General features: G+C 46.3%; 2 protein-coding genes across 2 annotated transcripts; both read left to right on the forward strand.

Moving 5' to 3' along the window:
- The first annotated feature begins 24,289 nt into the window (after positions 1–24,289).
- On the forward strand, positions 24,290–36,288 carry LOC132766394 (C-C motif chemokine 21b-like). Its single transcript, XM_060760788.2, has 4 exons — positions 24,290–24,449; positions 29,328–29,451; positions 32,870–32,984; positions 36,034–36,288. The coding sequence occupies exons 1-3, from the start codon at positions 24,383–24,385 to the stop codon at positions 32,979–32,981; spliced, it is 303 nt and encodes a 100-aa protein (XP_060616771.2). The 5' UTR covers positions 24,290–24,382; the 3' UTR covers positions 32,982–32,984; positions 36,034–36,288.
- Positions 36,289–48,315: 12,027 nt separating this feature from the next.
- Positions 48,316–69,198, forward strand: LOC132766802 (C-C motif chemokine 19-like). The gene is made up of 4 exons (XM_060761128.2): positions 48,316–48,468; positions 52,578–52,701; positions 64,873–64,969; positions 68,265–69,198. The coding sequence occupies exons 1-4, from the start codon at positions 48,399–48,401 to the stop codon at positions 68,319–68,321; spliced, it is 348 nt and encodes a 115-aa protein (XP_060617111.1). The 5' UTR covers positions 48,316–48,398; the 3' UTR covers positions 68,322–69,198.
- The last annotated feature ends 2,109 nt before the right edge of the window (positions 69,199–71,307 follow it).

Below are 71,307 nucleotides of genomic sequence, written 5' to 3' on the forward strand. Positions count from 1 at the left end.
CTCACACACACACACATTGTGCAGGTACAGCTGTACCAGGAGCTCCAATTTTGTTTGCTTTGCATTTAATGTTTGTTATAGTCCTAAGTTTCAGGGACTCTGCAGATAGGTGGCTTATTTTGGCTGCAATCATAGGGCGAGCCACCTGTCAATTATCGTTAGGTTCCCTGGTCCCACCCCCTTTGGGTTTCTGTAGGGAATAGGAGCCATTTTGAGTTCAGTCCACACAGAGAAGCTTTCCATGCAGGACATAATACCAAGAGCTCCTGTAGAAAGCTTTGTCTTCTACGGCTCATCCGGGGAGATATACAGCCTACAGCTTGGCCGAGGATCATACAGCCTTACAGCTCCTTTATGGAGGGACTTCAGTCAACCATCTCTGAAACCTGAACTCCTTTCCCCCTGGAGGTCTACAAAGCTCTGCTTGGTAAGGGTCACTCGCGGAAGCCAGAAGCAGTTGGTACCGGGTGCAGAGGCTCCACGCCAACAGAGGCAAAGACAGACTGCCCAGATTAGAAGTTAAGGATTTCCCCATTAGTTAAAATAACAGTCATGAAGATAGTGCCTGTTCCCTGTGGACAAGATTGAAAGAGCCTATTGACTGTTAAGAAAGCTTTAAAGTACCTGTTTGTTTTTATTAATAAAGAATATTGTTGAACCTTTAAGCAATCTAAAGACTCTGTTTTAAGGAAATCCAAAGGCCTTTAATCTGAGGCAGCCCCGGCGTCCCGTTGGGCACACAGAATTTATGTCCTGTCTACAGTCTGATGCACAGGCTCAGCGTGCGACAGCACACACATATACATGCATATATACACACACACTTGCCTCACTGCCAACATAGAATCATAGAATCAAAGAGTTGGAAGAGACCTCATGGGCCATCCAGTCCAACCCCATTCTGCCAAGAAGCAGGAATATTGCATTCAAATCATCCCTGACAGATGGCCATCCAGCCTCTGCTTAAAAGCCTCCAAAAAGGAGCCTAAGAGTTTTTGACATATAAGGCTTTTTGACATATAACAGAACCTCTGAAGATATCATTAGCCACAGAATCAGGTGAAACATCAGGAGAAGATGCTGCTAGAACATGGTCATGCAGCCTGGAAAACTCAGAGCAACCCATTAAAATAAATTGTATACAAACATTGAACAACTGTTAAAACATTGCAAAGGGGTGCTATTTTAAAGGTGGATGGCTATCCTGGAAAAGATAATTCACCCACTTTTCCAACCGGAAAAAGGATGGCTGGAGGAAACGAGGGCCAAACAAACATATACAGTTTCTGCAGCCATGCCTTCCCCCATTGCTGTTGATGTTTTCAATGCAAAAAGCAAACAGGAAAAGCATCCCATGGAACATATAAATGGCCCACTTATGTTTACAGTGGGTTTTTTTCCTAAAAAATACAGCTAAAAGGGGATTTTTAAAAAAAGCAAACAAATGGTTTTGTTAAAGAAAGAAGTTTAGAGCCATGTTAATCTGTGAATATTTTGGGAAAGAAGGTTTGAGGGCAGCTGGTTTATTGGGTCCCATAAGAGGAAATGGGACGTCTGAGCAGAACATGAATCATTTCGCTTGTAAGCGTGGCTTCGGATCATAAACAAGAACACATGGCCACCATCCTGTTGCTCAGATTCATTCCAAAATCCAGCTGTAAGCCAAGCCAGTCACTCCACTGAAAGCAGTTAAGATGATGACGAAATGGGTGCAGAGCTAATGGCCCAAAACTCCCCCATTGAAGATGATGGGAATATCTTGATTAGGTGTGCTGGAAGAAGCAAAGACCACCAGCATTGAAGCTATGGTCCTCTGCCACCAACTCCGCTGGACCGGCCATGTTGTCCAGATGCCCGACCACAACATGGCCGGTCTCCCAAAGCAGTTGCTCTATTCCGAACTTAAGAACGGAAAACGGAATATTAGAGGACAGGAAAAGACTACAGTTTCTAGACAGAAGGTAGTCCCAGTCAAGGTTGGCTTGATGTGCCTTCCTCTTGGCACGTTTCTCTTTTTCGCCCTCCATTCGTGCCTCTTTAAATTCTACAGCACTGCTGGTCACAGCTGACCTCCAGCTAAAGCGCTCAAGGGCCAGGGCTTCCCAGTTCCCTCTCGGTGTCTATGCCAGAGTTTTTAAGGTTGGCTTTGAGCCCATCTTTAAATCTCTTTTCCTGTCCTCCAACATTCTGTTTTCTGTTCTTGAGTTTGGAGTAGAGCAACTGCTTTGGGAGAAAGTGATCGGGAATTCAGACAACGTGGCCGGTCCAGCGGAAACTGAGATAGTTAACATGCTATGAATACTCTTGTGTTGAAAATGTTGAGATTTTGAGTATTTAAATTTATTTATTATTTATTTATTTGCATTATTTCTACCCCGCTTATATCAGCCCGGAGGCTGATTTAGCATCCAAAAATTAATTAATTTGGATTTGGATTTAGCATCCAAAGATTAATTAATTAATTAAAAATAAATGCTAAGTACCGGTAATTTGCACATTGTGACACTTGGTCAATCTCCTTCCTGAATTACAATGCCCAGATTATTCCAGGCGAGGTGTGAACCCAAGCTGAAGACAGAGCTGCTATAACTCCCGATATATGCTGGTTGGTGCAACATAGAATAGGACAAGTATTGTTTTCATATCATGACCGGGTTGTGGCGCAGCTGGTTGAGAGTCAGCTGCATTATAATCACTACTGACCGAAAGGTCATGAGTTCGAAGCCAGCCCGGGTTGGAGTTAGCTCCTGACCATTTGTCTAGCTTGCTGTCGACCGTTACATCCCAAAAACAGTTGCATCTGTAACGTAGGAAATTTAGACACCGCTTATGCGGGGAAGCTAAATTAATTAATTTATGATGCCATAAAACTTTCCAGCAGTGTGCAAAAGAATGAGGAAGTACTCAATTGGTGGCACAAGTGGATGGTGAAGCGACAGCTCCCCAGAGGCCGAAATTCAAAAAGCATACCCTCATGAAGCTGGAAAGTTAAATAGTCTCTCTCTCTGTGTCTATATATGTTGTGTGTCTATGGCATTGAATGTTTGCCATGTATATGTGCATTGTGATCCGCCCTGAGTCCCTTGCGGGGTGAGAAGGGCTGAATATAAATATTGTAAATAAATAAATAAATTTTAATGCCGTGAGCTGCTTTGAGTTCCGTTCAAGAGAGGAACGCATGAAGGAAAAGGAGAAGAAGGTGTGAAGGCAACAGCTATCCATCTGCCCACACCTCTGTCTCTGAAGGATCCCACTGGAGCTTCGAGGAAACTTCAGAGTAAATCCCACGCTCCACTATCATGGAGTAATTGCTGGATGCCGCAGCTGTGCTAAACATCTGGCTAGTAAGCCATGCAGATCCAAGTCATAAATCATTCCAGGGGAAAATTGCACCAGTTTGACATCTCTGCCTGTTCTTTTGCTTTCTTGTGCACATCTGGGAACTTTGTGAACAGCCTGTTGCAAATGCTCAAGTTGTGAGTCTCTCCGAACCAGGCATGTAGCCGGGGGGGGGGGGGGGCTTGGGGGGCTTGAACCCCCCCCCCCCCAAATTATCATGGTGGTCTGCGAAAAGGCCTTACTGGTACATTATTCAAACTGTTATGTTTATTCAGTTCTTGTGGGTTTTTTCGGGCTATATGGCCATGTTCTAGAGGCATTTCTCCTGACATTTCGCCTGCATCTATGGCAAGCATCCTTAGATGCTAAACGGTTCTGGCCCAACCTACCTATCCGAATGTATCTCGGCCTATCAGCCCACCAGGACCCTAAGATCTTCTGGGGAGGCCTTGCTCTCTATCCCGCCTGCTTCACAGGTGCGGCTGGCGGGGACGAGAGACAGGGCCTTTTCTGTGGTGGCCCCTCGGCTCTGGAACGCCCTTCCCATGGAGGTAAGATCAGCCTCCTCGCTGATGGTACTCCGAAAAAGACTAAAAACTTGGATGTTCAAGCAGGCATTTGGTTAATTCGGTGCAATGAATGTGTCGACTACGGATTGGTAATATGGATGATGCAATTGGACCACGATTTTAGTTAGGAGATGTATTGGATTGTGATTTATGTGAAATATTGTGTATTATGTTTTTTACGGTTTTAATTGTATACTGTGTACTGTATATTCTGTTGTAAACCGCGTTGAGTCGCCAGTTAGGCTGAGAAACGGTGGTATACAAGGACAGTAAATAAAATAAATAAATAGATGCAGGCGAAACTTCAGGAGAAATGCCTCTAGAACATGGCCATATAGCCCGAAAAAACCCACAAGAACTGAGTGATTCCGGCCATGAAAGCCTTCGACAATACATTGTTATGTTTATTCATATTTTATTTATTTATTTATTATTTGAACTTCTATGCGGCCACTCCCCTGGGGCACAGAGCAGCTTACAAGCATGGCTAAAATCTAACACAATATAAAAACGATGTAAAACAATTTAAAAACAGCAATATCAAACATTAAAAGCCTATCGAAACAGGTATGTCTTACATGCCCTGCAGAAAGCTGGTAAGTCCCGCAAGGCACAGACTTCAGGTGGCAGAGTGTTCCAGAGTGATGGTGCCACTGCTGTGAAGGCTCTGCATCTGGTTGCTGTTAGGCACAAGGTCTTGACACTGGATCTTGGTTCTCAGAACGGAGGGATCTCTGGGATTGGGAGAGGGTGAGGCGGTCCCTCAGGTACATCGGCCCCAGACCATGCAAGGCCTTCAAGGTGAGTCCCATCCCTTTGAAAGTGATCCGGTGCTCAATGGGTAACCAATGCAGTTGCAGTAAGATTGGTGTTACGTGGCATCTCATCGGAATTCCCGCAAGAAGCCGAGCAGCTGCAATTTGTACCAACTTGAGCTTCCGGATCACCGACAGAGGAAGGCCAATGTAGAGGGCGTTACAGTAATCCAGTTTTGAGATGACCATGGCCTAGATCACCGTAGCGAGGTCGTCCCTGGACAGGGAGGGGGCCAGCCGTCTAGCCTGCCGCAGGTGAAAGAAAGAAGGCGGTTCTGCTCACGGCGGAGACCTGGGCCTCCATTGTCAGCAGAGGGTCCAAAAGGACTCCCAGACTCTTGACCAATGATGACGGGCGTAGCGCCTCACTATCCAGGGTAGGCAGCTGGATATCTCCACTGCCCGGTCGACCCAGTCATAGGATCTCCGTCTTTGCTGGATTCACCCTCGACCTGCTGGCAATGTATGTTACAGTAAGTCATAACAGGATCAAGTATGTGTGTGTGTGTGTGTTAAAGAAAACCTTATGCTGTTAATTATTATGTGCAGCTGCTAATGTAGGTCAACTAGTAAGTTTTGTCCATACCCGTTTGGGTATAACTGTATGGGTTTTAGAATACAGTTCAGCTTTTGCTCTGAGGAGCCTTTGCTCAGGCATTTTGCTCAACCATTTCTACAGCTCTCTCATTTGGATGAAGATGAAGAGGCCTTATACCATATTGTTTACAAAGACTATGTAAGTTTGCTGCTGTTGTGACTCACCTGGAATCACAGACTGTCTCTGATGAGGATGATGGGACTCAGGTTCACAGTTTGGTTCAAGATGTCCCTGTTATAGACAATGAAGAAGTGCAGTTTCCCACAGCAAGGCATGAGTGTTGATACTGGAAATAGCCAGGTGCAGGTGCAGATTGACTCAGAGAAGGGGACAGTTCTCAGCCTGATAATGGTGCAATGAATGTGTCGACTACGGATTGGTAATATGGATGATGCAATTGGACCACGATTTTAGTTAGGAGATGTATTGGATTGTGATTTATGTGAAATATTGTGTATTATGTTTTTTACGGTTTTAATTGTATACTGTGTACTGTATATTCTGTTGTAAACCGCGTTGAGTCGCCAGTTAGGCTGAGAAACGGCGGTATACAAGGACAGTAAATAAATAAATAAAATAAATAAATAAATAATGAGCAAGCAGGGAAACAGGCTGACACTAACGAACAGACTGACCTTGACGAAATGGGAACCTTAGATTGGGCTGACCGTTTGGAATTCTGAGTTCGAAGAAGTGTGAGAATAGCTAACAAGAAGGAGGCCAGAGGCCAAAGAAACGCCTTCATGTTTTGCAAAGGGTTTTAAGCCATGTGTGTGAGACCAAACCTTTGTTAAAGCAACTTCACGTTCAACTAAGAAGCTTGCCTTTGCTTGTCTGGATTTATCTTGGAGTTCTTGTGTTCATGGTTTCAGGACTTTGTCATGTTCTTTTGGGTTTTTGCTTTGCTGGTGCCTTTTTGGATTAAGCTTCAAGTGCTATAGGATACAAAATGAAGTTCAACAGGGACAAATGCAAGATACTCCACTTAGGCAGAAAAAAACGAAATGCAAAGATACAGAATGGGGGACGATGATGCCTGGCTTGAGAGCAGGACGTGTGGAAAAGATCTTGGAGTCCTCATGGGGAGGAAGTTAAACATGAGCCAACAATGTGATGTGGCGGCAAAAAAAGGCAATGGGATTTTGGCCTGCATCAAGAGGAGCCTAGTGTCTAGATCTAGGGAAGTCATGCTCCCCATGCTCTATTCTGCTTTGGTTAGACCACATTACCTGGAATATTGTGTCCATTTCTGGGCACCACAATTCAAGAGAGATATTGACAAGCTGGAATGTGTCCAGAGGAGGGCGACTAAAATGATCAAGGATCTGGAGAACAAGCCCTATGAGGAGCGGCCTAAGGAGCTGGGCATGTTTAGCCTGCAGAAGAGAAGGCTGAGAGGAGATATGATAGCCATGTACAAATATGTGAGAGGAAGCCACAGGGAGGATGAGGGAGTGAACTTGTTTCCTGCTTCCTTGGAGACTAGGACGCAATGGAGCAATGGCTTCAAACTACAAGAGAGGAGATTCCACCTGAACATGAGGAAGAACTTCCTGACTGTGAGAGAGATCTGGTCTCACCTAGCTCCAGCAGACAAGGGTTCTTTGTCCCACCCTGGACATTATTCCACAGATATATAAACTCTATTTCCTAGTTCCAACAGACCTCACGATAGATGCAGGCGAAACGTCAGGAGAGAATGCCTCTAGAGCATGGCCATATAGCCCGAAAAAGCCTACAACAACCCAAATAAATAATAAATGATTTATTTTATTATTAATTTATTTACTATATTTATATACCGCCCCTCTCAGCCCGAAAGGTGACTCGGAGTGGTTTACAAATGGCAACAACTCGATGCCTCAACAGTCATAACACTTAAAAAGTATGACAATTATAAAATACTATTAAAAACATTAACATACATTATAAAAATATAAACAATATAATAATATAATGGCTCAATTCTATGGAATTCTGGCAACTGGAATTTTCCCAAGGTTTTCAGACTTCTTTGCCAAGAAGGGCTGGTGAGTCGCCATCCTACAAATCTCCCTGCCAAATGGAGACCGTGGAAGGCTTTGTCCTTATTCACCAAGGAGGAGTCCAACTTCTTCCCGAATCGAACCCGATGTTGGCACCTGCCAGCGCTGCCCAATCTCCGCCCCAGAACCCCACCTTCCCATGTTTGCTGATTTCTGTCCTTGGCTCCTGGCCAGGTGTTTTCCTTCCCCACACTAAACGGATCCTTTCCTCTCTTCCGAGGAGAAGTAGAGGAATTGAAAGTAGGTCAGAGCAATGCTGATAGGGAGCGGGGAAGGACAAAGGTCCTCCATCGTGCCTTGACGGCGGGCGCATGATGTCAAGGCTGGTGCAAGTCAGGACTCGCCATGGAAGGGAAGGAGGAAAGATATGAGAACAGGCTGGAATGTGTCCAGAGGAGGGCGACTAAAATGATCAAGGGTCTGGAGAACAAGCCCTATGAAGAGCGGCTTAGGGAACTGGGCATGTTTAGCCTGAAGAAGAGAAGGCTGAGAGGAGATATGATAGCCATGTATAAATATGTGAGAGGAAACCACAGGGAGGAGGAGGGAGCAAGCTTGTTTTCTGCTTCCTTGGAGACTAGGACGCAATGGAGCCATGGCTTCAAACTACAAGAGAGGAGATTCCATCTGAACATGAGGAAGAACTTCCTGACTGTGAGAGCCGTTCAGCAGTGGAACTCTCTGCCCCGGAGTGTGGTGGAGGCTCCTTCTTTGGAAGCTTTTAAGCAAAGGCTGGATGGCCATTTGTCAGGGGTGATTTGAATGCAATATTCCTGCTTCTTGGCAGAATGGGGCTGGACTGGATGGCCCATGAGGTTTCTTCCAACTCTTTGATTCTATGATTCTATGATTCTGGGACCTGCAAAGAGGGTGGCCTGGGGATGAACCCAGAACTAAGGTTCTCTGCAGCCAAGTGCAACAACTTTGGAGGTGAAGACCTCCAAAGAAGGAGAGTCTGCCAACCTCCAAATCAGCCCATTCCACTCTCAAGCAGCCTATATGCAGTCAATGGTTAGGTGGGATCTCCATGTTACAGTCTCTGGAGCATCAAAAAACCAGCTGGCCCCTTCTTCTTCAACTCCAATAGAGTTGCAAGCTGGGTAGATGTGGGGAATGCCATGGATGAAGTGTATCTGGACTTCAGGAAGGCTTTCATAGAATCATAGAATCAAAGAGTTGGAAGAGACCTCCTGGGCCATCATCCAGTCCAACCCCATTCTGCCAAGAAGCAGGAATATTGCATTCAAATCACCCCTGACAGATGGCCATCCAGCCTCTGTTTAAAAGCTTCCAAAGAAGGAGCCTCTACCACACTCCCTCCGGGGCAGAGACTTCCACTGCTGAACAGCTCTCACAGTCAGGAAGTTCTTCCTCATGTTCAGATGGAATCTCCTCTCTTGTAGTATGAAGCCATGGTTCCATTGCGTCCTAGTCTCCAAGGAAGCAGAAAACAAGCTTGCTCCCTCCTCCTCCCTGTGGCTTCCTCTTACATATTGATACATGGCTATCATATCCCCTCTCAGCCTTCTCTTCTTCAGGCTAAACATGCCCAGTTCCCTAAGCCGCTCCTCATAGGGCTTGTTCTCCAGACCCTTGATCATTTTAGTCGCCCTCTTTCTCTGGACACATTCCAGCTTGTCAATATCTCTCTTGAATTGTGGAGCCCAGAATTGGACACAATATTCCAGGTGTGGTCTAACCAAAGCGGAATAGAGCATGGGGAGCATGACTTCCCTAGATCTAGACACTAGGCTCCTCTTGATGCAGGCCAAAATCCCATTGGCTTTTTTTGCCGCCACATCACATTGTTGGCTCATGTTTAACTTGTTGTCCACGAGGACCCTAGACAAGACGCACACCCTCAGCTCCAGAGACAGGGACATTTTAGGGCTGCCATAAGATGGAAATGACATGAAGGCACACAACAAATGGATCTTAATCCAACTCCTTCCAAGCCTGGCAAGGGAAGTCCTGAATTAACCTTTCAGCCAAGCCCTAGCATTTACTGTTCCATCATCAGCTTTCCAGGCAGCGATTGCTAGTTTGGAAAGTACCCCCAGACGGTCTTGAGGTTCACCCCAAATCCCCGGATGCTCTTCTGCAGAAAAGGTCACCAGGCTTGCTGCTAGATGCACACAGGTGCTTAGGACTGGGACAGACTTCCATTACACACCAAGTATTCTGACTCATCGCACATACAGCCAAGTTCCCAAACTGATGCGAGAAGGCATCCTTTTTGCAAGCCCATCACTTTCCTTTTTGGAGCATTTTGTGCTCTTCTGCTCATCCCCCCGATGTTCCTATGTTGGGAAGGCACTTGAGCAAAACGGCAAAGGCGCAGCTGCACGTCTAGAAAAGCACATTTGTCACATTTGAAACCAGAGGAAGCAAAATGCATTTTCCGTTGAACTGGGAAAGCCATTCTGAAGCACTGCTTACATATATATTGAATCATAGAATCACATGGGCCATCTAGTCTGACCTTGCTTTTCCATGCAGGAAAAGCACAATCAAAACGACCCTGACAGATGGCCACCTGACGTCGAGAATGCTCCCCCCCAACAAGGGATGGTGACTTATAGTTCTGCAAAGGACAAAGGTACCAGACTGCACAGTAGGGGTTAAGTCTTGGTCAATTTGCAAAGGCCTTAACAACAATGAGGACCCCATGAAACTTCGGGGATAGCTAGACCTTGGGGTCTCTGCCTCTCTCTCGAGAGCTGTAGTTCTCCAAGGACGGGGAGCAAAGCTTGTTTCCAGAGACACCAGGTCCATTTGGGCCACTCAAGAACTCCTGCCAGGACCTTTGCGCAACACCCTTGCGTTTTAGCCATCCCCTATGGATGTCTTTCCCCTTTTCTTCTGACCTTTGTTTCCCCTATATACATGAAGAAACTCCACAAAAGGGACTACAAAGCCCCAAACATTCCAGGATTTTTTTTATTCACAACTTCCTTTTGCATGGACAATAGCCTGGGCAGCTGGGCTAATTGCCTAGCCCTCAGCTTGCCCCTTTGGCAAAAATCATATTTCCTCCTGAAGAACAAAAAAAAAAAACCTTTTGCCTTTGCTCTGATTATTCATTCCACTCAAAGCACAATAGATCAGGCTGGCCTTTCTCTCGCCGGCCGCATGGCATGGCATTTCCTTTGGTTACCCCTTTCCCAGATTCCTTTGTGCTCCCTCATCCCGCCTCCATCTCTCCTGATTGGCTGTTGCCACCAGGTGGCAGAGGTCTCCCCATTGGTTCCTACGGACCACTGGAGCCCATTGCCCAATCATGGCAGAGAACAACAGGGAAGCCGGGGCAGGGAGTTTGAACTCTGCAACTTTGAATTTGCTATAAATATGACTGTATTGGTGTACTCCCCTCATGCTTAGCTTTGGCGAATGATTGCAGCTTTGCATCTGTTTCAGCTGAATTGCATTAAACCTCGGTGGTTTTTGTTCAACTGGTGAGACCTTTCATTGGGAAATCAGGGAAAAATATGGGATGCTTCTCTGGCTCACCAGGGAAAAAGAACTCTTTGATGAGTCTAATTGGTCTCTGCCTCCTGGCAAAGACCCCTAAATTTTAGCTCTAGATCACACCCAGCCTCTGTTTGAAAGCTTCCAAGAAAGGAGCTTCCACCAGACTTCGAAACAGAGAGTTCCACTGCTGAACAGCTCTCTTTACAGTCAGAATGTTCTTCCCTGGCAGGAACCCATGGCTCCATTGAGTCCTAGTCTCCAGGGCAGCAGAAAGAAAGCCTGCTCCCTCTTCTCTGTGATACCCACTCACATATGTATACATGGTTCTTCTCATGGCTCCTCTCAGCCTTCCCTTCCTTTCTGCATGCTAAACAGACCTAGTCCTTTAAGCCTCTCCTCAGAGGGATTATTCATGGTCTCCAGGTCTTTGATCCTTTGAGTCTCCCTCCTTCCTCTGGGCCCTTTCCAGTTTAGAGACAATATCTCTTTTGAATTGATTTGCTCAGAATTGGACACAGTGTGATTCCAGGTAACGAAGTCTCACTAAAGCCAACTAGAGAGGCACCAGGACTTCCATAAGTCTGGACACTATTCTCCTTTGGATGCAGCCCAAAATCTCATTACCTTTTTGAGCTGCTGCATCACACTCTTAATAAATTGTGGCAAGTTCTTGGTGGAATGGGCATACAAATCACCTTGTCTCTCTCCTGAGGAATCTGTATAAGGACCAAGTAGCAACAATAAGAACTGACTATGGAACAACAGACTGGTTCAAGATTGGGAAAGGCGTCCGGCAGGGTTGTCTACTCTCACCCAACCTATTCCACTTGTATGCAGAACACATCATGCGACGTGCAGAGCTTGATGAATGCAAGGCTGGGGTGAAAATTGCTGGAAGAAACATTAACAACTTTAGATATGCAGATGACGCCACTTTGATGTCCAAAAGTGAGGAGGAGCTGAGAAGCCTTCTAATCAAGGTGAAAGAAGAAAGTGCAAAAGCTGGTCTGCAGCTAAACATAAAAAAACCCAAGATGATGGCCACAAGACTGATTGACAACTGGGAAATAGAGGGAGAAAATGTGGAGACAGTGACAGACTTTGTATTTTGAGGTGCAAAGATGACTGCAGATGCAGACTGCAGCCAGGAAATCAGGAGACGCTTACTTCTTGGGAGGAGAGCAAGGACCAATCTTGATAAAATAGTGAAGAGTAGAGACATCACACCGGCAACAAAGCTCCGCATAGTCAAAGCAATGGTATTCCCCATAGTCACCTACGGATGTGAGAGCGGGACTATCGGGACTGCAAGAAGATCCAACCAGTTCACACTCCAGGAAAGTAAGCCCGACTGCTCATTGGAGGGAAGGAGATGAGAGGCAAAGGTGAAATCCTTTGGCCACATCATGAGAAGACAGGAAAGCTTGGAGAAGACAATGATCCTGTGGAAAATGGAAGGAAAAAGGAAGAGGGGCCAACCAAGGGCAAGGTGGATGGATGGCATCCTTGAAGTGACTGGCTTGACTCTGAAGGAGCTGGGGGAGGTGACGGCCGACAGGGAGCTCTGGCGTGGGATGGTCCATGAAGTCACGAAGAGTCGGAAACAACTGAACGAATGAACAACAACAACAATCACACTCTTGGCTCATGTTGAACTTGTTCTCCATGAAGTTTCAAAGATCTTTCTCATCTGGACTGTTGTCAAGCCAGGTGTCTCCAATTCTTTATCTTTGCATTTCATCTTTGCTCTCCAAGTGTTGTATCTCACATTTGTCCTTGTTGAAATGCATTGTGTTCTGGGTTGTTGTGGTGTTATGTTGGGCCAGAGCACCTTTTCCAGCATAGCTTTCTGTTGCTGCAACAGTCAACTGGTTGGGTTGTTGTAGGTTTTTTCGTGCTATATGGCCATGGTCTAGAGGCATTCTCTCCTGACATTTCGCCTGCATCTATGGCAAGCATCCTCAGAGGGAGAGAGGTCTGTTGGGACTAGGAAAAAAGGTTTATATATCTGTGGAATGACCAGGGTGGGACAAAGGACTCTTGTCTGCTGGAGCTAGGTGTGAATGTTTCAACTGACCACCTTGATTAGCATATAATGGCCTGACAGTGCCTCAAGGAAACTTTTGTTGAGAGGTGATTAGATGTCTTTGTTTATTTCCTCTCTGTTGTTGTGCTGTTGTAATTTTAGAGTTTTTTAATACTGGTAGCCAGATTTTGTTCATGGTTTCCTCCTTTCTGTTGAAATTGTCCACATGTTTCTTGTGGATTTCAATGGCTTCTCTGTGTAGTCTGACATGGTGGTTGTGAGAGTGGTTCAGCATTTTTGTGTTCTCGAATAATCTGCTGTGTCTGCTTGGTTCCTCGGGTGCTCTGCTATGGCTGATTTCTCTGGTTGAGTTAGTCTGCAGTGCCTTCCATGTTCCTTGATTCGTGTCTGGGCAATGCTGCATTTATTTATTATTTTATTTATTTTATTTACTGTACTTGTATACCGCTGTTTCTCAGCCTAGCTGGCGACTCAACGCGGTTTACAACAAAATACCAAATACAATAGTCAACAGTATACAATTTAAAACCATAAAAACATAATACGCAATATTGGCACATCAATAACAATGCAATGCATCTCCTGACTAAAATCGTGATCCAGTTTCGTCATCCATATTACCAATCCTTTAATCATCACATTCATTGCACCGAATTAACCAAATGCCTGTCCGAACATCCAGGTTTTTAATCTTCTTCGGAACACCATCAGCGAGGGGGCTGATCTTACCTCCATGGGAAGGGCGTTCCAAAGCCGAGGGGCCACCACAGAAAAGGCCCTGTCTCTCGTCCCCGCCAGCCGAGCTTGAGAAGCAGGCGGGATCAAGAGCAGGACCTCCCTGGAAGATCTCAAAGTCCTGGTGGGTTCATAGGCAGAGATGCGGTCGGATAGGTAGCTTGGGCCGGAACCGTTTAGGGCTTTAAAGGCCAACGCCAGCACTTTGAATTGAGCCTGGTAGCAAAGCAGTAGCCAGTGGAGTTGGCGCAACAGGGGGGTCGTATGCTCCCTGCTCCGCTCCTGTTAGTAACATGGCTGCCGAGCGTTGGACTAACTGGAGCTTCCGAGCCGTCTTCAAAGGCAACCCCACGTAGAGAGCGTTGCAGTAGTCTAAACGGGATGTAACCAGAGCATGGACTACCGTGGCCAAGTCAGACTTCCCAAGGTACGGGCGCAGTTGGCGCATTTGGTGGTCCCTATGGAGTCTTCTTGTCCACAGCTGCATGGTATACAATGGTAGACTCCTGCAGAAGCGAGAGGGTCCCTCTTGTCCTTTGCTGAACTGAGCATTGGTTGGATTTTCTTGGTGGGTCAGGAGACAGTTGGTATGTTGTGTTTCTTCATCAGTTTCCCTCTGTGGTCAGTGGTTCCCTTGATGTCTGGCAAGAACACTTTCCCTCTGGGTGGATCTTCGTCTGCATTGTGTTCGTTTTGCCCAATCATCTCTCTAATCCATGGAGGTCCTTTTGCATCCTGATCTTGTCCTCTGGATTATTAGCAATCCCTCCCAATTGGGTCCCAGCTGCAAACTTGATCAGGATTCCCTTTAAACCTTCATCCAAGTCATTAATGAAGATGTTGAATAGAACCGGGCCCAGAACGGAACCCTCTTTCTGGTGCCCAAAGAGTCACTTCTTTCTAGGGTGAAGAGGAACCATTGGGGAGAAGCACCCTTTGGGTTTGGTCGCTTCACCAATGACAGATCCACCAAAGAGTAGCCTTGCTATTTATTTATCATGTCAGGAGTGAATCAATGTATTTGAGACAACACTGTTAGGAATTGTGGGAGTTGAAGTCCAAAACACCTGGAGGGAGGGCGCAAGTTGGCCCAGGCCTGTTGTTACACTTTAGAAATGATAAATAAAATTCATGCTAAACAATAGAATAAAATAAAACTCCAGCTCTCCCTCTCCCATGGCATAGACCATGGGCCAAAACTAACAAAATGAAGTTCAACGGGGACAAATGCAAGAGACTCCACTTAGGCAGGAAAAATGAAATGCAAAGATACAGAACGGGGGACAATGAGGCCTGGCTCGAGAGCAGGACGTGTGAAAAAGATCTTGGAGTCCTTGTAGACAACAAGTTAAACATGAGCCAGGAATGTGATGTGGCGGCAAAAAAAGCCAATGGGATTTTGGCCTGCATCAAGAGGAGCATGGTGTCTAGATCTAGGGAAGTCATGCTCCCCATGCTCTCTTCCGCCTTGGTTAGACCACACCTGGAATATTGTGTCCAATTCTGGTCACCACAATTCAAGAGAGATATTGATAATCTGGAATGTGTCCAGAGGAGGGCGACTAAAATGATCAAAGGTCTGGAGAACAAGTCCTATGAGGAGCGGCTTAAAGAGCTGGGCATGTTTAGCCTGAAGAAGAGGAGACATGATAGCCATGTATAAGTATGTGAGAGGAAGTCATAGGGAGGAGGGAGCAAGCTTGTTTTCTGCTTCCCTGGAGACTAGGACGCAAGGGAACAATGGCTTCAAAGTACAAGAGAGGAGATTCCATCTGGACATGAGGAAGAACTTCCTGACTGTGAGAGCCATTCAGCAGTGGAACTCTCTGCCCCGGAGTGTGGTGGAGGCTCCTTCTTTGGAGGCTTTGAAACAGAGGCTGGATGGCCATCTGTCAGGGGTGATTTGAATGCAATATTCCTGCTTCTTGGCAGAATGGGGTTGGACTGGATGGCCCAGGAGGTCTCTTCCAACTCTTTGATTCTATGATTCTATGATTCTATGATTCTATGATTCTATGATTCTATGATTCTATGATTCTATGATTCTAGGGCGGCAAGGAATAATCCCACAATAAGGCAGGGGCGGAGATAGAAAAAGCCCACCTGTGCCTGGTCCTTTCCAAGTGCGCTTCTCTAGGACCCGGTATATGGAGTAAGTCACGTTGGGCTGGTCGTTGCGACCTCCGATGATGGGAGAATGAGAGACAGTCCCTAAGGTACGATGGACCCTGGCCGTAAAGAGTTTTAAAGATCAGAACTAGCATCTTAGACAGGCCATGGTACTCAGTTGGAAGCCAATGTCAATGTTGCAGCACTGGTGTTCTATGGCATTTCATGGGCGTTCTTGTGAGTAACCTGGCTGCTGCATTCTGAACAATACGAAGCTTTCGGGTCATAGACATTGGAAGGCCCACATATAGGGCGTTGCAATAGTCCAGCCTAGACGTGACCGTGGCATGGATGACAGTTGCCAGAACCTCGTCAGATAGGTAGGGTGCCAATTGCCTCGCTTGTCGTAGATGGAAAAAGTCCTGTTTGCTGGCAGGAGAGACCTGAGCTGTTATTTGAGACAACACTGTTAGGAATTAGAATCATAGAATCATAGAATCATAGAATCAAAGAGTTGGAAGAGACCTCATGGGCCATCCAGTCCAACCCCATTCTGCCAAGAAGCAGGAATATTGCATTCAAATCACCCCTGACAGATGGCCATCCAGTCTCTGCTTAAAAGCTTCCAAAGAAGGAGCCTCCACCACACTCCGGGGCAGAGAGTTCCACTGCTGAACGGCTCTCACAGTCAGGAAGTTCTTCCTCATGTTCAGGTGGAATCTCCTCTCTTGTAGTTTGAAGCCATTGTTCCATTGCGTCCTAGTCTCCAAGGAAGCAGAAAACAAGCTTGCTCCCTCCTCCTCCCTGTGGCTTCCTCTCACATATTTATACATGGCTATCATATCTCCTCTCAGCCTTCTCTTCTTCAGGCTAAACATGCCCAGTTCCCTAAGCCGCTCCTCATAGGGCTTGTTCTCCAGACCCTTGATCATTTTAGTCGCCCTCCTCTGGACACATTCCAGCTTTTCAATATCTCTCTTGAATTGTGGTGCCCAGAATTGGACACAGTATCAGCTGCTGTGGGTCTGAATTGTGGGAGTTGAAGTCCAAAACACCTGGAGGGAGGGCCCAAGTTGGACCAGGCCTGTCGTTACACTTTAGAAATGATAAATAAAATTCATGCTAAACAATAGAATTCTCCGTCTCCCATGGCGTAGACCCACAGCAACTGAAGTGGGGTCCATTAATTCTAGAGTGCAGATGCCCCCTATGAGATGGGGCAGGGAGCAAGGCGCAGAGGTTTCTCTGGCATCCCAAATAAGCAGCTGTTGTGGGAAGGGTCTAGATGCGGGTCATCAGCTTGCAGATGGCGAGGCAAAAGGCTGGGAATCCCCTTGACTTTGATTTCCCCAGAGATTCCCATGCTGCTCCCCCTTTTCCAAAAGTCCTGGGACTCAGGGAAAGAGTTGGATGTTTCAGAAACAGAAGGATGTGCTTTCGTTTCTGCTCCACCAAAGCGGGAAAGGCAACCACCCACACAGCTGGAATGCCTTCCCTTCTATTTCCCTTAAAGAGGCCGGAAGGGGTTGCTCCTACTGCTGCTGTTGTTTGGGGGAATTATGGGGTCTTCCATCTCATTCTCCAAACAACATGTTTAGGATACCCTTCCATTTCCATGAGTTTCCCTTGAGGAGGCGGGGGGGGGGGGTTATTGTTGTTGTTGTTGTTGCTGTTTATGGGGACATATGGAGTCTTCCATCTCATTCTCCAAACAACATGTTTAGGATACCCTTCCATTCCCATTAGTTTCCCTTGAGGAGGCAGGGAGGGGTTGTAGTAGTAGTAGTAGTCGTAGTAGTAGTTGTTGTTGTTGTTTGGGGGGACTTATGGGGTCTTCCATCTCATTCTCCAAACAACATGTTTAGGATACCCTTCCATTCCCATTAGTTTCCCTTGAGAAGGCAGGGGTTGTTGTTGTTGTTGTTTGGGGGGACTTATGGGGTCTTCCATCTCATTCTCCAAACAACATGTTTAGGATACCCTTCCATTCCCATGAGTTTCCCTTGAGGAGGCAGGGAGGGGTTGTTGTAGTAGTAGTTGTTGTTGTTGTTGTTTGGGGGGACTTATGGGGTCTTCCATCTCATTCTCCAAACAACATGTTTAGGATACCCTTCCATTCCCATGAGTTTCCCTTGAATGGAGGGGGAATGGAGGGGTTGTTGTAGTAGTAGTAGTTGTTGTTGTTGTTTGGAGGGACTTATGGGGTCTTCCATCTCATTCTCCAAACAACGTGTTTAGGATACCCTTCCATTCCCATTAGTTTCCCTTGAGGAGGCAGGGAGGGGTTGTTGTAGTAGTAGTTGTTGTTGTTGTTGTTTGGGGGGACTTATGGGGTCTTCCATCTCATTCTCCAAACAACATGTTTAGGATACCCTTCCATTCCCATGAGTTTCCCTTGAATGGAGGGGGAATGGAGGGGTTGTTGTAGTAGTAGTAGTTGTTGTTGTTGTTTGGAGGGACTTATGGGGTCTTCCATCTCATTCTCCAAACAACGTGTTTAGGATACCCTTCCATTCCCATTAGTTTCCCTTGAGGAGGCAGGGAGGGGTTGTTGTAGTAGTAGTTGTTGTTGTTGTTGTTTGGGGGGACTTATGGGGTCTTCCATCTCATTCTCCAAACAACATGTTTAGGATACCCTTCCATTCCCATGAGTTTCCCTTGAATGGAGGGGGAATGGAGGGGTTGTTGTAGTAGTAGTAGTTGTTGTTGTTGTTTGGAGGGACTTATGGGGTCTTCCATCTCATTCTCCAAACAACATGTTTAGGATACCCTTCCATTCCCATGAGTTTCCCTTGAGGAGGCAGGGAGGGGTTGTTGTAGTAGTAGTTGTTGTTGTTGTTGTTTGGGGGGACTTATGGGGTCTTCCATCTCATTCTCCAAACAACATGTTTAGGATACCCTTTCATTCCCATGAGTTTCCCTTGAATGGAGGGGGAATGGAGGGGTTGTTGTAGTAGTTGTAGTAGTAGTTGTTGTTGTTTGGAGGGACTTATGGGGTCTTCCATCTCATTCTCCAAACAACATGTTTAGGATACCCTTCCATTCCCATGAGTTTCCCTTGAATGGAGGGGTTGTTGTTGTTGTTGTTGTTGTTGTTTGGGGGGACTTATGGGGTCTTCCATCTCATTCTCCAAACAACATGTTTAGGATACCCTTCCATTCCCATGAGTTTCCCTTGAATGAAGGGGGAATGGAAGGGTTGTTGTAGTAGTAGTAGTAGTAGTTGTTGTTGTTTGGGGGGACTTATGGGGTCTTCCATCTCATTCTCCAAACAACATGTTTAGGAAACCCTTCCATTCCCATGAGTTTCCCTTGAGGAGGTGGGGGGGGGGGGGGAGTTGTAGTAGTAGTAGTAGTTGTTGTTGTTGTTTGGGGGGACTTATGGGGTCTTCCATCCCATTCTCCAAACAACATGTTTAGGATACCCTTCCATTCCCATGAGTTTCCCTTGAGGAGGTGGGGGGGGAGTTGTAGTAGTAGTAGTTGTTGTTGTTGTTTGGGGGGACTTATGGGGTCTTCCATCCCATTCTCCAAACAACATGTTTAGGATACCCTTCCATTCCCATGAGTTTCCCTTGAGGTGGCGGGGGGGGGGGGAGTTGTAGTAGTAGTAGTAGTTGTTGTTGTTTGGGGGGACTTATGGGGTCTTCCATCTCATTCTCCAAACAACATGTTTAGGATACCCTTCCATTCCCATGAGTTTCCCTTGAGGAGGTGGGGGGGGGGGGGGAGTTGTAGTAGTAGTAGTAGTAGTTGTTGTTGTTTGGGGGGACTTATGGGGTCTTCCATCCCATTCTCCAAACAACATGTTTAGGATACCCTTCCATTCCCATGAGTTTCCCTTGAGGAGGCGGGGGGGGGGGAGTTGTAGTAGTAGTAGTTGTTGTTGTTGTTTGGGGGGACTTATGGGGTCTTCCATCCCATTCTCCAAACAACATGTTTAGGATACCCTTCCATTCCCATGAGTTTCCCTTGAGGTGGCGGGGGGGGGGGGGAGTTGTAGTAGTAGTAGTAGTAGTTGTTGTTGTTTGGGGGGGACTTATGGGGTCTTCCATCTCATTCTCCAAACAACATGTTTAGGATACCCTTCCATTCCCATGAGTTTCCCTTGAGGAGGTGGGGGGGGGGGGGAGTTGTAGTAGTAGTAGTAGTAGTAGTTGTTGTTTGGGGGGACTTATGGGGTCTTCCATCCCATTCTCCAAACAACATGTTTAGGATACCCTTCCATTCCCATGAGTTTCCCTTGAGGAGGCGGGGGGGGAGTTGTAGTAGTAGTAGTTGTTGTTGTTGTTTGGGGGGACTTATGGGGTCTTCCATCCCATTCTCCAAACAACATGTTTAGGATACCCTTCCATTCCCATGAGTTTCCCTTGAGGTGGCGGGGGGGGGGAGTTGTAGTAGTAGTAGTAGTAGTAGTTGTTGTTTGGGGGGACTTATGGGGTCTTCCATCTCATTCTCCAAACAACATGTTTAGGATACCCTTCCATTCCCATGAGTTTCCCTTGAGGAGGTGGGGGGGGGGGAGTTGTAGTAGTAGTAGTAGTAGTAGTAGTTGTTTGGGGGGACTTATGGGGTCTTCCATCTCATTCTCCAAACAACATGTTTAGGATACCCTTCCATTCCCATGAGTTTCCCTTGAATGGAGGGGGAATGGAAGGGTTGTTGTTGTTGTAGTAGTAGTAGTAGTAGTTGTTGTTTGGGGGGACTTATGGGGTCTTCCATCTCATTCTCCAAACAACATGTTTAGGATACCCTTCCATTCCCATGAGTTTCCCTTGAATGGAGGGGGAATGGAGGGGTTGTTGTTGTAGTAGTAGTAGTAGTAGTTGTTTGGGGGGACTTATGGGGTCTTCCATCTCATTCTCCAAACAACATGTTTAGGATACCCTTCCATTCCCATGAGTTTCCCTTGAATGGAGGGGGAATGGAGGGGTTGTTGTAGTTGTAGTAGTAGTAGTTGTTGTTGTTTGGGGGGACTTATGGGGTCTTCCATCTCATTCTCCAAACAACATGTTTAGGATACCCTTCCATTCCCATGAGTTTCCCTTGAGGAGGCAGGGAGGGGTAGGAGTAGTAGTAGTAGTAGTAGTTGTTGTTGTTACGGGGGATTTATGGGGTCTTCCATCTCATTCTCCAAACAACATGTTAAGGATACCCTTCCATTCCCATTAGTTTCCCTTGAGAAGGCAGGGGTTGTTGTTGTTGTTGTTGTTGTTGTTGTTTGGAGGGACTTATGGGGTCTTCCCTCTCATTCTCCAAACAACATGTTTAGGATACCCTTCCATTCCCATGATTTTCCCTTGAATGGAGGAGGAATGGAAGGGTTGTTGTTGTAGTAGTAGTTGTTGTTGTAGTTGTTGTTGTTTGGGGGGACTTATGGGATCTTCCATCTCATTCTCCAAACAACATATTTAGGATACCCTTCCATTCCCATGAGTTTCCCTTGAGGAGGCGGGGGGGGGGGGGGGATCTTTCATAGAACCTTAGGCCAGGAGGGACCCTCAAAGGACAGCTAGTTCAACCCCATTGTGCCAAGTAGGAGTTGAAGTCCAAAACACTGGGAGGGAGGGCCCAAGTTAGAATCATAGAATCAATCATAGAATCCAAGAGTTGGAAGAGACCTCATGGGCCATCCAGTCCAACCCCATTCTGCCAAGAAGCAGGAATGTCCTTTCTCCTGTTCCTTTTCTGATTGCAGAAAACCCTAAAAACGTCTTGTTTGGACAAAGAGATGGAAGACCCCATAAGTCCTGTCCCCCCCCCCCCCCAAATAACAACAACAACCCCTCCCTACCTCCTTAAGGGAAACTCATGGGAATAGAAGGGTATCCTAAATATGTTATCTGGAAATGAGATGGAAGAACCCATAACACCCATCCCCAAACAACAACAACAACAACAACAACAACAACAAGTCATAGGGAGGAGGGAGAAAGCTTGTTTTCTGCTTCTTTGGAGACTAGGACGCAATGGAACAATGGCTTCAAACTACAAGAGAGGAGATTCCACCTGAACATGAGGAAGAACTTCCTGACTGTGAGAGCCGTTCAGCAGTGGAACTCTCTGCCCCAGAGTGTGGTGGAGGCTCCTTCTTTGGAGGCTTTGAAGCAGAGGCTGGATGGCCATCTGTCGGGGGTGCTTTGAATGCAATATTCCTGCTTCTTGGCAGAATAGGGTTGGACTGGATGGCCCAGAAGGTCTCTTCCAACTAGGATTCTATGATTCCATGAGCCATGGCTGTCAAATGGCATTCTTACTTACTTACTTAGACAATCCCTCATTGTCTGAATCAGATTGTCCTCCAAGTTCAGTGTCCTGGCAGTGGGTCCATAGGTGGCTGTGGAGCCCTATTCTTGACCTGCACCTTCTCCCGCAGTGAGGGTATTGGCTTCCAGACAGAAGGTGGACCTGGTTGAGGTTGGCTTGACATACCTCCTTCCTCTTGGCATATTTCTCCATTTTACCCTCCATTCATGCCTCTTTAAATTCTGCAGCACTGCTGGTCACAGCTGACCTCCAGCTGGAGCACTCAAGGGCCAGGGCTTCCCAGTACTCGGTGTCTATGCCACAGTTTTTAAGGTTGGCTTTCAGCCCATCTTTCAATCTCTTTTCCTGACCACCAACATTTTTGAGTTGGGAGTAGAGCAGCTGCTTTGGGAGACGGTGGTCTATAGGAACTATAAGTAAAGGTAAAGGTTTTCCCCTGACATTAAGTCAAATTGGGTCCAACTCTGGGAAGCTGAAGCTTCTAAGCTGAAGAGCAGGCATTGTCCATGGACACCTCCAAGGTCATGCGGCTGGCATGACTGCATGGAGTGCCGTCTTGGGTGTTACTATACTATAGGAACTATAGCAGTGGTTCTCAACCGGGGGTCCCCAGATGTTTTTGGCCTTCAACTCCCAGAAATCCTAACAGCTCATAGAATCAATCATAGAATCAAAGAGTTGGAAGAGACCTCCTGGGCCATCCAGTCCAACCCCATTCTGCCAAGAAGCAGGAATATTGCATTCAAATCACCCCTGACAGATGGCCATCCAGCCTCTGCTTAAAAGCTTCCAAAGAAGGAGCCTCCACCACACTCCGGAGCAGAGAGTTCCACTGCTGAACGGCTCTCACAGTCAGGAAGTTCTTCCTCATGTTCAGGTGGAATCTCCTCTCTGGTAAACTAGCAGGGATTTCTGGGAGTTGTAGGCCAAAACCTACAGTTGAGAACCACTGAACTATAGGAACACCCAATATCTCACCAAGCTGCAACTCCCAGGATTTCAGAACATGGAACTGGGTCAGCTAGAGTGGTGCAAACTGCATTCATTCTGCAGTGCAGATGCACCCTAAACATCTCACCAAACTGTATCTCACAGGATTCTATATCATTGAACTGTGGCAATTAACAAACTCCAGCCCACCAGGTGTTTTGGACAATTGTGGGAGTGGAAATCCAAAATACCTGGAGGGCTGGAGTTTGCCCATGCCTGTGTAGAATGACGTGCTCTCTGATATTGCAAATTGCAGAAGGAAGAGCAATTGCTGGGAAGGCTGGGTGTTGCAAAGCACAACCTCCAAGATCTTGGAGTCCTCGTGGACAACAACTTAAACATGAGCCAACAATGTGATGTGGCGGCAAAAAAAGCCAACGGGATTTTGGCCTGCATCCATAGGAGCATAGTGTCTAGAATTAGGAAAGTCATGCTCCCCATGCTCTATTCTGCTTTGGTTAGACCACACCTGGAATATTGTGTCCAATTCTGGGCACCACAATTCAAGAGAGATGTTGACAAGCTGGAATGTGTCCAGAGGAGGGCCACTAAAATGATAAAAGATCTGGAGAACAAGCCCTATGAGGAGCGGCTTAAGGAGCTGGGCATGTTTAGCCTGAAGAAGAGAAGGCTGAGAGGAGATATGATAGTCGTGTGTAAATATGTGAGAGGAAGCCACAGGGAGAAGGAGGGAGCAAGCCTGTTTTCTGCTTCCCTGGAGACTAGGACGCGGAACAATGGCTTCAAACTACAAGAGAGGAGATTCCATCTGAACATGAGGAAGAACTTCCTGACTGTGAGAGCCATTCAGCAGTGGAACTCTCTGCCCCGGAGTGTGGTGGAGGCTCCTTCTTTGGAAGCTTTTAAGCAGAGGCTGGATGGCCATCTGTCAGGGGTGATTTGAATGCAATATTCCTGCTTCTTGGCAGAATGGGGTTGGACTGGATGGCCCATGAGGTCTCTTCCAACTCTTTGATTCTAGGATTCTATGATTCTATATTGCAAATTGCAGAAGGAAGAGCAATTGCTGGGAAGGCTGGGTGTTGCAAAGCCCAACCTCCAGGTTGATTCACAATCTGCAAATGCAGCCGAGCCTGTCTTGGGACTGGGTCCAGGCTGCAGGACTTGGTTTTCCAAAAAGAGCAGGACAGTGCTGGGAATCCTCCTTGTATACACATGCATGACCTCCCACCATCCCAAGGCTTGATCCAAACATGTCCTGGCAGGAAAGAGGCAGTGATTTGCCCAAAAGCCCCTGCAGAAAAGAAAGTGAAAGTCCCCAGAAGAGGGATATATATGTACTTGGGTTGCAAAGGCAGGCCAGAGCGCTCTCTCCAGACTCCTGAGACTTTCTCACAGAGAAGAGATCCGCTTCTGCCTTCTTGCCTCAAATCACCATGGCTCTCCATCCGCTGCTCCTCTGCTGCCTCCTGGCCATCAGCCTCTGCATCTTCCAAGCCCAAGGTAGGATGGCCTCTTGCACATCCATGGCATCTCCTTGGCAAATGACTGTGCCTGTCTTCCTGCAAGGCTTATTTCCTGCAACCATTTATTTATGCCTCTTATTTGGATGCTGCTTTTTCCCCAAACAAGAGGAAGCTGCTTTGGGTCTCCTTTGGCACAGGAAAAGTAGGGTGGTAATAGGAATATTAATTATTATTATTACTAGCTGTACCCGCCATGTGTTGCTGTGGCCAACCTTCTCTCCCTCTTTCTCTCCTTCTTTCTTTCTCTCCTTTCTCTCCTTCCTTCCCTCTCTCTTTCCTTCCTTCCCTCTTTTTCTTTTCCTTCCACTTTCCCTTCTTTCTTCCTTCTCTACATGTGTCTTCCCTCCCTTCCTTTGCTCTTTGGTTCCATCCTTCCTTCTCTCCTTCCTTCCTTCCCTCCCTCTTTCTCTCTTTTGTTCCTTCTTTCCTTTCTTCCCTCTCTCTTTCCTTCCTTCTTTCACTTTTTTATTTCCTTCTCTCCTTCCTTCCTCTACTTTTCTTTCTTTCCTTCTCTCCTTCCCTCCTTTTTTCCCTCTTTCTCTCCCTCCTTCTCCTTCCCTCCTTCTTTCCCTCTTTCTTTCCCTCCTTCTCTCCTTCCTTCCTTCCTTCCCTCCCTCCCTCCCTCCCTCTTTCTCTCTTTTGTTCCTTCTTTCCTTTCTTCCCTCTCTCTTTCCTTCCTTCTTTCACTTTTTTATTTCCTTCTTCCTTCCTCTACCTTTTTTTCTTTCCTTCTCTCCTTCCTTCCTTCCCTCTTTCCTTCCTTCCCTCTTTTTCTTTCCCTTCCACTTTCCCTTCTTTCTTCCTTCTCTACATGTGTCTTCCCTCCCTTCCTTTGCTCTTTGGTTCCATCCTTCCTTCTCTCCTTCCTTCCCTCCCTCTTTCACTCTTTTGTTCCTTCTTTCCTTTCTTCCCTCTCTCTTTCCTTCTTTCTTTCACTTTTTTATTTCCTTCTCTCCTTCCTTCCTCTACCTTTCTTTCTTTCCTTCTCTTCTTCCCTCCTTCTTTCCCTCTTTCTCTCCCTCCTTCTCTCCTGCCTTTCTGCCTTCCTTCCTTCCCTCCCTCCCTCTTTCTCCCTTTTGTTCCTTCTTTCCTATCTTCCCTCTCTCTTTCCTTCCTTCTTTCACTTTTTTATTTCCTTCTCTCTTTCCTTCCCTCCCTCTTTCGCTCTTTTGTTCCTTCTTTCCTTTCTTCCCTCTCTCTTTCCTTCTTTCTTTCACTTTTTTATTTCCTTCTTTCCTTCCTTCCTCTACCTTTCTTTCTTTCCTTTTCTCCTTCCCGCTTTCTCTCCCTCCTTCTCTCCTTCCTTCCCTCCTCCTTTCTGTGTATATGTGTTTTGTCTGTGTATATATGCGTGTATATATTTGTGTATGTGTGCATATGTGTGTGTTTGTGCATATATGTGGTTTTGCGCATGCATTTTAATGTATTTTTGTTTGCTTTTTTTCTGCGTGATGGTCACTCGTTGGCCTGAGAGGTGTCTTGTGTCCAAATTTGGTGTCAATTCGTCCAGAGGTTTTTGAGTTATGTTAATTGCACAAACAAACATTACATTTTTACTTATATAGATTGTTATTATTGCTATTTGATACACAACAAGACCAGTACACTGGCTGTTAGATTGGATCACACATCGGACCCTTCTCAAGTGTCTAGGACTGTGTGATGTATCGGCGAATAATGTGTGTAGATCCCAGTAGGGTGGCCTTTTGCAGCTGACAGGTGGCAATTTTGTTGGCACCTATTGTTTTTAAGTGCAGGCCAAGGTCTTTAGACACTGTACCCAGTGTGCCGATCACCACAGGGACCACCTTTACTAGTTTATGCCAGATTATTATTATTATTATTATTATTATTATTATTATTATTGCTATTTCTTACACAACAAGATGAGGCTACAGTAAACAAGGTCCCTATGCTGGCTGTTGTATTGGCACACACATCAGACCCTTCCCAAGTGTCTAGGACTGTGTGATGTATCGGCAAATAATGTGTGCAGTTCAGAGTAGGGTGGCCATTTGCAGTGGACAGATGGTAATTTTGTCAGCACCAATTGTTTTTAAGTGCAGGCCAATGTCTTTAGACACTGTACCCAGTGTGCCGATCACCACTGGGACCACCTTTACGGGCTTGTGCCAGATTATTATTATTATTATTATTATTATTATTATTATTATTGCTATTTGAAACACAACAAGATGAGTCCACAGCAAACAATATCACTCTGCTGCCTGTTGAATTGGATCACACGTCAGACACTTCCCAAGTATCTAGGACTGTGTGATATATTGGCGTATAATGTGTGCAGATCCCAGTAAGGTGGCATTCTGCAGCTGGCAGATGACAACCTTGTCAGCACCAATTGTTTTTAAGTGCAGGCCAGTGTCTTTAGACACTGTACCCAGCGTGCCGATCACCACTGGGACCACCTTTAGAACATGGCCATACAGCCCAAAAAAACCTACAACAACCTAGTGATAATAACATAATAAAACAAATTTAAAACGGTACAAGGATTAAACAAGGGCGAGCTGGGCCAAATGCAAAGGGTAAAAATTGTAAAACCTGTGGGTGAGGTAGATAGATAAAGTCCGGGGTATGTGGGAGACTCATTTGGGATAAACAATGAGGTTAATCTCAACTGAGGGATGAGATAAAGTCCCCAGCTCTTTCAGCCGCTCCTCATAGGGCTTGTTATCTGGACCCTTGGTCATTTTAGTCTCCCTCCTCTGGACACATTCCAGCTTAGAGTCAACATCTCCCATGACCTAAGAGATCAGTTCCAGTCTTTGCAGAAGCAATGCAAGGCAAGTTGGCTGCACGTTCTGCTTCCTGGGGCTCCTCTCAAGACTTTAGGGTAGGCCTGGGCCAATTTCAGCCCTCCCCCAAGTTTTTTGGACTTCAACTCCCACAATTCATAACAGCTGGTAAACTGTTAGGAATTGTGGGAGTTGGAGTCCAAAACACCTGGAGGGGGGACCCAAGTTGGCTCATGCCTGCTTTCAGGGATCTCTCCGTGGTGCTGAATCTTCATCCACAAAGATATTCAGCACTTTGTAGAGAAACTGTACCCATTTTATTGCGTCCTCTGGGTGGTGCAGTTCTCCAAACCATTTTGGACACCATTTAGAGCAGAATAACAAACCATTGCAAGGAACCTACGAGGCGCTGCCAAACAAGAGATTGGGGGAATCATCTAAAATGGAATCTGGAGCCTAAATCCCAACAGCCAGTCTCAAGTCACAGTCAGATCCTGGAAGATGAGTCTAGACATTGCCATTTGTTGTTGTTGTTCATTCGTTCAGTCGTCTCCGACTCTTCGTGACCTCATGGACCAGCCCACGCCAGAGCTCCCTGTCGGCTGTCACCACCCCCAGCTCCTTCAAGGTCAGTCCAGTCACTTCAAGGATGCCATCCATCCATTATCATTCTCTCGAGCAAAATTAGGTTGTATATAAGGAATGTAGTTCGAACCCACTTGAACCACCAGAGGTCAAGGATATCAATTCATTGTAGTTTTGGGTTGTTGTAGGTTTTTTTAGGCTATATGTCCATGTTCTAGAGGCATTTTCTCCTGACGTTTCGCCTGCATCTATGGCAAGCACCCTCAGAGGTAGTGAGCTCTGTTGGAACTAGGAAAAAGGGTTTATATATCTGTGGAATGACCAGGGTGAGAGAAAGGACTCTTGTCTGCTGGAGCTAGGGGTGAATGCTTCAACTGACCACCTTGATTAGCATTTGATGGCCTGGCAGTGCCTGGAGCAATCTTTTGTTGAGAGGTGATTAGATGTCCTTGTTTGTTTCCTCTCTGTTGTTGTGCTGTTCTAATTTTAGAGAACACAGAAATGCTGGGCCACTCTAACAACCACCATGTCAGACTACACAGGGAAGCCATTGAAATCCACAGGCATGTGGACAATTTCAACAGAAAAGAGGAAACCATGAAAATGAACAAAATCTGGCTACCAGTATTTTTTTAAAAAAACTCTAAAATTAGAACAGCACAACAATAGAGAGGAAACAAACAAGGACATCTAATCACCTCTCAACAAAAGATTGCTCCAGGCACTGCCAGGCAATTATTATTATTATTATTATTAACTTTATTTGTACCCCGCTAACATCTCCTGCAGAACTTGATGCGGCTTACAAGGCCAAGGCCTCAATAAATACAACAGCATAACAATACACATAACATTTCATGCATATCAAAACATTAAGCAATAACAGTAAACAATAAGACAATACACCATAACACGATAAAACTAGGGCCAGGCCAAATGTAATGGGCACAGATTAAAAAGTGCTGAGTATGACAGGTGAAAGTAGGGTAAGTGCAATGTGCAGATAATCTTAAATCTCTACTAAAGTGCTTCTGGGACATATTGCTGGAGTTTCCTATTCTGGAAAGGCAATCAAATGCTAAATAAGGTGGTCTGTTGAAACATTCACACCTAGCTCCAACCGACAAGAGTCCTTTGTCCCACCCTGATCATTCCACAGATATATAAACCCTTTTTCTAGTTCAAACAGACCTCACTACCTCTGAGGATGCTTGCCATAGATGCAGGCGAAACGTCAGGAGAAAATGCCTCTAGACCATGGCCATATAGCCCAAAAAAACCTACAACAACCCACTGATTCCGGCCATGAAAGCGTTTAACAATACATTGTATTTTTGCAAGCCTTCTCTGCACCAAAGTGCTCGTTCCTCTCCAAATTGCAACCCCCAGGGCTCCATCCCTTTGAGCCACGGCAGTGCACATACTGCCAAACTGGAGTCATTCGATGCTCCCTACACTGTAGGATTAATCCACTTTGGTGCCACTTTAACTCTCTCTTCCCTTCCCTCTTTCAGGAAGCAGGAATACTTATGGGGACTGCTGTGAAGCAACCAAAGACGTCCCATTTCAAAATGTGAAGCGTTTGAGGTCCTACACCATCCAGAATCCACAGATGGGATGCCCCATCCCAGCCATCGTGTGAGTACATTTTCACCAAGGTCGCATTGTGTGCAAGTGTGTGTCCTTGTGTCCTCATTGAAACGGAGAGAGATTGGAAACATACCTTTCCCTTTGGATGCCTAATCCCAAAATGCACTTACTTACCTGGCAGAGAAACTGTGACCACCCAAAACCAAACTTATGCCTGACCTCAAGCCTTGGCCTAAATTTATTTATTTATGTATTTACATTATTTCTATCCCGCCCATATCAGCCTGAAAGCGACTCATCAAGCTGGGAACCAGAATTCACCCCAAGGCTCCAAAGAAGGATCTCCACCACACCCCAGGGCAATGTTCAAACTATAGGAAAGGGGATTCCATCTGGACACGAGGAAGAACTTTCTGACTGTGAGAGCTGTTCAGCAGTGGAACTCTCTGCCTTGGAGTGTAGTGGAGGCTCCTTCTTTGGAGGCTTTTCAACAGAGGCTGGATGGTCATCTGTTCATAGAATCATAGAATCATAGAATCAAAGAGTTGGAAGAGACCTCCTGGGCCATCCAGTCCAACCCCATTCTGCCAAGAAGCAGGAATATTGCATTCAAATCACCCCTGACAGATGGCCATCCAGCCTCTGCTTCAAAGCTTCCAAAGAAGGAGCCTCCACACACTCCGGGGCAGAGAGTTCCACTGCTGAACGGCTCTCACAGTCAGGAAGTTCTTCCTCATGTTCAGATGGAATCTCCTCTCTTGTAGTTTGAAGCCATTGTTCCGCGTCCTAGTCTCCAAGGAAGCAGAAAACAAGCTTGCTCCCTCCTCCTCCCTGTGGCTTCCTCTCACATATTTATACATGGCTATCATATCTCCTATGTTGGGGTTGCTTTGACTGCAATTTTTATTATTTATTTATTTATTATTCAAACTTCTATGCGGCCACTCCCCTGGGGCTCGGAGCGGCTTACAAGAATGGCTAAAATCTAACACAATTTAAAAACAATTTAAAAATAGCAATATTAAAAACCAAAGGCCTGTCGAAACAGACATGTCTGACATGCCCTGCGGAAAGCTAATAAGTCCCGCAAGGCTCGGACTTCAGGTGGCAGAGTATTCCAGAGTGATGGTGCCACTGCTGTTAAGGCTCTGCGTCTGGTTGCTGTTAGACGCAAGGTCTTGACACTGGGAATTTCCAATAGATTTTGGTCCTCAGAATGGAGGGATCTCTGGGGTTGGGAGGGGGTGAGGCGGTCCCTCAGGTACATCTGCCCCAGACCATGCAAGGCCTTCAAGGTGAGTCCCATCCCTTTGAAAGTGCAGCTGCAAGAAGATTGGGGTGATGTGGCATCTCATCAGAATTCCCGCAAGAAGCTGAGCAGCTGCATCTTGTACCAACTTGAGCTTCCGGATCACCGACAGAGGAAGGCCAATGTAGAGGGCGTTACAGTAGTCCAGTCTTGAGATGACCGTGGCCTGGATGACCGTAGCGAGGTCGTCCTTGGAGAGGGAGGGGTCCAGCCGTCTAGCCTGCCGCAGGTGAAAGAAAGAAGGCGGTTCTGCTCACGGCAGAGAGAGACCTGGGCCTCCATCCTCAGCAGAAAGAGGGTCCAAAAGGACTCCCAGACTCTTGACCAACGAGGACGGGTGTAACACCTCGCCATCCAGGGTGGGCAGCTGGATGTCCCCACTGCCCGGTCGACCCAGCCATAGGATCTCCATCTTGGCTGGATTCACCCTCAACCTGCTGGCACGCAGCCATCCAGTCACGGCCTCAATGAGGCACTGATGGAAACAATCGGGGACAGAGTCCGGTCAGCCTTCCATCTTCAGCACCAGCTGAGTGTCATGAGCGTACTGGTCACAGTCCAGCCCAAAACCTCGAACCAGCTGAGCAAGTGGTCGCATAGAGATGTTAAACAAGAGAGGGGAGAGAATGCCCCCCCCCCCGAGGAACCCCACAAGAGAGAGAGAGGGGACCTCTCAGAGATCAGGCCTCCCCTCTCCACTCGCTGTCCACGGCTGTGAAGAAAGGAGGAGAGCCAATTTAAAGCTCTCCCCCTGACTCCAGCAAAGTCAAGGCGGTGGGTCAAAAGATTGTGGTCGACTGTGTCCAATGCTGCTGTGTCAATTTTCCTGCTTGGCCGAATGAGGTTGGACTAGATGGCCCAGGAGGGCTCTTCCAACTCTATGATTCTATGATGCTATGAAACATGAGCCCATGGTGTGATGCAGCAGCTCAAAGAACTTCCTGACTGTGAGAGCCGTTCAGCAGTGGAACTCTCTGCCCCGGAGTGTGGTGGAGGCTCCTTCTTTGGAGGCTTTTAAGCAGAGGCTGGATGGCCATTTGTCAGGGGTGATTTGAATGCAATATTCCTGCTTCTTGGCAGAATGGGGTTGGACTGGATGGCCCAGGAGGTCTCTTCCAACTCTTTGATTCTATGATTCTATGAAATAGCCAATGTAATTCAGGCTGCATCAAGAGGGGTCTAGTGTTTAGGTCGAGGGAAGTCAGAGTCCCATGCTCTTCTGCTTTGGTCAACCCTGCGTCCAGCATTGGGCAAAGGAATACAAGAAGCATATTGACCATCTGGAAAAGGTCCAGAGAAGGGTCACTACAATGGTCAAAGGAATGGAAATGGATTAATCCAGTTCCCCATGCAGGGACATGAGGGAAGCCGCCCACAAGGATGGTCAAACATCCAGGCAACATCCCCTGGGGCAATGTCCTTGCAGATGGCCAATTCTCTCACACCAGAAGCGACTTGCAGTTTCTCAAGTAGCTCCTGACACACACACACACACAAATATAATAATAGAATAATAGAGTTGGAAGAGACCCCATGGACCATCTAGTCCAATCCATTTCTGCCATGAGTGTGGTGGAGGCTCCTTCTTTGGAAGCTTTTAAGCAGAGGCTGGATGGCCATCTGTCAGGGGTGATTTGAATGCAATATTCCTGCTTCTTGGCAGAGTGGGGTTGGACTGGATGGCCCATGAGGTCTCTTCCAACTCTTTGATTCTATGATTCTATGAAAAGCACAATCAAAGTACATTGAGGAGATATTTTGTGAATATTCTGGATTATCCCTGAGAATATATTTTTATTATTATTATTGAAGTAATTTGCTGAACATTTTTTGTGTATATTTCTGCAAATAGGTTACGGATTCTATAACTCTCTTTGTGACTATTTTAATGAATATTTCTGACAATATTTTGTGATTATTTCAATGAATATTTCTGCAAAATATTGCAAATATTTTATTATTATTTCTGTGAATATTTCTGCATCTTTTTGTGATTATTTCAATGAATATCTGAACATATTTTTGTAAATATTTTATGGTTGTTTCTGTGAATATTTTTGTGACTCATTACTGCATCTTTTTATGACTATTTTAATGAATATTTGTGCAAATATTTCATTGATATTCTCCCCTATTTCTCCTTGTTCCTCCTCTCAGGCTGATCACCAAGGCGAACCGTGGGCTGTGCTACCCTCCTGACTCCCAGACAGCTCGCCGTCTCATGAAAGTCCTGGACGCCAGAAAAACCCGAAATTCAAGGCGACCCTGAAAGGTAAGAGTTTGTGGGCTCCCCTGATGATGTGAGACAAGACCTCATTCTGCCTTGGTCAGACTGCTTTGCCTGGAATCACAGTGTGTCCAATTCTGGGCACCGCAATGGAAGGGAGATGTTGACTCTAAGTTGGAATACTGTGTCCTGAGAAAGAGGGTGACTCAAAGGATCCAGGGTCTGGAGAACAAGGTCTTCCAAGGAGTATCATCTTCCAAGGTCTGACAATGACTTGAGACTGGCTGGTGGGATTTAGGCTCCAAATTCCATTTGAGACTGATTTCCCACTCTCTTATTTGGCAGCACCTTTTAGGTTCCTGTTTCACTCCAGGACAGGAAGAACCCTCTGACTTTAAAACACATGTTGAGTAGGAAAATAATCCTTTTTTTATTGAAGATAAGTAAAAGCAGCAAAGTAAAAAACACTTTAAGGGAATAGGTAAATCCAATTAGGTAAGAAGAATCATAGAATCAAAGAGTTGGAAGAGACCTCATGGGCCATCATCCAGTCCAACCCCATCCTGCCCAGAAGCAGGAATATTGCATTCAAATCACCCCTGACAGATGGCCATCCAGCCTCTGTTTAAAAGCTTCCAAAGGAGGAGCCTCCACCACACTCTGGGGCAGAGAGTTCCACTGCTGAACGGCTCTCACAGTCAGGAAGTTCTTCCTCATGTTCAGGTGGAATCTCCTCTCTTGTAGTTTGAAGCCATGGTTCCTTGTCCTAATCTCCATGGAAGCGGAAAACAAGCTTGCTCCCTCCTCCTCCCTGTGGCTTCCTCTCACATATTTATACATGGCTATAATGTCTCCTCTCAGCCTTCTCTTCTTTAGGCTAAACATGCCCAGCTCCTTAAGCCCCTCCTCATAGGGCTTGTTCTCCAGACCCTTGATCATTTTAGTCACCCTCTCTGGACACATTCCAGCTTGTCAATATCTCTCTTGAATTGTGGTGCCCAGAATTGGACAGAATATTCCGGGTGTGGTCTAACCAAAGCGGAATAGAGCATGGGGAGCATGACTTCCCTGGACCTAGACACTATGCTCCTCTTGATGCAGGACAAAATCCCATTGGCTTTTTTTGCCGCCACATCACATTCCTGGCTCATGTTCACCTTCCTGTCCACAAGGACTCCAAGATCTTTTTCACACGTCGTGCTCTCGAGCCAGGCCTCATCGTCCCCCATTCTGTCTCTTTGCATTTCGTTTTCTGTTACACTCCAGTTTCTGTTGCACTCCAGGACAGAAATAACCCTCTGACTTTAAAACACCACACATTGAGTAGGAAAATAATCCTTTTTTATTGAAGATAAGTAAAAGCAGCAAAGAAAAAAACACTTTAAGGGAATAGGTAAATCCAATTAGGTAAGAAGAAGATAAGCAGGAACAAATTAGTCCAAATTCAGCAAAGTTCAAAAACAAAGTCCAGACTTCTCTCATAAAATCTAAAGAACCAGGAAAATGTTGATCCAAGGCATGAGTATATAATCACAAGAGACAAAGAGTGAAACCATAAAAGAAGAAATCCTTAAACATGAATCTTCCAAGCAAGGCTTCCATGAGACAAGAGCAAGAACTTAGCAGGATTCTTTCAATCTCTTTTCCTGCCCACCAACATTCTGTTTTCCATTCTTAAATTCGGAGTAGAGCAACTGCTTTGGGAGATGGTGGTCGGGCATCCGGACAACGTGGCCGGTGCAGCAGAGTTGATGGCGGAGGACCATCGCTTCAATGCTGGTGGTCTTTGCTTCTTCCAGCACGCTGACATTTGTCCGCTTGTCTTCCCAAGAGATTTGCAGGATATTCCGGAGGCAGCGCTGATGGAATCATTCCAGGAGTTGCATGTGACGTCTGTAGACAGTCCACGTCTCACAGGCATATAGCAGGGTTGGGAGGACAATAGCTCTATAAACAAGCACCTTGGTCTCCCTATGGATGTCCCAGTCCTCAAACACTCTCTGCTTCATTCAGAGAAATGCTGCACTCACAGAGCTCAGGCGGTGTTGTATTGCAGTGTCAGTGTTGACTTTGGTGGAGAGGTGGCTGCCAAGGGAGTGGAAATGATCAACATTTTCTAATGTGACACCATGAAGCTGTATCTCTGGCATTGGAGAGGGCTGGCTGGTGTCTGCTGGAAAAGCACCTTGGTTTTTTCAATGTTCAGTGACAGGCCGCGCTTCTCGTATGCTTCTGCAAAGGTGTTTAGAATCATAGAATCATAGAATCATAGAATCAAAGAGTTGGAAGAGACCTCCTGGGCCATCCAGTCCAACCCCATTCTGCCAAGAAGCAGGAATATTGCATTCAAATCACCCCTGACAGATGGCCATCCAGCCTCTGCTTAAAAGCTTCCAAAGAAGGAGCCTCCACCACACTCCGGGGCAGAGAGTTCCACTGCTGAACGGCTCTCACAGTCAGGAAGTTCTTCCTCCTGTTCAGGTGGAATCTCCTCTCTTGTAGTTTGAAGCCATTGTTCTGCGTCCTAGTCTCCAAGGAAGCAGAAAACAAGCTTGCTCCCTCCTCCTCCCTGTGGCTTCCTCTCACATATTTATACATGGCTATCATATCTCCTCTCAGCCTTCTCTTCTTCAAGCTGAGCATGCCCAGCTCCTTAAGCTGCTCCTCATAGGGCTTGTTCTCCAGACCCTTGATCATTTGAGTCACCCTCCTCTGGACACATTCCAGCTTGTCAATATCTCTCATGAATTGTGGTGCCCAGAATTGGACACAATGTGATTCCAGGTGTGGTCTAACCAAGGCAAAATAGAGCATGGGGAGCATGACTTCCCTAGATCTAGACACTAGGCTCCTATTGATGCAGGCCAAAATCCCATTGGCTTTTTTTGCCGCCACATCACATTCCTGGCTCATGTTCAACTTGTTGTCCACGAGGACTCCAAGATCATTTTCACACGTACTGCTCTCGAGCCAGGCATCACCCTGGCTCGAGAGTGCAATAATAATTGCATTATTATTATTATTATTATTATTATTATTATTATTATTATGCATATCATCATCTGAGATGAATCTCCCTTCTCTTTCCTTCCAGGAGGACAAACCATCCCTGCCAACAGCTGAGCCTGCAAGAAAGAGAGACCCAAAGAAAATGATTCAGCAGAGATCGTGAATTATGACATGTTGGCTTCCTATTTCACTCATTACTCTAGTAATAATAGTCACATTTACTGCCATGGCTCCATGCTGTGGAATCCTGGGATCTGTAGTTTGGCGAGGCCCAGCCCTCTATGGTAGAGAAGGCTCAAGACCTTGTGAAACTACACATCCCAGGATCCTGTTGCATTGAGCCCTGGTGTTTTTTAAATGCTAGGTACCATCCCTGAAGATGTGAAATAAATACAGAAAAGGGCACAACTCTGAGTATGTTGCAACCACTGAGCCACGCGGCCACATTGCGATCGCATTTATTTGAGCAGAGGCTTTGAAAACGCCATATGCAAAATCTTTTCTTTTCCTTAAAGCTAGTTCGTCATTGGCTTTCTCCTTGTTGTCCTTTGCAGAACTATAAGTTACCATCCCTTGTTTGGGGGGGGGGGGGAGTGCATGCTCGACTTCAGCATTCCTAAATGCAAAGAGTTTATACTTGTTGCAAAAGCCCTTTTGCAAGTCTTTGCAAGCACCTGAAATCATGCTTGCTTTTGGTTGCATCCGTGCTTTGGAATTAATGCAACCTGATCCCACTTTAAATGCTATGGGATCGTGGGAGTTATAGTTTTACCACTTCTGCAGCCTTCTCTTTCAAACTACAACTCCCACTTTGCACCGCGTTGAGCGGTAGCAGTTAAATGTGGTTTCAAACCGAATTAATTCTGTGATGTAGATGCACCCCTTTCGGAGAGAGACAGGAAAGCTTCGTACTTGACGTGAATGGAGATGCAGGTCGAGCTTCCCTTATCTGGAATGCATAGTGTTTTGGATATTGGACTTTTTCGGGTTTTATATACTATTTTTTCTCAACCTTCCTAATGCCGCGACCCCTTAATACAGTTCCCCATGTTGTCGTCACCCTCATAATGTAAATATCTGATATGCAGGATGTAATTTCATTCACTGGACCAAATTTGACACAAATACCTGATACACTCAAAGCTGAATACTGGTGATTTTGTCATTTGGGACTTGTAGTTGAAGGGATTTATAGTTCAGCTACAATTAAAGAGCATTCTGAACTGCACCAATGATGGAATTGAACCAAACTCCCATGACTAACAAAAATACTGGAAGGGTTTGGAGGGCATTGACCTCGAGTTTGAGAGTTGTAGTTCACCTACATCCAGAGAGCACTGTGGACTCAAACAATGATGGATCTGGATCAAACTAGGCACGAATACTCAGTATATCTAAATGTCAACACTGGTGGAGTTCGAGGAAAATAGACTTGACATTTGGGAGTTGCAGTTGCTGGGATTTATAGTTCAGCTACAATCAAAGAGCACTCTGAACTCCACCATTGATGGAATTGAACCAAACTTGGCACACAGAACTCCCATGACCAACAAAAAATACTGGAAGGATTTGGAGGGCATTGACCTCAAGTTTGGGAGTTGTAGTTCACCTACATCCAGAGAGCACTGTGGACTCAAACAATGATGGATCTGGATCAAACTAGGCACGAATACTCAGTATATCTAAACGTCAACACTGGTGGAGTTCGAGGAAAATAGACTTGACATTTGGGAGTTGCAGTTGCTGGGATTTATAGTTCAGCTACAATCAAAGAGCACTCTGAACTCCACCAATGATGGAATTGAACCAAACCTGGCACAAAGAACTCCCGTGACCAACAGAAAATACCAGAAGGGTTTGGTGGGCATTGACCTTGAGTTTGAGAGTTGTAGTTCACCTACATCCAGAGAGCACTGTGGACTCAAACAATGATGGATCTGGACCAAACTCAATATACTTTAGATACTCAAATGTACACACTGGTAGAGCTTGGGGAAAACAGACCTTGACATTTGGGAGTTGTAGTTGCTGGGATTTATAGTTCACCTACGTCCAGAGAGCACTGTGGACTCAAACATTGATGGATCTGGACCAAACTCAATATACTCTATATACTCAAATGTACATAGTAGTAGAGCTTGGGGAAAACAGACCTTGACATTTGGGAGTTGTAGCTGCTGGGATTTATAGTTCACCTACATCCAGAGAGCACTGTGGACTCAAACAATGATGGATCCGGACCAAACTCAATATACTCAATATGCCCAAATGTGAACACTGGTAGAGCTTGGGGAAAACAGACCTTGACATTTGGGAGTTGTAGTTGCTGGGATTTATAGTTCACCTACATCCAGAGAGCACTGTGGACTCAAACAATGATGGATCTGGACCAAACTTGGCACGAATACTCAATATACCCAAATGTGCTCAGTGGTAGAGCTTGGGGAAAACAGACCTTGACATTAGGGAGTTGTAGCTGCTGGGATTTATAGTTCACCTACATCCAGAGAGCACTGTGGACTCAAACAATGATGGATCTGGACCAAACTTGGCACGAATACTCAATATACCCAAATGTGCTCAGTGGTAGAGCTTGGGGAAAACAGACCTTGACATTTGGGAGTTGTAGCTGCTGGGATTTATAGTTCACCTACGTCCAGAGAGCACTGTGGACTCAAACAATGATGGATCTGGACCAAACTCAATATACTCAATATACTCAAATGTGCACAGTGGTAGAGCTTGGGGAAAACAGACCTTGACATTTGGGAGTTGTAGTTGCTGGGATTTATCGTTCACCTACATCCAGAGAGCACTGTGGACTCAAACAATGATGGATCCGAACCAAACTCAATATACTCAATATACTCAAATTGCACAGTGGTAGAGCTTGGGGAAAACAGACCTTGACATTTGGGAGTTGTAGTTGCTGGGATTTATAGTTCACCTACATCCAGAGAGCACTGTGGACTCAAACAATGATGGATCTGGACCAAACTCAATATACTCAATATACTCAAATGTGCACAGTGGTAGAGCTTGGGGAAAACAGGCCTTGACATTTGGGAGTTGTAGTTGCTGGGATTTATAGTTCACCTACATCCAGAGAGCACTGTGGACTCAAACAATGATGGATCTGGACCAAACTCAATATACTCAATATACTCAAATGTACACAGTGGTAGAGCTTGGGGAAAACAGACTTTGACATTTGGGAGTTGTAGTTGCTGGGATTTATAGTTCACCTACATCCAGAGAGCACTGTGGACTCAAACAATGATGGATCTGGACCAAACTCAGTATACTCAATATACTCAAATGTGCACAGTGGTGGAGCTTGGGGAAAACAGACCTTGACATTTGGAAGTTGTAGTTGCTGGGATTTATAGTTCACCTACAATCCAAGAGCATTCTGAACCCCACCAATGATAGAATTGGCCCAAACTTGCCATATAGAACCACCATGACCAATGGAAAATACTGATTTTTCTGATGGTCTCTGGAGACCCCTCTGACACCCCCCCCCCCCCAGGAGCCCCGACCCCCAGGTTGAGAAACACTGTTATATACATTACAACGTTTATATGCAACGTTTGTCATAACGGTGTGTATCAGGGGACAATATATACACATAGACTAACATGGGCAAATTTTGGGCCTCCCTCCAGGTGTTTTGGACTTCAACTCCCACCATTCCTGGCCTCAGGCCCCTTCCTGAAAGGAAGGGGCCTGAGACCAGGAATGGTGGGAGTTGAAGTCCAAAACACCCGGAGAGCTGAAGTTTGCCCATGCCTGACATGGATTAAAAGGAATTTTGGGACTTACGGAGAAGTTTGCAATCTTGTATTAATGGAGACCTCTAACATATAACCTCTGTTTCTTGTATTGCCTGTTTTGTCTCTCTATCCATTGGTTTATACCAAGTGTAATTCATTAAAAAGGACATATATCTTTTTTTTTTTCAAATGTGCCTTGTTGCTTCATTTTCTCTCCCAAACACCAGGGTTTGGTGGGCATTGACCTTGAGTTTGGGAGTTGTAGTTCACCTACATCCTGAGAGCACTGTGGGCCCAAACAATGATGGATCTGGACCAAACTTGATATGAATACTTAGTATACCCAAATGTGAACACTGGTGGGAATTGAGGAAAATATACTTGACATTTGGGAGTTGCATTTGCTGGGATTTATAGTTCACCTACAATCAAAGAGCATTCCAAACTCCACCAATGATGGAATTGAATCAAACTTGGCACACAGAACTCCCATGTCCGACAGAAAATGCTGGAAAGGTTTGGTGGGCACTGACCTTGAGTGTGGGAGTTGTAGTTCACCTATATCCAGAGAGCACGGTGGACTCAAACAATGATGGATCAGGACCAAACTTGGCACAAATACTCAATATGCCCAAATGTGAACACTGGTGGAGTTTGGGGGAAATAGTCCTTGACATTTGGAAGTTTTAGTTACTGGGATTTATAGTTCACCTACAGTCAAAGAAGCCTCCGGTGGCGCAGTGGGTTAAAGTACTGAGCTGCTGAGCTTGTTGATCGAAAGGTCACAAGTTCGATTCCGGGGAGCGGCGTGAGCTTCCGCTGTCAGCCCTAGCTTCTGCCAACCTAGCAGTTCGAAAACATGCAAATGTGAGTAGATCAATAGGTACCGCTCCGGCGGGAAGGTAACGGCGCTCCATGCAGTCATGCCGGCCAAATGACCTTGGAGGTGTCTATGGACAACGCTGGCTCTTCGGCTTAGAAATAGAGATGAGCACCACACCCCAGAGTCAGACATGACTGGACTTAATGTCAGGGGAAAACCTTTACCTTTTTACAGTCAAAGAGCATTCTGAAGTCCACCAGTGATAGAACTGGCCTAAACTTCCAACACAGAACCCCCATGACCAATGGAAAATACAGGAAGCATTTGGTGGGCATTGGTTTTGAGTTTAGAAGTTGTAGTTCTCCTACATTTAGAGAGCACTGTGGACTCACGAATTGGCACGAATACTCCATATGCCCAAATATGAACACAGAATCTTTTGTTGAGAGGTGATTAACTGTTGTTTGGGAGTTGTTGTTACTGGGATTTATAGTTCACCTACAATCAAAGAGCATTCTGAACTCCATCAACGATGGAATTGAACCAAACTTGGCACACAGGACTCCCATGACCAACAGAAAATATCGGAACGGTTTGGTGGGCATGAGATCTCTTCCAACTCTAGGATTCTATAAAGACTGTAACAGCATCCTGTGCCAACAAGCTATTCTTGCTGCACAAAGCGAGCAACTTTGGCAGCCATTTCAGAAGATTGGTCAGCCAAAAGATTATCAGTTTAAAGCCTTTCAGGTCTCCCTGGGATACTTTGTAAAACTGGATTAATAACACATTGCCAAAGGAAAACATCTGCCACAATTTATATTTATTTATTTTTATTTATTGTGTCAGCAGCAAACCAAACAGTTGTATTGCATTTTTTTAAAAACATACATACATACATACATACATACATACACAATAGGCCTGGGTAACAACGGAAAAATTTGTTTCTAAAATCAATTCGTTTTTGGGGGGTTTTTGCATTTCGTTATTTAAAATAATTACAAAATTTTCCTTTTAAAAAGTTCAATATTTACGAAATTTCGTAAATGTGAAAAAAATTACAAAACATTAACGAATCGATTTCCGAAACAATAACGAATCGATTCGTTAATGGCAGACGCGACCGCGAAATACGCTAAAAAACCTCCAAAAACTTCTGAAGCTTCCCTCTCCCTCTGCTGTTGACTGTTGGTGTGATATTATAATTTTTTTTCACTAATTAAACAAAAAACAACCATAAAACTTGCCCCAGACATGCGGAAATAATAACGAAACGACCTCAGAACAATAACGAAACGAATACAATAACGAAATACGAAGCATTTACAAAACATGTTTAAAAATTCGTTTTTTAAAAAAATTGCTCCAGAATGGTTTGTTATCGTTTTGTAATTTAAAAAATAACGAATTATTAGCGAATTACAAATTAACGAAACGAAACCGCCCAGCCCTAATACACAAAGTTTGCAAGCTTGGAATTCTATTAAATGTCCTTTGACCAGTCTCTGTCCCCTTGGAGTGCCTCTGGTGTTGCCGCAAGGAGGTCCTCCCTTGTGCATGTGGCAGGGCTCAGGTTGCATTGCAGCAGGTGGTCAGTGGTTTGCTCTTCTCCGCACTCGCATGTCGAGGATTCCACTTTGTGGCCCCATTTCTGAAGGTTGGCTCTGTATCTCGTGGTGCCAGAGCGCAGTGTGTTCAGCGCCTTCCAAGTCGCCCAGTCTTCTATGTGCTCAGGGGGGAGTCTCTCATCTGGTATCAGCCATTGGTTAAAGTGCTGGGTGTGAGCCTGCCACCTTTGGACTCTCGCTTGCTGAGGTGTTCCAGCGAATGTCTCTGTAGATTTTAGAAAACTATTTCTTGATTTAAGTCGTTGACATGCTGGCTGATACCCAAACAAGGGATGAGCTGGAGATGTCTCTGCCTTGGTCCTTTCACTATTGGCTGCAACTTCCCGGCGGATGTCAGGTGGTGCAATACCGGCTAAGCACATGCACATAGGCACTCACTCTGGGATTGTGTTGCTTTGATTGGAGCAAATTAAATTTCTGTGAATGCAAACCTTACTTACTTACTTACTTACTTACTTAGGCGATCCCTCGTAGTCCAAGGATGATGGTCCTTCAAGTTCAGTGTCCTGGGGGTGGGTTCGTGGTGGCTGTGGAGCCCTATTCTTGACCTGCATGTTCGCCCACAGTGAGGGCATCGGTTTCCAGGTGGGAGGTGGTCTCAGTCGGGGTTGACTTGGCACGCCTTCCTCTTGGCATGTTTCTCTCTTTCGCCCTCCATTCGTGCCTCTTCAAATTCTGCAGCACTGCTGGTCACAGCTGACCTCCAGCTGGAGTGCTCAAGGGCCAGGGCTTCCCAGTTCTCGGTGTCTATGCCAGAGTTATTAATGTTAGCTTTGAGCCCATCTTTAAATCTCTTCCTGTCCACCAACATTCTGTTTTCCGTTCTTGAGTTCAGAGTTCTTCATTCAGAAGAATGCTGTACTCGCAGAGCTCAGGCAGTGTTGTATTTCAGTGTCAATGTTGACTTTGGTGGAGAGGTGGCTACCAAGGGAGCAGAAATGGTCCACATTTTCTAATGTTACACCATTAAGCTGTAATTCTGGCATTGAGGAGGGATTGGCCGGTGACTGCTGGGAGAGCACTTTGGTTTTCTCAAAGTTCAATGACAGGCTGAGCTTCTCGTATGCTTCTGAAAAGGTGTTTAGAGTGGCGTGTAGGTCTTCTTCTGAATGTGCACTGTTCTGGAACGGCTGTTCCAGGGGCTCCAATTTTGTGCCACACTGAGTGTTTGTTCATTGTCCTAAGTTGCAGGGATTTTGCAGCAGGGTGGCTTCCTGTTATAACATTCCATTTTTCGTTCTTTAGTTGAGAGTAGAGCAGCTGCTTTGGGAGATGGTGATTGGGCTTCCGGACAACATGGCCAGTCCAGCAGAGTTGATGGCAGGGGAGCATCACTTCAATGCTGGTGGTCTTTGCTTCTCCTTCCAGCACGCTGACATTTGTCCACCTGTCTTCCCAAGAGATTTGCAGGATTTTGCAAGAAATGAGATCCTCCCTAAACTTTAGAGAGAACTTCTTGATGGTAAAAGCCATTTAAGTACAGTCAAATCTCACTTACCCAACATAAACGAGCCGGCAGAATGTTGGAAAAGCGAAAATGTTGGATAATAAGGAGGGATGAAGCAAAAGCATATTAAACCTCAAATTAGGTTGTGATTTTACAAATTAAGCACCAAAACATCATGTTTTACACAAATCGACAGAAAAAGCAGTTCAATACATGGTAGCGTTATGTAGTAATTACTGTATTTATGAATTTAGCACCAAAACATTGCAATGTATTGAAACAGCTGTGGATCCAGTCTACATTGGATAATACAGAACGTTGGATGAGTGAAGGTTAGATAAGCGAGACTCTACTGTATTGAATATATTGCCAGGAAATCTGGTGGAATTTCCTTCTCTGGAGGCTTTGAAGCACAGGCTGGATGGTCATCTGTCGGGGGGCTTAAATGGTGTCTTCCTGCCTGAAGAAGGGGGTGGACTGGATGGCCCCTTGGGGTCTCATCCAACGTTAGGGTCCTATGGTTCCTATGGAGACTAGGACGCGGAACAATGGCTTCAAACTACAAGAGAGGAGATTCCATCTGAACATGAGGAAGAACTTCCTGACTGTGAGAGCCGTTCAGCAGTGGAACTCGCTGCCCCGGAGCATGGTGGAAGCTCCTTCTTTGAAAGTTTTTAAGCAGAGGCTGGATGGCCATCTGTCAAGGGTGATTTGAATGCAATATTCTTGCTTCTTATAGAATCATAGAATCATAGAATCAAAGAGTTGGAAGAGACCTCCTGGGCCATCCAGTCCAACCCCATTCTGCCAAGAAGCAAGAATATTGCATTCAAATCACCCCTGACAGATGGCCATCCTGTCTCTGTTTAAAAGCTTCCAAAGAAGGAGCCTCCACCACACTCTGGGGCAGAGAGTTCCACTGCTGAACGGCTCTCCTTACAGTCAGGAAGTTCTTCCTCGTGTTCAGATGGAATCTCCTCTCTTGGAGTTTGAAACCATTGTTCCCTTGCGTCCTAGTCTCCAGGGAAGCAGAAAACAAGCTTGCTCCCTCCTCCTCCCTGTCGCTTCCTCTCACATATTTATACATGGCTATCATATCTCCTCTCAGCCTTCTCTTCTTCAGGCTAAACATGCCCAGCTCCTTAAGCCACTCCTCATAGGGCTTGTTCTCCAGACCCTTGATCTGCTCCCTCCTCCCTGTGGCTTCCTCTCACATATTTATACATGGCTATCATATCTCCTCTCAGCCTTCTCTTCTTCAGGCTAAACATGCCCAGCTCCTTAAGCCGCTCCTCATAGGGCTTGTTCTCCAGAACCTTGATCATTTGAGTCGCCCTCCTCTGGACACATTCCAGCTTGTCAATATCTCTCTTGAATTGTGGTGCCCAGAATTGGACACAATATTCCTGCGTCTTGGCAGAATGGGGTTGGACTGGATGGCCCAGGAGGTCTCTTCCAACTCTTTGATTCTAGGATTCTATGAAACAAACTCCCTGAATCCTCCGGAGCTGAGAGAGTGTCCCTGCTTCTGGGAAGCCTGTCAACAGATTGACTTCTAAGAATGCAGCTCTGAAAGGCCTGGCTTTGGAAATAAATAGGTTTCCTTTTCGTTTCAGTGGCGGGTGCTTCACCTCGCAAAAAATTCCCACGGGACTTTTTCTAACCACTGCATGTTAAAAACAATACTTTTCTCCTAAACCTCAAATATTGACAGACTCTGGGGAGGAGCCCAACTCCACAAACAGCTGGGAAATGGGTTGGAAAGAAGGGTCGCTCAGAGGAAGGGGCTTCTGTGCCACGAACAGGACCTACTCTTTAGTCTCAGGAGGCATTGAAGCAGAGGCTTGAGTGGGGTCTTCCTGCATGACGAAAAGGGGTTGGACTGGATGACCCCTTGGGGTCCCTATTAAAGCTTAAGATTTTATGATTCATTAATTCTGTCAGGAGGGCTTGGGTGGTGTCTTCCTGCATGACGGAAAGTGGTTGGATTGGATGACCTCAAGAAGTCCCTATTATTTTATGGCCATTAATTCATTATAAACAACTGCTTTGAGAGTCTGGTGATGGAGTCTAAAACACACTCTGGGTGTTTTAAGCAGAAGCTGGATGGCTGTCTGCCAGGAGGGCTTGGATGGGGTCTTTCTGCATGACGGAAAGGGGTTGGACTGGATGACCCCTAGGGGCCCCTATTTATGCCCATTCATTCATTATAAATGGCTGCCTGGAGAGTCTCGTGACGGAGTCTCCGCCTCTGGGTGTTTTAAGCTGGTTGGCCGTCTATCAGGAGGGGTTAGATAGTGTCCTCCTCCATGATGGAAAGAAGTTGGACTGGATGACCTCTAGAAGTCCTTATTATTTTATGGCCATTAATGCATTATAAACAACTGTTTTGAGAGTCTGGTGATGGAGTCTCCTTCTCTGGAGGTTTTAAGCAGAAGCTGGATGGCTGTCTGTCAGGAGGGCTTGGATGGGGTCTTTCTGCATGAAGGAAGGGGGTTGGATGACCTCTAGAAGTCCCTATTATTTTATAGCCATTAATTCATTATAAACAACTCCACAGTCACCCACGGACCCACCGGCACCCTGGTCATTCCACAGATATATAAACCCATTTTCCTAGTTCCAACAGACCTCACTACCTCTGAGGATGCTTGCCATAGATGCAGGCGAAACGTCAGGAGAAAATGCCTCTTGAACATGGTCATATAGCCCGAAAAAACCTACAACCCTATTATTATTATTATTATTATTATTATTATTATTATTATTATTATTATTCCCCACTTTATCTCCTCAAAGGGGACTCCATGCTGTTTGCTGTGGCATTAAGGCTTTATGACAGAGAAGCCACAATATCTCCCAAAACACACTTCCATTGCACTGAATCATAGCCATTCATGGGGTGTCTGCGCCCTACACCACTGGAGAAATTACACTGTTTAGCCGATATTGCACCACCTGACATCCGCCGGGAAGTAGCAGCCAATAGTGAAAGGACCAAGGCCGAGACATCTCCAGCTCATCCCTTGTTTGGGTATCAGCCAGCACGTCAACGACTTAAATCAAGAAATAGTTTTCCAAGACCTATAGAGACACTAGCTGGAACACCTCAGCAAGCGAGAGTCCAAAAGTGGCAGGCTCAGACCCAGAACCTCAGTCAATGGCTGATATCAAATGAGAGACTCCCCCCTGGGCGACTTGGAAGGCGCTGAACAGACTGCACTCATAGAATCATAGAATCATAGAATCAAAGAGTTGGAAGAGACCTCATGGGCCATCCAGTCCAACCCCCTGCCAAGAAGCAGGAATATTGCAATATTGCATTCAAATCACCCCTGACAGATGGCCATCCAGCCTCTGCTTAAAAGCTTCCAAAGAAGGAGCCTCCACCACACTCCAGGGCAGAGAGTTCCACTGCTGAACGGCTCTCACAGTCAGGAAGTTCTTCCTCATGTTCAGATGGAATCTCCTCTCTTGTAGTTTGAAGCCATTGTTCCTCGTCCTAATCTCCATGGAAGCAGAAAACAAGCTTGCTCCCTCCTCCTCCCTGTGGCTTCCTCTCACATATTTATACATGACTATCATGTCTCCTCTCAACCTTCTCTTCTTCAGGCTAAACATGCCCAGCTCCTTAAGCTGCTCCTCATAGGGCTTGTTCTCCAGACCCTTGATCATTTTAGTCGCCCTCCTCTGGACGCATTCCAGCTTGTCAACATCTCTCTTGAATTGTGGGGTCCAGAATTGGACACAATATTCCAGATGTGGTCTAACCAAAGCAGAATAGAGGGGTAGCATTACTTCCCTAGATCTAGACACTAGGCTCCTCTTGATGCAGGCCAAAATCCCATTGGCTTCTTTTGCCGCCGCATCCCATTGTTGGCTCATGTTTAACTTGTTGTCCACGAGGACTCCAAGATCTTTTTCACACGTACTGCTCTCGAGCCAGGCGTCACCCATTCTGTATCTTTGCATACCCTTGTTTGGGTATCAGCCAGCACGTCAACGGCTTAAATCAAGAAATAGTTTTCCAAGACCTATAGAGACACTAGCTGGAACACCTCAGCAAGCGAGAGTCCAAAAGTGGCAGGCTCAAACCCAGAACCTCAATCCATGGCTGATACCAAATGAGAGACTCCCTCTTGGGTGACTTGGAAGGCACTGAACAGACTGCACTCTGGCACCATCTGATGCAGAGCTAACCTTCAGAAATGGGTCCACAAAGTGGAATCCACAACATGCGAGTGTGGAGAAGAGCAAACCACTGACCACCTGCTGCAATGCACCCTGAGCCCCGCTACATGTACAATGCAGGACCTTCTTGCAGCAACACCAGAAGCACTCCAAGTGGCCAGCTACTGGTCAAAGGACATTTAATAGAATACCAAGTTTGCAAACTTTTTGTTTTGTTTGTTTTAATGCAATACAACTGTTTGGTTCACTCCTGACATAATAAATAAATAAATATGGCCATTCAAGCAGAGTAAAATTGCATTACGTCTATAGCCCTCTGCGAGACCATCCACACTGCAGAGTTATAGCCCTTTGACACCTGATGGCACTTTGCCTTGTCTTCCTGCCCCAGAAGGGTGGCCCCTCTCCATCCCTGGGATTTCCTCCATGGCTCACCCAAAGACACCCAGAAGGAAAGTGAAAATGAGAGTCAAGGGGAGAGCGTATATAGGAGAGGCAGGAGCCTTGTGCCCAGGACTGTGGCCAGCTTCCCTTCCTGGTTGGCTCTCTCTCTGCCTTGGGCTCCTGGGTGCTGCAGCTGCCATGGGCATCCTTTGCCAAAGCCAGGGCCTGCTCTGCCTGCTGGCTCTCTCCACCTGGACCATCTCTCCAGGTAAGAACCCACTCCAGCTGGGTTCCTAGCAGGACTCTCTTTGCCCAGTCTGGAGACATAGAGAAGGATTTGAAACAGCAGCTCCCACTTGAACAGATGATGAAACTGAGTGGTCATCTGTTGGGAAGGCTTTGATTGTGTCTTCCTTCAAGCAGAAGGGGGTTGGACTAGATGGCCTTGGGGTTCCTTTCCAACTCTAATGGAGTATCAACCACCTGGGAGTCCAATGGAGTCTCCATCGCTGGAGGATTTTAAACAGAGGCTGGATGGGCATCTGTTGGGAGGGCTTTGATTGTGTCTTCTTTCAAGGCAGAAGAGGGTTGGACTAGATGCCCTTGGGGTTCCTTTTCAACTGCCTGGGAGTCCAATGGAGTCTCCATTGCTGGAGGATTTTAAACAGAGGCTGGATGGGCATCTGTTGGGAGGGCTTTGATTGTGTCTTCCTTCAAGGCAGAAGGGGGTTGGACTAGATGGCCTTAGGGTTCCTTCCAACTCTAATGGAGTATCAACTGCCTGGGAGTCCAATGGAGTCTCCATTGCTGGAGGATTTTAAACAGAGGCTGGATGGGCATCTGTCGGGAGGTCTTTGAATGTGTCTTCCTTCAAGACAGAAGGGGGTTGGACTAGATGGCCTTGGGGTTCCTTTTCAACTGCCTGGGAGTCCAATGGAGTCTCCATTGCTGGAGGATTTTAAACAGAGGCTGGATGGGCATCTGTTGGGAGGGATTTGATTGTGTCTTCCTTCAAGGCAGAAGGGGGTTGGACTAGATGGCCTTAGGGTTCCTTCCAACTCTAATGGAGTATCAACTGCCTGGGAGTCCAATGGAGTCTCCATTGCTGGAGGATTTTAAACAGAGGCTGGATGGGCATCTGTCGGGAGGGCTTTGAATGTGTCTTCCTTCAAGACAGAAGGGGGTTGGACTAGATGGCCTTGGGGTTCCTTTCCAACTCTAATGGAGTATCAACCGCCTGAGAGTCCAATGGAGTCTCCATCGCTGGAGGATTTTAAACAGAGGCTGGATGGGCATCTGTTGGGAGGGCTTTGATTGTGTCTTCCTTCAAGACAGAAGGGGGTTGGACTAGATGGCCTTGGGGTTCCTTTCCAACTCTAATGGAGTATCAACCGCCTGGGAGTACAACGGAGTCTCCATCGCTGGAGGATTTTAAACAGAGGCTGGATGGGCATCTGTTGGGAGGGCTTTGATTGTGTCTTCTTTCAAGGCAGAAGAGGGTTGGACTAGATGCCCTTGGGATTCCTTTCTAACTCTCATGGAGTATCAACCACCTGGGAGTACAATGGAGTCTCCATGGCTGGAGGATTTTAAACAGAATCTGGATGGACATCTGTTGGGAGGGTTTGGATTGTGTCTTCCTGCCTGGTAGAAAATGATTGGACTGGATGGCCTCTTGGGGTCCTTTTCAATTCTAGGATTCTGTCATAATCCAGATAATTTGGATCATTTGCTTTGATAATCTGGATTATGTGACAGTGTAGATCCAGCCTCAGGCCTTATCTACACTGCCATATAAAATCCAGGTTCTCTGTTTTGAACTGGATTACATGGCAGTGTAGACTCATATTATCCAGTTCAAAGCAGATCATGTACATCATCTGTTTTGAATTATATAATTGATATGACAGTGTAGAATGGGCCTTACTCTGGCCGGTGGATGACCATCTTTCGGGAAGGCTTGGGTTGAGTCTCCCTGCCTGGCAGAAGGGGTGGACTAGATGTCCCCTGGTAGTCTCTTTGAATTCTGTGATTCTATGAAATTCTAGGACCTTCCATTCCAATATGTGGTTGAAAGGGGCACAAAATGAGAGAAAGAGAGGGAGGAATGGGAGAGGAAGGGAAAGGAAGGGATGGAGGCAGGGACGGCTCATCCATTACGCGAAGTAAGCGGTCGCAAAACACTTTTTTTTGCCAGGGGTGCAGAGGCGCCTCTGTAAATGCCCCTCGACCGCCACTTGAGGAGCCCCCCCTCAGCTCACAACAGCCCGAGCAGTCCGGGGGGAGACTCGACTTTCTTGCCTCGCTGCCGGACGATCCTCTTCCCAAAGGGGTGTTGGGGTTCAGCCTGAGTTTGAACTTGAACCTGATTCTCTGTTTGTTCCTCCTGATGCTAATGAAAGTATATTTACTGATGCTAGTGGAAATGTACCTCTTGATGCCAATGCTCCTGAAATTAGTGAGGAAGAATCTGCTGTAGGTTTGGAAAATGCCAATGTTCCTGAAATTAGTGAGGAAGGAACTTCTGTAGATTTGGAAAATGAAAGTACCAGTGTTCCTGAGAATGTTTCAGAGGGAGACCTTGACCTTTCCCTCCCTTCTGCACCTGTTAACTGTAATGACAACAGAAGGGGCCAAATTTGGGAAGACAGAAATAAAACACTCAGTTTGCGTCGATCCTCCCGAATTCAAGAATTAAAAACATTGGCTTCAAAACAGAAGGGCGGTTCACGGAACCGATTCTTGAGTTTTAATTGCAATACGCCAGGCTGATTCCCTCAGTTCAGGCATCGTTTCAGAATTGATGAAGACCTTGGCAGTTCTCCCGGTTCCCTGGCCATAGTATGGAAAGATTTCTAGGATATCAAGTACGGTTAGTGGATTGCTAACAGATTCCAGTATTTCCCAGTGAGGCTTTTGGTTTTGCTTTGTCTGTTTAAATTCATGTTTGCTGATTTTGCTGTGGCTTTTGACTTGCATTTTTCCTTTATTTTGTAACCATTTTTCTTCAATAAAAAAGGATTGTTTTTCACAGCCAAGTGTGGTGGAGAGTTATCTTAGGGCCTCGTTCCCTGCTCTGGATTGCAACAAGAGGCCGGGCCCTTGAGCCTCGCCTCGCCCCTCTCATTTCTGCTCCACCCGGCCACCAGGTGCGCGAGCAGAGCCGGCGCTCAATCGTTCTGCGCGCTCGATCCCTTCCCCATGACTGGCTCCTTTTCCCGATCCCCTGGCACTCCACCAGCCTCCTTTCCTCTCCCCAATCTGCGGGTGGGCCAAGGGGTGGAGCCGCCACGCCTTTTTGGGTCCGGAGGCGTGTCTGAAGACCCCAGCGTGCGCACCCAAAGTCGCTTTTTCTCCTGACTTTCTCTTCAGCCATTGGGACCAAGAGAGAGAGAGAGAGAGAGCCCCTCCAGCTGGAGGTATCTCCCACCTCCGCTCCCTCCTTTGTTTTTGCGCCTACCTTCAGGAAAGGTGGGCATCTCCAAGAGAGAGAGAGAGAGAGAGAGAGAGTCCCTCCGGCTGGAGGTATCTCCCACTTCCGCTCCCTCCTTTGTTCTTGCGCCTACCTTCAGGAAAGGTGGGCATCTCCACCTCTCTCTCTCTCTCTCTCTCTCTCTCTCTCTTGGTCCCAATGGCTGAGGAGAACGTCAGGAGAAGAGGTGACTTTTGGTGCACACGCCGGGGTCTTCAGGCACGCCTCCGGACCCAAGGGAGCAAGCGCGGCAAGTGTAGTTACTGGGATGTATAGTTCACCTACAATCAAAGAGCATTCTGAACTCCACCAATGATGGAATTGAACCAAATATGGCACACAGAACTCCCACGACAAACAGAAAATATATATCAATGATTAGGTTCTTGTGGGTTTTTTCGGGCTATAGAGCCATGTTCTAGAGGCATTTCTCCTGACGTTTCGCCTGCATCTATGGCAAGCATCCTCAGAGGTAGTGAGGTCACTACCTCTGAGGATGCTTGCCATAGATGCAGGCGAAACGTCAGGAGAAATGCCTCTAGAACATGGCCACATAGCCCAAAAAAACCCACAAGAACCTAGTGATTCCAGCCATGAAGGCCTTCGACAATATATATCAAAATACTGTTTGCTTACCATGGAAAATAACCTAGGGCTGCCTTTGGATGGAGGGAGGGATGTATGGATGGAGGAAGAGTTCCTGGTACCCACCTTGGAGACTATCTCCTACCTTTCCTAGCCTTCCATTCTTCCTGCGGAGAAGGCACAAGGCTTCTGCTGAAAGACACCTTCTTCTCCCTGACTTTATAGCCAAGGTTGCCCAGCTCACCCAAGAAGGGGAAACCCTGGCAGCTCCTTCTCCTTCCTCAGGATGGCTTTTCTCCTTCTGTTTCCTTCTCCTCCAGTCTCGGAGGGCCGCCAAGCGATGGACTGCTGTGTGCGGACCAGCCCCATCCCCATCCCGGCCAAGATTGTCCGCTCCTATCGCGATCAACATGCCGAAGAAGGGTGCTTCCTCCGTGCCGTGGTGTAAGTTGGGGTCTGGATTGGGATGGGAATCTTGGGGTGCATACTTACTTACTTCGGTGATCCCTCGTAGTCCAAGGATGATGGTCCTCCAAGTGTAGTGTCCTGGCGGTGGGTCCGTAGGTGACTGTGTAGCTGACCCGCATCTTCTCCAACAGTGAGGGCATCTGTTTCAAGGTGGAAGGCGGTCTTGGTCAGGGTTGGCTTGATGCGCCTTCCTCTTGGCACGTTTCTCTCTTTCACCCTCCATTTGTGCCTCTACTAATTCTGCAGCACTGCTGGTCACAGCTGACCTCCAGCTGGAGCGCTCAAGGGCCAGGGCTTCCCAGTTCTCGGTGTCTATGCCAGAGTTTTTAAGGTTGGCATTGAGCCCATCTTTAAATCTCTTTTCCGTTTTCCATTCTTGAGTTCGGAGTAGAGCAACTGCTTTGGGAGACGGTGGTCGGGCATCCGGACAACGTGGCCGGTCCAGCAGAGTTGGTGGCGGAGGGCCATCACTTCAGTGCTGGTGGTCTTTGCTTCTTCCAGCACGCTGACATTTGTCCACTTGTCTTCCCAAGAGATTTGCAGGATTTTCCGGAGGCAGCGCTGATGGAATCGTTCCAGGAGTTGCATGTGACGTCTGTAGGCAGTCCACGTTTCTCAGGCGTATGGCACGGTTGGGAGGACAATAGCTTTGTGAACAAGCCCCTTGGTCTCCCTACGGATGTCCTGGTCCTCAAACACTCTCTGCTTCATTTGGGAAAATGCTGCACTCACAGAGCTCAGGCGGTGTTGTATTTTGGTGTCAATGTTGACTTTGGTGGAGAGGTGGCTGTCAAGGGAACAGAAATGGTCCACATTTTCTAATGTTACACCATTCAGTTGTATCTCTGGCATTGGAAAGGGATTGGCTGGTGACTGCTGGAACAGCACTTTGGTTTTCGTGATGTTCAATGACAGGTCAAACTTCCCGTGTGCTTCTGCGAAGGTGTTTAGAGTCTATAAATGTGAAAAGATACCATAAGGGAGAAGGAGCAAGGATTGTTTTCTGCTGCCCTGGAGACTAGGACTCAGAGGTATGAGTTCAAATTAGGAAAGGAGATTCCAACTGAACATTAGGAAGAACTTCCTGACAGTAAGAAGAGCTGTTCAGCAGTGGAACTCTCTACCTTGGAGTGTGGTAGACACTTCTTTCTTGGAGGCTTTTAAATAAAGGCTGGATGGCCATCTATCAGGGGTGCTTTCATAGACTCATCGAGTTGGAAGAGACTTCATGGGCCATTCAGTCCAACCCCTGCCAAGAAGCAGGAAAATCACTTGGCTTGTGCTTTTCCTGCATGGTAGAATGAAGATGGACTAGATCAGTGGTTCTCAACCTCCTTAATACCGTCACTCCTTAGTACAGGTCCTCATGTTGTGGTGACCCCCAACCATAACATTATTTTCGTTGCTACTTCATAACTGTAATTTTGTAATGTAAATATCTGATATGCAGGATGTATTTTCAGTCACTGGACCAAATTTGGCACAAATACCCGATACACCCAAAATTTGAATACTGGTGGGCTTGGGGGTGATTGATTTTGTCATTTGGTAATGCTAGAGTTGCTGGGATTTATAGTTCACCTTAAATCAAAGAGCCTTCTGAACTCCATCAATGATGGAATTGAATCAAACATGGCACACAAAATTCCCATGACCAAGAGAAAATACTGGAAATACTGGTGGGCATTGACCTTGAGTTTTGGAGTTGTAGTTCACCTAAATCCAGAGAACACTGTGAACTCAAGCAATGATTGATCTGGATCAAACTTGGCACAAATATTCAGTATGCCCAAATGTGAACACTAGTAGAGTTTGGAGAAAATAGACCTTGCCATTTGGGGATTGTAGTGGTTGGGATTTATAGTTCACATACAATTAAAGAGCATTCTGAACCCCACCAATGATAGAATTGGACCAAACTTTCCACACAGAACCCCCATGACCAACAGAAAATACTATATTTTCTGATGGTCTTTGGTGACCCCTCTGACACCCCCTCGCAACCCCCAAAGGGGTCCCAACCCCCAGGTAGAGAACCACTGGACTAGATGGACCATGTGGTCTCTTCCAACTCTGTGATTCTAGGAACCGTTCTCCAATTTGCAGTCATGTTTCCACAGCTACGGAGGACTTGATGCCTGGCTGTTTCTGCCAGCTGAGTGGTCAAGCGTGAAAATGGCTCCTCACAGGTGTTGCTTTTGTGTATGCAACTGAGACTGTGCACAAAAATGTGTGCACCAAACACCACTTTCCTGCTTACTCACTGCCTGGCTGGATATGCAGCCATGCAAGGCGTAGTAGAGGCACTCCCAACTCTTCTAGGGAAATATTTTGGAATCTGATCTGCTTGGAAGATGTCCAGAAGTCTATGCTGGGGGGGGGGGGGGGGACGGGACGGGACACATGTTTCCTGCACACTCCATCTCAGGCATGGGTGAATCATAGAATCATAGAGTTGGAAGAGACCTCATGGGCCATCCAGTCCAACCCCATTCTGCCAAGAAGCAGGAATATTGCATTCAAATCACCCCTGACAGACGGCCATCCAGCCTCTGTTTCAAAGCTTCCAAGGAAGGAGCCTCCACCACACTCCGGGGCAGAGAGTTCCACTGCTGAATGGCTCTCACAGTCAGGAAGTTCTTCCTCATGTTCAGGTGGAATCTCCTTTCTTGTAGTTTGAAGCCATTGTTCCCTTGCGTCCTAGTCTGCAAGGAAGCAGAAAACAAGCTTGCTCCCTCCTCCCTGTGGCTTCCTCTCACATATTTATACATGGCTATCATATCTCCTCTCTGCCTTCTCTTCTTCAGGCTAAACATGCCCAGCTCCTTAAGCCGCTCTTCATAGGGCTTGTTCTCCAGACCCTTGATCATTTGAGTCGCCCTCCTCTGGACACATTCCAGCTTGTCAATATCTCTCTTGAATTATGGTGCCCAGAATTGGACACAATATTCCAGGTGTGGTCTAATAAAAGCGAAATAGAGCATGGGGAGCATGACTTCCCTAGATCTAGGCACTAGGCTCCTATTGATGCAGCCGTGCAAGGCGTAGTAGAGGCACTCTCAACACCTCCAGGGAAATAGCCTGGGATCCGATCTGCTTGGAAGATGTCCAGAAGCCTATGCTGGGGGGGGGGGGGGGGGGCATATTTCCTGCACCCTCCATCTCAGGCATGGGCAAACTTGGGCTCTCCCTCTAGGTGTTTTGGACTCCAACTCCCACAATTCCTAACAGCCGGTAGGCTGTTAGGAATTGTGGGAGTTGGAGTCCAAAACACCTGGAGGGAGGGTCCAAGTTGACCCATGCCTAGCCATCTGCACAGCCATGTAATGCAGTTTGGAACAGAATCTCTACACTCCAAAAACGTTCTAAATATTCGTTCCATCCCTATGTACACATTACAGTTCACAACTCAACTTGTTTCCCTTTGGCAGCAAAATCTGATTAATGGATGCAATTCCAGTGGCACCTGCGGTTGGTGGCTTGCGGCCAAATCCGAACTTAGAGTCTTTGGGTTCCACCTGAGCGACCGACTGATCGATGGCAAAGGTGGCTTCTGCATCCCCCGTTTTGGCCCCTTCCCAAACCGTCATGGGACAAGAGAGACAAAACAAAGCCCTCTTTACAGCTGCACTCAGAAAGGAGCAAAATGTATTGTCGAAGTTTTTCATGGCCAGAATCCCTGGGTTGTTGTAGTTTTTTTTCCGGGCTGTATGGCCATGTTCTAGAGGCATTCTCTCCTGACGTTTTGCCTGCATCTATGGCAAGCATCCTCAGAGGTAGTGAGGTCTGTTGGAACTAGGAAAATCAGGTTTATATATCTGTGGAATGACCAGGGTGGGGCAAAGAACTCTTGTCTCTTGGAGCTAGGTGTGAATGTTTCAACTGACCACCTTGATTAGTATTTGATGGCCTGGCAGTGCTTGGGGCAATCTTTTGTTGAGAGGTGATTAGATGTCCCTGATTGTTTTCCCAATCCAATCTCCACAGAGAGAGAAAGTGGAGTGAAATTTTCAGGAAAATGTTCGACTTTCATGGTCCATTTTTCCAGACAGAATCCTCTAATGCGGGTCTTGACCTAATGGATCCTTCCCAGAATTTGAAAACTTGGCCTCCTCCTTTGGAAAAGCTACTCTGGGTCTCGATCAAGAGAGAAAAGTGACATAATACTATAATAGTGGGGCGTTCCCAAGTTACAAACACCCGACTTGCAAACAACTCATAGTTAAGAACAGTGGGGCTGAGACAACAGGAAGTGAGAGGGATCTTCCCATTGGAAGAAAGGGAAATCCACTCCTGGAAAAAATTATTATCTGGGGTGGAAAGGGGTCTCCAATGAAGCTATATCCACAGTCCTTGTTCCCAAAACAAGCCAATTTTTCCCCAATCCAGGGGCACAGGCAGCAAAGGGCACCCCACAACGGTGTTCACATATAGATATCGATATTAGGCTTGGTTGATCCCCCCAAAAAATGGTTCAAAACTCATTTTGGATGATGTATTGTCGAAGGCTTTCATGGCTGGGATCACTAGGTTCTTGTGGGTTTTTTCGGGCTATAGGGCCATGTTCTAGAGGCATTTCTCCTGATGTTTCACCTGCATCTATGGCAAGCATCCTCAGAGGTAGTGAGGTCTGTTGGAACTGGGAGGGGGTTTATATATCTGTGGAATGGCTGGGGTGGGACAAAGGACTCTTGTCTGCTGGAGCTAGGTGTGAATGTTTCAACTGAACACCTTCATTAGCATTTGAAGGCCTGCCTGAGCCTGGGAAAATCCCCTGAGAGGTGTTAAGATGTGCCTGGTTGTTTCCTCTCTGCTGTTTTGCTGTTGTAATTTTAGAGTTTTTTAATACTGGTAGCCAGATTTTGTTCATTTTCATGGTCTCTTCCTTTCTGTTGAAATTGTCCACATGCTTCTTGTGGATTTCAATGGCTTCTCTGTGTCGTGGTGGTTGTGAGAGTGGTCCAGCATTTCTGTGTTCTCAAATATATGCTGTGTCCAGGCTGGTTCCTCAGGTGCTCTGCTATGGCTGACTTCTCTGGTTGAAGTAGTCTGCAGTGCCTGTCATGTTCCTTGATTCGTGTTTGGGCAATGCTGCTGCGTTTGGTGGTCCTATGGAGACTTCTTGTCCACAGCTGCATGGGATACAATGGTAGACTCTTGCAGAAGTGAGAGGATCCCTCTTGTCCTTTGCTGAACGGAGCATTTGTTGGATTTTCTTGGTGGGTCTGGAGATAGTTTGCATGTTGTGTTTCCTCATCAGCTTCCCTCTGCGGTCAGTGGTTCCCTTGTTGTATGGCAGGAACACTTTTCCTCTGGGTGGATCTTCGTCTTGACTCTCGTGGGTTCTTCTTGGTGGTCTTGCAGCTCTTCTGATGTCTGAGGTGGAGTCTCCATTGGCCTGGAGAGCCCAGTTGAGGTGGTTCAGTTCCTCTTGGAGGAGGTGGGCTTCGCAGATTCTTTTTGCACGGTCTGCCAAGGCTTTAATGGGGCATCATTTTGGATGTAGGGGACGCTAGTCGTTCGATTCGGAATTGAATTCCGATTTTTTTTGGAAATTTTTTTGGAACTTTTCAAAATTTCCAAAATTTCCGAATCACTTCGTTAATGGCGGACGCGATTGCGCAATACGCAAGACTTTAAAGTATGGGATTTGTAGTGTCTTTTTAGACAATGCACAGCAAGCAAAGGAAATAACAAACAGCCAGCCCTGAGAGCTTTTGGGGCCTTGTAAGCTGATTTCACAAGTTAGGTGAGGAGAGACTTAAAAGTATGGGATTTGTAGTATCATTTTAGGCAACTCACAGCAAGCAAAGAAAATAACAAACAGCCCTGCCCTTTTTGCCTTGGAAGCTGATTTCACAACTTTAGGAAGGAGAGCTTGTGTTTGTTTGTTTATTTATTTACAGTATTTATATTCCGCCCTCCTCACCTTGCAGGGGACTCAGGATTACAATGTACACATACATGGCAAACATTCAATGCCATAGACACACAACACATATAGACAGACAGTCAGAGGCTATTTAACATTCCAATTTTCTGGCCACCAGGGAAGCTGTTGCTTCACCGTCCATCTGTGGCACTGCTGAAGTACTTTCCGCATTCCCCGCATGCTTTTTGCTGGAGATTTATTTATTTATTTATTTATTTATTTATTTATTTATTTGCTGCATTTGTTGACCGCCGTTCTCAGCCCTAGGGCGACTCACGGCGGTGTACAACATATAAAAGACAATTTACAGTAAAGCCATAACAAAAAAACCAACATATCACTAATACACAATCAAATAATTACACTAAAATAATCCGCTCCGTCTTATCGTGGAATCATAACCAATCTCGTAATCCATATTCCGTTCCAGTTGTCATTTCCAGTTACTGTAGCACTCAGTTAAATGCCTTCTCGAATAGCCATGTCTTTAGGCTCTTACGGAAAGACATAAGGGAGGGCGCCTGTCTGATGTCAACCGGGAGGGTGTTCTACAGCCGGGGGGCCACCACCGAGAAGGCCCTCTCTCTCGTCCCCGCCAGACGTGCCTGTGAGGCAGGCGGGATCGAGAGAAGGGCCTCCCCAGACGATCTCAAGGTCCTCGTGGGCTCATAGGCCGAGATGCGGTCCGCAAGGTACTTTGGGCCGGAACCGTTTAGGGCTTTGTAGGATAACACCAGCACCTTAAATTGGGCCTGGTAGCAAATCGGCAGCCAGTGGAGCTGGAACAACAAGGGCGTTGTATGCTCCCTGCGTCCTGCTCCTGTTAGTAACATGGCTGCCGCACGCTGGACTAGCTGAAGCTTCCGGGCCGTCTTCAAGGGCAGCCCCACGTAGAGAGCGTTGCAGTAGTCAAGGCGGGATGTGACCAGAGCGTGTACCACCGTGGCCAAGTCAGACTTCCCAAGGTACGGGCGCAGCTGGCGCACGAGCCTGAGCTGTGCAAATGCTCCCCTGGTCACCGCTGAAACCTGGGGATCCAGGCTCAACGATGAGTCCAGGGTTACACCCAAGTTGCGAACCTGCGCCTTCAAGGGGAGTGGGACCCCATCCAGCACAGGCTGTAACCCTATACCCTGCTCAGCCTTGCGACTGACCAGGAGTACCTCTGTCTTGTCTGGATTTAATTTCAGTTTGTTCGCCCTCATCCAGACCATTACAGCGGCCAGGCACCGGTTCAGGACTTTTTTATGGCCTCATAAATTAGTTAAATTAGCCTCCCCACACATAGGTGGTACCTAACTTTCTGTTGCAACTCAGGGTAGTTTTCACCTTGCTCCCAAACACCACCACAGCAAAACTGTAGATTTTGTAGTTTATTGAGAAAAAGGCAAAATCAAAACATAGCATGAAGAATACAAGTGTTGGGGTTCAGCCTGCTCTGTGTGAACCTGAGCCCCAATCTCTGTGTGAACCTGATTCTATGATTGTATTTCCAACTAAGCAAGCCACTGAACATGTATCTCTCCCTGATAGTGTTGAAACTCTTGTTGATGCTGAGCTCAGTGGCAAGGAAAGTGAAACTGAACAGCCTGATGAAAATGTTTTGGAATCCAGCCGTGATAGCTCTCCAGAGGAAATCACACCTGGGTTTTTTTAATGAGGACCATTAAAGGGAAGATCCCAGGGGCTCACATGTCTTTACACTAATGCACAGAGCATGGGAAATAAACAAGACGAACTCCAACTTCTAGCACAACACCACAAATATGATATCATAGCCATCACTGAAACCTGGTGGGATGACTCCTATCGCTGGAATGTAGATATCGAGGGGTATAACCTCTTTCACAGAAACCGAACAAAGGGGAGAGGAGGCGGAGTAGCCTTATATGTCAAAAACTCTTATGCTGCACAAGAAATGCAAGACAGCAATCTGGGAAACCAGCTTGAAATCATCTGGATAAGAATCAAGGGAACTGGGACTCAAAAAGATGTCGTTGTAGGCGTCTACTACAGACCCCCAAGCCAGGAGGAAGATCGTGATGAAGTCTTCTGCCAACAGTTGACCAAACAGGCACAGAAAAGAGATGTAGTAGTCATGGGCGATTTCAACTATCCCGATATTTGCTGGAAAACAAACTCGGCCAAGAGTACAAGGTCCAACAAATTCCTCGCTTGCCTTGCAGACAATTTCATGGTCCAGAAGGTAGAAGAGGCAACAAGGGGATTGGCTACTCTTGATCTCATCCTAACAAATGCGGAGGACCTGATCGATGCGGTCGAAGTGGTAGGATCCTTAGGGGCAAGTGACCATGTGCTCCTGCAATTTGAGGTACAAAGGAAGGCCGAAACTAAGACAAGTCAAACCCGCATTTTGGACTTTAGGAGAGCTGATTTCCAAAAAATGAAGGAAACGCTGAGCAGCATTCCGTGGACACAGATACTAAAAGACAAGGGAGCTACGGATGGATGGGAATTTCTCAAGAGTGAAATACTCAAGGCGCAATTGCAAACCGTGCCAACAAAGAGAAAAAATAGGACAAGTGCAAAGAAGCCAGAATGGATGTCCAAAGAAGTTCTAACTGTGCTGAGACACAAAAGAGACATGCACAAGAAGTGGAAAAAGGGAGAAATCACCAAAGAAGAATTCAAACAAATAGCCAACACCTGTAGGGAAAAGGTCCGCAAGGCTAAAGCAAAAAACGAGCTCAGACTTGCCAGGGACATTAAAAACAATAAAAAGGGCTTCTATTCTTATGTCAGTAGAAAAAGGAAAAACAAGGAGGCGATAGGACCTCTTCGAGGAGAAGATGGGGCAATGCTGACAGGGGATAGGGAAAAGGCAGAACTACTTAATGCCTTCTTTGCCTCGGTCTTCTCACAAAAAGAGAGTCTTCAACCTCAGCAAGATGGAGTGGATGAGGGATTGGAGGACATCCAACCCCAAATTGGGAAAGAAGTCGTCCAGGAATACCTGGCCGCTCTTAATGAGTTCAAGTCCCCAGGGCCAGATCAACTACACCCCAGAGTATTGAAGGAACTAGCGGAAGTCATTTCGGAACCATTGGCAACCATCTTTGAGAGTTCTTGGAGAACGGGAGAAGTTCCAGCAGATTGGAGGAGGGCCAATGTGGTCCCAATCTTCAAGAAGGGAAAAAAGGATGACCCAAACAACTACCGTCCGGTCAGCCTCACGTCGATACCGGGCAAGATTCTGGAAAAGATTGTTAAGGAAGTGGTCTGCAAACACTTAGAAACAAATGCAGTCATCGCTAATAGTCAACATGGATTTATCAAAAACAAGTCATGCCAGACTAATCTGATCTCTTTCTTCGATAGAGCTACAAGCTGGGTAGATGCGGGGAATGCCGTGGATGTAGCGTACCTGGATTTCAGTAAGGCCTTCGACAAGGTCCCCCATGACCTTCTGGCAAGGAAACTAGTCCAATGTGGGCTAGGCAAAACTACGGTGAGGTGGATCTGTAATTGGTTAAGTGGACGAACACAGAGAGTGCTCACTAATGCTTCCTCTTCATCTTGGAAAGAAGTGACGAGCGGAGTGCCGCAGGGCTCCGTCCTGGGCCCGGTCCTGTTCAACATCTTTATTAATGACTTAGATGAAGGGCTAGAAGGCATGATCATCAAGTTTGCAGACGACACCAAATTGGGAGGGATAGCCAATAGTCCAGAGGACAGGAGCAGAATTCAAAACGATCTTGACAGATTAGAGAGATGGGCCAAAACTAACAAAATGAAGTTCAACAGTGACAAATGCAAGATACTCCACTTTGGCAGAAAAAATGAAATGCAAAGATACAGAATGGGGGACGCCTGGCTCGAGAGCAGTACGTGTGAAAAAGATCTTGGAGTCCTCGTGGACAACAAGTTAAACATGAGCCAACAATGTGATGTGGCGGCAAAAAAAGCCAATGGGATTTTGGCCTGCATCAATAGAAGCATAGTGTCTAGATCTAAGGAAGTAATGCTGCCCCTCTATTCTGCTTTGGTTAGACCACGCCTGGAATCACATTGTGTCCAATTCTGGGCACCACAATTCAAGAGAGATGTTGACAAGCTGGAAAGTGTCCAGAGGAGGGCGACTAAAATGATCAAGGGTCTGGAGAACAAGCCCTATGAGGAGCGGCTTAGGGAACTGGGCATGTTTAGCCTGAAGAAGAGAAGGCTGAGAGGAGATATGATAGCCATGTATAAATATGTGAGAGGAAGCCACAGGGAGGAGGGAGCAAGCTTGTTTTCTGCTTCCTTGGAGACTAGGACGCGGAACAATGGCTTCAAACTACAAGAGAGGAGATTCCATCTGAACATTAGGAAGAACTTCCTGACTGTGAGAGCCGTTCAGCAGTGGAACTCTCTGCCCCGGAGTGTGGTTGAGGCTCCTTCTTTGGAAGCTTTTAAACAGAGGCTGGATGGCCATTTGTCAGGGGTGATTTGAATGCAATATTCCTGCTTCTTGGCAGGGGGTTGGACTGGATGGCCCATGAGGTCTCTTCCAACTCTATGATTCTATGATTCTATGATTCTATGATTCTATGACCAAAGGGAACAGATAGCTAGAAACAGGAGTGATTCACAGTTTCTACGAAGGTCAAATAGATTACAAGAGAGACAGGCCCAGGCTTCAAAGTCAAGGGGCGTTTCAAGGAATAGTTTCTTTGGTTTAAGGGGTCCCCGGTTGTCTCGTTAGATCAAGCAACGTTTTGGACTGCGGCTGTGCCTTGGCAGAATTCCTGTGTTCCATGGCCGGTAATCCCAGAGGCTTCTAGTTTTCAAGTACTGGTTAGTGAGATGCTAACAGGTTCCTGGTTTTTGTATTCTGGTTTTTGGAATTTTGCTCAAGCTCAGAGATTTTCCTGATTGCTGTGTTTCTATTGTGGCTCTTTGACTTTGCATTTGCCTTTCTTTTGTAACCAATTTTTCATCAATAAAAAGGATTGTTTTTCCTACTTAATCTTATGGTCTTGTTTCCTGATCTGGGATGCAACAAAAAGTTCCATAAGGCTTAAATGTAAAGACACAGTTCCCAAGATCCAAAGGCAAAAACATGAAGCATAATCCTTTAAGCAATGGACAAACAATAGTCCATGGGAAAACAGTTGAACACAAGACCCAAAATCCCAGACTCAGGAATCCAGAAGCGTGCTGCTTAAAGCCAAGGTTAATCCATAGAAGTTTGCATGGAAAGAGCTACGTTGAACTGACAACCCCTGTGTGTCAGCGAGAAGGCTAAATACCCTTTGCAGACATGAACGCATTGCGATGACCTTTGGCAGACTTGGCTTCTCGCTTGCGGGATCCCACAGGTCAAAGGCCAGCTTCACCATCTGGGAATGGCCCTCCAGGAAGTACCGGGGCCACGACATCAGGATGAACAAGCCGGAAAGAATCCCACAAAACCGGACAAGCAGATGCCTCGATCACCTCCTCTGGCACTGTACTAAAACTGGTGTTTACCTCGAGGTGTATCCGAGCGACTTTATCCGCAAAATTGTGCGCGAACTCGCAGCACTGAGCTGTCAGGTCATCAAAGGCCTCCTCCACCCCGGGGGGATGAAGGAGCTCCCCAATGACCCACATACTACGTTGTCATCAGCATACTGGAGTTCTATAACAGATGTTGTTGTAACCTTGGTTTTGGCTTTCAGTCTGCTGAGGTTGAATAGCTTGCCATCTGTCCAATAGAGTATTTCCACTCTGGTGGGAAGCTTCCCATCAACAAGATGAAGTATCATAGCGATGAAGATGGAGAATAAGTTTGAGGCAATAACACATCCCTGTTTGACACCTGAATCCAACTTAAATGGGTCACTTTGGGAGCTTTTATATGGCATTTATAAAACTTGTGTAGTGTAGGATTGTTAGCCACCTTGAGTCCCCATGGAGAGAAAGGCATGGTATAAACAACAACAACAACAACAACAACAACAACAACAACAACAGATAGATAGATAGATAGATAGATAGCGGGACACATTGGAGCCATGGATTCAAATGGCAGGAAAAGAGATTCCACCGAAACATCAGGAAGAAGTTCCTGACTGTCAGAGCTGTTTGGCAATGGCATGTGCTGCCTAGAAATCTGGGAGTTGGGCTAGATGACCTTTGGAGATCCCTTTCAGCCCTTGGATTCTAGGCTTCTGTGATAAAGTCCATCTCTGTTGATCCAATGTGCTCTTTCTGTGTGCTTCCCTTTCCAGCTTCACCACCTTCAGAAGGAAGCACCTCTGCGCCCCACCGGATGCCTGGTGGGTGGATGACCTGAAAGCCAAGCTGGACCAAAGGAAGGCCCGCCAGGTGAGAGACTTACCTGTGGTAGGGGTGACTTCTGAGTTGAGGAGAGGCATGTATACATAGAGGGGCTTGGCTCTGAAGCAGGCTTTGGGTCATTGCGGCCTTGCAATGGGCTGCAAATGCCTTTCCCCCTTTACGCCAGTCCTTTTCTCTCTGCACAACTGATGCCCAGTAAAGGGCAGTTGAGACTGTGGCCAAAGTGCCAAGGAGGCAACCATTTAGCGACCCTCCAGACTTCAGTATTGAATTCTGGCCATAGATTTCTAGACCTGAGCTGTTATTTATTTATCGTGTCATCAGCAACCAGACATTTGTATTACATTTTTAACAAAAACAAACAAACAGGCCAAACATAGAATTTGCAAGCTTGGTAGTTGATTAAATGTCCTTTGGCCAGTATCTGGCCCCTTGGAGTGCCTCTGCTGCGTCCAGGTTGGTTCATTGGGTGCTCTGCTATGGCTGACTTCCCTGGTTGAAGTAGTCTGCAGTGCCTTTCATGTCCCTTGATGCGTGTCTGGGCAATTCTGCTGCCTTTGGTGGTCCCTCTATAGCAGTGGTTCTCAACCTGGGGGTCGGGACCCCTGGAGGGGTCACAAGGGAGTGTCAGAGGGGTCACTAAGGACCATCAGAAAACACAGCATTTTCTGTTGGTCATGGGGGTTCTGTGTGGGAAGTTTGGCCCAATTCTATCATTGGTGGGGTTCAGAATGCTCTTTGATTGTAGGTGAACTATAAATCCCAGCAACTACAACTCCCAAAATGTCAAGGTCTATTTTCCCCAGACTCCACCAGTGTTCACATTTGGTCATATTGAGTATTCGTGCCAAGTTTAGTCCTGATCCATCATTGAGTCCACAATGGTCTCTGGATGCAGGCGAACTACATCCAAAACTCAAGGTCAATGCCCACCAACCCCTTCCAGTATTTTCTGTTGGTCATGGGAGTTCTGTGTGCCAAGTTTGGCCCAATTCCATCGTTGGTGGAGTTCAGAATGCTCTTTAATTGCAGGTGAACTATAAATCCCAACAACTACAACTCCCAAATGGTAAAATCAACCCCGCCCCCCAACCCCACCAGTATTCAAATTTGGGCATATCAGTCCAGTGAATGAAAATATATCCTGCATATCAGATATGTACATTATGATTCATAACAGTAGCAAAATGACAGTTATGAAGTAGCAACGAAAATAATTTTATGGTTGGGGTCACCACAACATTCGGAATTGTATTAAGGGGTCACAGCATGAGGAAGGTTGAGAACCACTGCTCTATAGACTTCTTGTCCACAGCTGCATGGTATACAATGGTAGACTCCTGCAGAGGTGAGAGGATCCCTCTTGTCCTTTGCTAAATGGAGCATTTGTTGGATTTTCTTGGTGGGTCTGGAGATAGTTTGTATGTTGTGTTTCCTCATCAGCTTCCTACAGTCAGTGGTTCCCTTGATGTATGGCAAGAATACTTTCCCTCTGGGTCACTGGGTGGATCTTGGTCTTGACCCTCGTGGCTTCTTCTCGGTGGTCTTGCAGCTCTTCTGATGCCTGAGGTGGAGTCTCCATTGGCCTGTAGAGCCCAGTTGAGGTGGTCCAGTTCATCTTGGAGGAGGTGGGCTTCGCAGATTCTTTTTGCACGGTCTGCCAAGGCTTTAATGGTGCTTCTTTTTTGACTTGGGTGATGGTTGGAGTTTTTGTGTAGATCTATCTGTGTGTGTGGGTTTTCTGTAGACGGTGTGACCCAATTGTTGATCTGGTTTACGAATGACTAGGATGTCTAGAAAAGGCAGTCTTCCTTCATTTTCTTCTTCCATGGTGAATTGGATGTTTGGGTGGATGCTGTTGAGATGGTCCAGGAACCTGTTGAGTTCTTCTTCTCCATGGCTCCAAATGGGGAAGGTGTCATCCACATCTCTGAACCATATGTTTGGGTGGATGCTGTTAAGATGGTCCAGGAACCTGTTGAGTTCTTCTTCTCCGTGGCTCCAAATGGTGAAGGTGTCATCCACATATCTGAACCATCTCGTGGGCTTTTTGGTTGCTGTTTCAAGGGCTTGTTTTTCAAAGTGTTCCATGTAGAAATTAGCTATAACCGGGCTGAGAGGGCTCCCCAGAGTTACTCCATCTTTCTGTTCATAGAACCCATTGTCCCACTGAAAGTAGCTGGTGGTGAGGCAATGGTGAAACAACTGTGATGTCTTCTGGGAACCTCTGGTTGATGAGTGCCATGGTGTCTGCTACCGGGACCATGGTAAATAGAGATACCACATCGAAGCTGATCAGTTTGTCGTTGGTATTTAGCTTGAGATTGCTGATTTTTTCTATGAAGTGGGCTGAGTCCTTGATGTAGTGTATAGTAAGCCCAAAATGGCTTTGTAACTGTGCAGCAAGGAATTTTGCTAAGTCGTACGTGGGGGATCCAATGGCACTCACGATGGGTCTGAGTGGGGTGGAATCATAGAATCATAGAATCAAAGAGTTGGAAGAGACCTCATGGGCCATCCAATCCAACCCCATTCTGCCAAGAAGCAGGAATATTGCATTCAAATCACCCCTGACAGATGGCCATCCAGCCTCTGCTTAAAAGCTTCCAAAGAAGGAGCCTCCACCACACTCCGGGGCAGAGAGTTCCACTGCTGAACGGCTCTCACAGTCAGGAAGTTCTTCCTCGTGTTCAGATGGAATCTCCTCTCTTGTAGTTTGAAGCCATTGTTCCATTGCATCCTAGTCTCCAAGGAAGCAGAAAACAAGCTTGTTCCCTCCTCCCTGTGGCTTTCTCTCACATATTTATACATGGCTATCATATCTCCTCTCAGCCTTCTCTTCTTCAGGCTAAACATGCCCAGTTCCCTAAGCCGCTCCTCATAGGGCTTGTTCTCCAGACCCTTGATCATTTTAGTCGCCCTCCTCTGGACACATTCCAGCTTGTCACTATCTCTCTTGAATTGTGGTGCCCAGAATTGGACACAATATTCCAGGTGTGGTCTAACCAAAGCAGAATAGAGGGGTAGCATTACTTCCTTAGATCTAGACACTATGCTCCTATTGATGCAGGCCAACATCCCATTGGCTTTTTTTGCCGCCACATCACATTGTTGGCTCATGTTTAACTCCCTCCCAACGAGGACTCCAAGACCTTTTTCACACGCACTGCTCTCGAGCCAGGCATTGTCCCCCATTCTGTATTTTTGCATTTCATTTTTTCTGCCAAAGTGGAGTCCTTATGGAATGGTAAAAGCAGCAGCCATCTCAACAAATTCCTCCAAAGTTATGATAATAATATTCATTTCTTTCTAAACTTTCTAGAGAGCAGCCTGGACTTCCTACAGCCATCGGCTAGCCTCGATGAAGGACCACCAATAAAGAGCTGGCTTCATAAAATGCCCGTCTTTCCTGAAAGTGGGTGCTTGACCTGGTCCGGCCAGGTGACTCCTCACTGCTTGACCACTGCAAATGCTTCCTGTGCCTTCTTCTGCATTGGAAATGCCCAACGGAGCTTGGCTGAGCCAGATCCCCCCACCGTTGGATCTGTAAAATAAAATTTTCCAATAGACAATGTCACATTGTCAAAGAAATGGTCCGCAATGAACAGATCACAGATTTCTTGGATTCCACTTTGGTTTGGTTTGGGGGTTTTCTACTACAACTGCAAGGCCCAGCATTCAAACCAAGGGCCAAAAAGGACTAGCATATGTAGGAACGGAGCACAAAAATTGCACTCCGTCTTTCTTTGTGCCAATAAGCAAGAGTTTAATAGATGTGCTGTTACTCTTATGGAACTTTTGGGAGTCAGGAAATTCTAATTCATCAACTATGAACCATTCAGTCTCCAGCAGACTCCAGTTGGCCTTCTTCTTCTTGTAACTGAGGATGAATAACAACAATAATAAAGCTTATTAATAACACCATAGAGCAGAACATCAAACATATATAAAGGCAAGAAAAATTACACTATAAAATATATAGTTGATATCGAGCACAAATTTGGAGGGCCTTGCCCTGAAGACAGAGACCAAACAGACCCACCAAAGAGGATCCATTAAACCCTGGTGAGAAAGAAACACGCAAAAAGACATTTTCCCTGATTTTTCCCAAATAAATCTCACCAAAGTTGAAGAAAATGCCACCAAGTTGTTTATTTCACTCCAGCTGGAGCAGATGTCAAACTGCAATCATTTGCTAAAGCCGACATGACATGCAGGGCAAAATAACATGGTTTTATAAAGAATACAAAGCTGTCAAATTCAAATTTCCCGCTCCCACCCCACCCCCCCTTTGCCGGCTTCCTGCAGATTGGATGGAGTCATCAACTGGCTGTGAGGTGCAACCAGCTTAGCCATGCCTTAGCCAATCAGGAAGCCAGTGCCGCTTCGGCCTCTTGGCCAATGGGAAAGGAAGAGGCGGTCTGGGCGGGAAAGAATGAACCAGGAGGAAAAGTTGAATGGATTAAATGACTAATGTTTGTATAATTGCTAGCGATAGCTTTTCCTAAGCTCTTGAGCCAGCTTGGCTATTGTTTTTGGTTCCTGGATGCATATCTTTGACTGACAAGAAAGTCAGCCCCTTTCTTGTCCTTAGGTCCTGGATATGGGATTTGTTGATGATATCTTGGATCAGTATCGGCCATCCGGGTCACCATAATGGAAGGAGGCTGAGGTGACGAAACACCTTTTGTGAGAGGTGATTAAATTGTCCATAGGACCCATTTCTCAGACTGGCTAGCCTTTTGGCCCTCCGAAGTCTGAGGAAATAAGGTCGTTTGTTTTATCAGTTATGCAAGGAGTTTTGGTGAGTCCTTTTGTCTAGGGATTAGCTGTCCCAGGAAGTGAGAGAAGGCTTCCCGAAGTCATGAGGTGCTGGGTTCACAAAAAGGTGGCATTTCTTCATATTTCATATAGGGATATGGGGAGGGGCATACAAGGGGATCATAGGGGATAAATTCATATAAGAGGGAAAATGAAATAATATCAGCCCTTCCCACCCACCAAAGTCCATTAAAAGTTCATAAAGCATAGCAAAGAGTCCATGGGGTTTTGGGAGGAAACGTTCCAAAAACAGTTCCAAAAGTTTTCCAAAAGTTGGCAAAAGTTCAATAAAAGTTCAAAAAGTTTACGAGAAAGGGGGAAATGTCCAAATGTCTATGGGGTGCACACTGGGATCATTGTGAGCTCCGAGGGTCGGAGTACATTCATTTTGGAGGAGGAAACTATAAATCCAATTATTTCTAAGGGCTAGGATGGTCTGTCTGTGGTCTGGGGGTCCCAAGGGGTGACCACAGCAAGTTCCCCCGGTTGACAGGCTTCTGGACATCATCAATATGGAGGCAGGAACAACGTTGCAGCATGGAGCCGCGAATCACAGTCAGCTGGTCTCCATATAAGGTTTTGGATGCAAAATGGTTATTCCTGGGGCACAGGAGTCCATAATGCAAAAAGCAAGATAGCAGTTAGTCTTAGAATTAGTCAAGGAAGAAAATGGCACTGATTTGGAAGCGATATGTTGACCCGCGGATACGGGGGCCCAATGGTTTTCCATATCCGCGGTTCAAAGGAACGTAGTTTCAGCATCCTCGGGATGCTGCAAGAGCATCCTGGGTGAGTCAGCAGTGATCTGCGGCTAAGAAAAGGAGAGGTTAATATTAGAAAGTATTAGAGGCAGTAAAGAGACACAAAGTATCACTAAAGAGAGGGAAAAGTTGCAATCAAAGATACTTTTATTGGGGGGTTTGTTACAATGTTAGGGCAGGGGAGAAAGGGAAAGAAAGCAGGAGGAAAAATGATCCTTCAGTTGGAGCTGCTGTGTGGGGCCATAGTCCCCTGATGTTCGGGAACTGTGGAACTCCCTGCTGCAGTTCAGATCAACTTGAAGGCGGGGGCCTGCACATTGTTCGGTCCCATAGTAATACCCTTTATCCTTTCAGTTTCAGTATGTACACTCCAAAAATGTTCTTCCCAGAAGTGTTTGTGGGTTTCTCTGAGGCTGCACCTAGATTCTAGAGCCAATGCAATTAAAGAAGTGTCAAACTACATTAATTCTGCAGCATGGATTCACCCACATTTTGGAATGTCTGTGAATGTTTACACCAGAGAAGACCTTTGGTCTTGGTTTGGGAAAGGTTCGGTGGACTTTGTGCTGCTAGGCAGGTTTTATTCTTTGCAGTCCATTTCCAATCCCAAAAGGACTGATGTTTTCATAGCCATTTGCCTGGTTTGCAATTATTGTGCAAGGTTACACTTACACTATAAAATGAATGCAGTTTGATACCACTTGAACTGCCATGACTCAATGTTATGGAATTGCAGTATTTGTAGTGTGGGGAGGCAACAGCCTTTTGGTAAGAGAAGATCTT

The sequence above is a fragment of the Anolis sagrei genome, chromosome 2 (assembly GCF_037176765.1).
Source record: "Anolis sagrei isolate rAnoSag1 chromosome 2, rAnoSag1.mat, whole genome shotgun sequence".
Lineage (NCBI taxonomy): Eukaryota > Metazoa > Chordata > Lepidosauria > Squamata > Dactyloidae > Anolis > Anolis sagrei.

Bases quoted from the DNA above. Each gene is read 5' to 3' on its own strand.
- LOC132766394 (XM_060760788.2), top strand. From the start codon at position 24,383: ATGGCTCTCCATCCGCTGCTCCTCTGCTGCCTCCTGGCCATCAGCCTC. The intron at 24,450-29,327 runs GTAGGATGGCCT...TCCCTCTTTCAG, and splicing joins CTGCATCTTCCAAGCCCAAG to GAAGCAGGAATACTTATGGG. The intron at 29,452-32,869 runs GTGAGTACATTT...TCCTCCTCTCAG, and splicing joins TGCCCCATCCCAGCCATCGT to GCTGATCACCAAGGCGAACC.
- LOC132766802 (XM_060761128.2), top strand. From the start codon at position 48,399: ATGGGCATCCTTTGCCAAAGCCAGGGCCTGCTCTGCCTGCTGGCTCTC. The intron at 52,702-64,872 runs GTAAGTTGGGGT...TTCCCTTTCCAG, and splicing joins TGCTTCCTCCGTGCCGTGGT to CTTCACCACCTTCAGAAGGA. The intron at 64,970-68,264 runs GTGAGAGACTTA...TAAACTTTCTAG, and splicing joins ACCAAAGGAAGGCCCGCCAG to AGAGCAGCCTGGACTTCCTA.